Source organism: Triticum urartu, chromosome 1A (assembly GCF_056163025.1).
Source record: "Triticum urartu cultivar PI428250 chromosome 1A, HENAU_Tu73, whole genome shotgun sequence".
Taxonomy (NCBI): domain Eukaryota; kingdom Viridiplantae; phylum Streptophyta; class Magnoliopsida; order Poales; family Poaceae; genus Triticum; species Triticum urartu.
The window spans coordinates 135,451,130-135,523,218 of NC_141873.1; positions in this window are offsets into that span (position 1 = coordinate 135,451,130).

The window sequence follows — 72,089 nt, forward strand, 5'->3', positions numbered from 1 at the left end:
TGGAGCGGAGCTGCGGCGTCCGGCCATCGGCGCCGCTGATCTGGATGGGGTTGGCGCTGGCCTCCCGTGGCCCACTGTTGATGATGGTGTCCACCACGGAAGGATGTAGATAGGATTCCCCTTAGTATTAGCTTTTGTTTCCTGTGATGAATCATGAATTACCCCGTGGGGGCATGTAATGGTTTGTAATGTATTTTGTGCTTATCTTCCTTGTTATGAGATTTTGGTGAACACATGTCCCGTTAGGGCTCGGTCCCCCCTTTCTTTCCTCGCGATAGCTTGTTGCTCTACGCGGACAGGTCCCGGTCCCCAGGCAGGCTACATCCATCGCTGGTATGCCAGGTTGCGTGCCATGGTCAAGGCCAGGAGGTGTGCGGCCCGAGGTCCAGTAAGAGCCCCTGAGGCGCGATGCTCAGGAGGTCCCCCTTAGTGCTCAAGCAGCCATGGTAAGGCGAGAAAGGGAGTTGACGTGGCCGCAACAGGGTTGCGACAAGGCGTGGGTGACCATTAGGCCCAAACGTTTAGCCGATCCGAGTGCGGGACTTATCTTGTTGATCTTGTGGCGACTCCTGACGTTGCGCTAGGGCTTCGCGTCTACTCGTGCGGCATAGCTAGGCCGGCCCATACGAGTTTCCCTCCCCTCATGCTCTCCTTAGTGCTCTACGTCCTCAGGTCCCGGCCCTCGAGCAAGCTCAGCCGCCACTGGTATGCCAGGTCGTGATGCCGTGCTCAAGGGCAGGGGTGAGGGCTGGAGAGCCAGTAAGAGCTCCTGAGTCGCAATGCTCAGGAGCCCCCCTTTTAACGCGCAAGCGAATTGCACGAGAGAAAAGGAGACTTGCGGTGCCACCTGCTATTCTTCTCGCGAGGTCCCTGTGAACAGGCACAAGAATAACATGGTTTGCCGTTACAGGCGTCAGCCTGCCGCTGGTTGGTCCGGATGTAGTGAAGGCACTGAGGGCCTGGTGAGGTGACATGCGCGGGGCATGCCGCTAGCCAGAGCTCGACCGCTCAGATTTGTCGACGTGGCAGGGACGGACCCATGCACCAGCGACGTGCCTGTGAGGAGGCCCCGTGGGAGGCAATGATCGAGCAGGTGATAACCGTGGGCAGGTTAAGCAGGGAAGGCAAATCAGCTTGGATAAATGCAGGAAGATACATGCCACCGGGTCCGGCCCGAGCGGCTTGGGGATGATGCAGCCTGAGGGGCGCCCCCAACAAGGTAAGCTAAAGACATAAGCAAAAGGGATACATGCCGCAGGGACGGACCCACGCGGCCTGGGAATAATGCAGCCCGAGGGGCGCTCCTAGCTAAACGAGCTTGGAAGATGTCACCTGGTTCTGTAGACGAAGTAGAGTTGGTGCAGCTGAAGGCGTGCGTTGAACAAATGACTCCTCATGAGCCGCCAGAACCCTGAGCCTCGGGAGGCTCTGGGGGCTCAGGAGGTTCCCTGAAGACCGTCTCCATCTCCTCCAGAACGGCGTGGTACCTGGCTTCCTGAGCCGCCAGGACACGTCGCATGTTGCGCTGATAGGTCGACGTCATGCTCGGCAAGCCAAAAGGCATACGAACGTAGCTGTGCGGCGGGCCCTCGCAGCGGCCCACACGCGAAGGCTAGAAACGCTCCTGAGATGCGGCTATGTTGATCCCTGGGACGTCGATGCAGACACGCAGCCCAGCATCCTCGCCAGGATGCGGAGCTGCGCCTCGTGGGTGGCTGTCGCCGCGCATGGCTCTTGCTTCTTGCAGTTCCTGGGTGGTCTTGGTGATAAACTCCTGAGTGGTGGGCACTCCTTGCCCTGTGCTCTCCTGAGGGTCACGTGTCGCGAAGCACGCCTCCAAGTGGTGCCCAAGTGCCTCGCTCGCGAGGTTGGCAAGGTCCGAGGCCCTCCAGAAGAGAGCCCCAAGCCCTGCTTGAGGAGGGCGCCGGGCGCGCCTTCCTATGCGATGGAGGGAGGCGCCCCTGGAGTGGGCGCTGGTCCTGACGAGGCTCCTGCCGCGACACCATCCTCCTGAGGTCCTGCACGGTGCGGCTGCTTCTTCTTTGGGATGGCCTCCAGAGGGCCTTCATTTCTGCTGTCGGGGTCGTCGGTTGCTGCGGCTTGAAAGGTGCGCTCGAGGGAGCACACCGCATCCCTCTCTTCACACGGGATCGTGATGATTCCTCCGCTTCCTGGCATCTTGAGAACGTTGTAGCTGTGATGAGTGACTACCATGAACTTCGCCAGGGCTAGATACCCAAGGATGGCATTGTACGGCAGGCGGATATGCGCAACGTTGAAGTCGATGAGCTCAGTGCGGTAGTTCTTGCGCTCCCCGAAGGTGACAGGCAGGCGGACCTGTCCTATCGGTGTGGTGGAGCCGTCGGTCACTCCTGAGAAAGGCTTTGTGAGCTGGAGCTGTTCATAAGGCACTTGGAGGTTGTCGAACGTGTCGACGAACAGGACGTTGAGCCCTGCGCCACCGTCGATGAGGGTCTTGGTGACCTGCACATTGCTGATGACTGGGGAACACAGCATAGGGAGGGCACCAGCGGTGGCTGCACACTTGAGCTGATCCACCGAGTTGAAAGTGATGGCGCATTGGGACCACCTGAGCAGGCGCGTAGCCTCAAGTTTGGGGAGCGCCACGTTCACCTCGTGAGTGAACTGTTTGAAGGTGCGCTGAGAGGCTGGGGCCTGGGCGCCGCCCAAGATGCAGGCGATCGCACGCGGCTCCTGGAAGCCCCCAGCGCCCTCGTCCTGGTGGTGGTCGTCGTTCCTTCTTGGTGGCGGCAGTGGGGGAAGACCGGCGTTGCCCTGCGGGCGATCTTCACGCGGCGGGTCCCTCCAGGCGCCCTCGCGAGGTTGGTCCTGCCAGCAGTCCTCACAAGGCCGGTCGCGCCACTCCTGGCGCGGGCCACGGTCGTCCCAGCATCCGCCTTCATGTCCTCCTCCGCGATCGTAGCCCCGGTCGTTGCGCTCGGGGCGTCGACCGTAGCGTCCTTCACGTATGGCTCTGAGCTCTTGACAGTCACTGGTGTTGTGGGTGTTCAGGTTGTGGAAGGCGCAGAATGGTCAGTCGTTCTTGGATGACTCGGGCTGATCTCTGCCCCGCTTGATGTAGGGCTCCGCTGCGAGCACAGCTGCTTCCTTGCGCTTCACGTCCTTGGCCTTGGCCTTCTTCTCCTCCGCGCCCACGGCTAGCGGCTCAAGGAGAGAGAGGCGCCCCTCCTCAGCTCTTCCGCAGTTGGTCGCCAGGTTGAACAGCTCCTGAGATGTGCAGAGCTCCTCGTGGATGGCGAGCTCTTCCTTCATCTTGACATCACGGACGCCGTCGGAGAACACGGAGATGATGGCCTCGTCCGTGACCTTGGGGATCTTGAGGCGGGTGTTGTTGAAGCACTGGATGTACTTCTGGAGGGTCTCTCCTGGCTGCTGCCTGATGCAGCGTAGACCACCCGCGGCCGGTGGGCGGTCGCGAGTGCCCTGGAAGTTGGCGACGAAGCGGTCGCACATCTCGTCCCAGGAGGAGATCGAGCCGCGCTGCAGGTTCAGGAGCCAGGAGTGAGCTCCATCCTTGAGAGCCATGGGAAACTAGTTCGTCATGACCTTTTCGTCGCCGTTGGCCACTTCGATGCTCAGCTCATAGAGCCGCAGGAACTCCGTGGGGTCGGCGGTACCGTCATAGCGAGGGGGCAAATCCGGCTTGAACTTGCCCGGCCAGGTGACGCTACGCAGCTCGGGGGTGAAGGCGCGGCAGCCAGCCGTGGTTGCCGGGGCCCGCTTCGGAGGTGGAGCTTGGTCTTGACGAGGTCCGCACTGCACCGCTGCGAGCGGTGCGCGGTCTTGACAAGGTGGTGCGGGGAGCGCAGGTGCAGCTTCTCACGGCCACGGAATTTCTTGGCAGCTTCTCTCTTCGCGCGCGGACGCCGGGCGCGGCGGATCATGCCGCAGAGCCGTGCGCCTTGGTGCCAAGGCGCTTGGGGCAGAGGTGGTGGAGGCACGCCACGAGCCCCGTCGCCCGCAGCTGGTTGAGGGGGAGGCAGAGAGTGGGACGACGCCGGAGAGCCCCCTGCGGCGCGGACGAGCTCGGCGACGCGGTCGAGCCACTCCTCGTAGAGGTCGTCGACGGGGCGGTAGCACAGGAGCTCGTTCGTCGCAAGGAGCGCGGCCCGTGCCTCCATGGGAGCGTGGTGCGCGTGAGACGAAGAACCGGCAGGGGTCAGCGATGGAGTGGCGGTGCGGCCGTCCTACCACACCGAAGGATGCAGCGAGGACGCCTGCTGCTCGTTCACGCTAGGCCGGTGGTAGCGTTGGCGGCGGGAGACGGAGAATGGCGATGTGGCCCGCCGACGGGAGCCGTCTGAGCGACGCGGGCGGTGAGGGCAGCCCGACGCTCAGCTCGAGCACGGCGAGCGTCCGCCATGGAGACGACGGAGCGACAGAGTGACGAACTGATGGGAGGGAAGCTACGGCGCACCCCTACCCAGCGCGCCAAATGTCGGATGTGGGGTTTTGGCAAACCCTTAAGGTTCGAACACTGGGGTGCGCATGAAGTCTTTCCTTCACACCGATCTACGCCCTAGCTTGCTAAGATCTCGCGGACGAACTCGCAACACAGAAAGACACGAGGTTTATACTGGTTCGGGTCACCGTTGTGGTGTAATACCGTACTCCAGTGTGGTGGTGGATTGCCTCTAGGGCTGATGATGAACAGTACAAGGGAAGAACTGTCTCTGAGGTTGAGGTGTTCTTGTGAGTAGGCTCTTGATCGGGTTGGATCAAGCTAAGATGAGATGATGTGCCATCCGAGGAGATCCTCTACTATGGTGGCTAACTCTACTTATATAGGCCCTGGTCCTCTTCCCAAATATCAAGAGGGAAGGGAGCCAACAACGGCGGGCCAATTTGAAGGGGGACAGCTAGTACAAGCTATCCTGACAAAAGTGGTCTTCGCCTGCGAAAAGCTCTGGTGGTGACGCAGTCTTGGGCTCCATGATGACCTCCATCTTGTCATCCTCCTGGTCTTGGTCTCGTTGCACCAATATAGCAACCTTTGCATGATGCCTCGGTACTCTTCGCTTGCGCTGGCCTCCTTAGCACCAAAGAGGAAACAAGGACGCTACGTGCGCTGGTGCCCGCCTGGTGTCGTGCGTCATGGCTCACGTCACGAGGGCCTCGTGAGGTTTGCCCCGCCTTGATATCTCTGCTCCTCGTGAGCCTGCCTGGCTAGGCTACTCCAGAGGAGGTCTTGCGTCATCCGCCTCGCGAGGCTTGGACCCTCGCGAGGGTCTTGGATGCTTTGTTGGTGAAGATGGGTCGTACGGCCTGCTGGCTTAGCCACGCCGTGGGCCGCAGGCAGGCAAGTCTGGGGACCCGCGTTCCTAGAACACCGACAGCAAGGATACCCTCACCGCTCTTGGCACCTGCCGGAGTATCCAACATGCTCATAGGCAGTGAGTTGGTTCGGTATTTGGCGTCGTATGTATTTGACAGGGTCTGTCGAGCCATTCTTCGAAGACAGTTCTGTGTCCCGTAAAGGGCTTGAATTTCTTCTCCACGGTATGGTGGTTAGGTTCCCTGTGAGGTGTTGGGGAACGTAGCAGAATTTTAAAATTTTCTACGCATCACCAAGATCAATCTATGGAGTCATCTAGCAACGAGGGAGAGAGGAGTGCATCTACATACCCTTGTAGATCGCGCGCGGAAGCGTTCAAGAGAACGGGGTTGATGGAGTCGTACTCGACGTGATCCAATTCACCGATGACCTAGTGCCAAACGGACAGCACCTCCGTGTTCAACACACGTACGGTTGGGAAGACGTCTCCTCCAACTTGATCCAGCAAGGGGGAAGGAGAGGTTGATGAAGATCCAGCAGCACGACGGCATGGTGGTGGAAGCAACGGTGATCTCGGCAGGGCTTCGCCAAGCGCAGGGAGACGGAGGAGTGTCACGGGAGGGAGAGGGAGAGGCCAGGGGCTTGGGTGCGGCTGCCCTCCCTCCCCCCACTATATATAGGGTGCCTAGGGGAGGCGCCGTCCCTAGGAAATCCAATCTCCTAGGGGGGGCGGCGGCCAAAGGGGGTGCCTTGCCCCCCAAGGCAAGGGTGGTGCCCCCCACTCCTAGTGTTTCCAACCCTAGGCGCAGGGGGAGGCCCAAGGGGGCGCACCAGCCCACTAGGGGCTGGTTCCCCTCCCACTTCAGCCCATGGGGCCCTCTGGGATAGGTGGCCCCACCCGGTGGACCCCCAGGACCCTTCCGGTGGTCCCGGTACAATACCGATTACCCCTGAAACTTTCTCGATGGCCGAAATTTGACTTCCTATATATAAATCTTCACCTCCGGACCATTCCGGAACTCCTCGTGACGTCCGGGATCTCATCCGGGACTCCGAACAACTTTCGGGTTACCGTATGCTAATATCTCTACAACCCTAGCGTCACCGAACCTTAAGTGTGTAGACCCTACGGGTTCGGGAGACATGCAGACATGACCGAGACGCTTCTCCGGTCAATAACCAACAGCGGGATCTGGATACCCATGTTGGCTCCCACATGCTCCTCGATGATCTCATCGGATGAACCACGATGTCGAGGATTCAATCAATCCGTATACAATTCCCTTTGTCAATCGGTACGTTACTTGCCCGAGACTCGATCGTCGGTATCCCAATACCTCGTTCAATCTCGTTACCGGCAAGTCACTTTACTCGTGCCGTAATGCATGATCCCGTGATCAACCACTTGGTCACATTGAACTCATTATGATGATGCATTACCGAGTGAGCCCAGAGATACCTCTCCGTCATACGGAGTGACAAATCCCAGTCTCGATTCGTGCCAACCCAACAGACACTTTCGGAGATACCTGTAATGTACCTTTATAGTCACCCAGTTACATTGTGACGTTTGGCACACCCAAGGCACTCCTACGGTATCCGGGAGTTGCACAATCTCATGATCTAAGGAAATGATAATTGACATTCAGAAAAGCTACAGCAAACGAACTACACGATCTTTGAGCTAAGCTTAGGATTGGGTCTTGTCCATCACATCATTCTCCTAATGATGTGATCCCGTTATCAATGACATCCAATGTCCATAGTCAGGAAACCATGACTATCTATTGATCAACGAGCTAGTCAACTAGAGGCTTACTAGGGACGTGTTGTGGTCTATGTATTCAAACATGTATTACTATTTCCGGATAACACAATTATAGCATGAATAATAGACAATTATCATGAACAAAGAAATATAATAATAACCATTTTATTATTGCCTCTAGGGCATATTTCCAACAGTCTCCCACTTGCACTAGAGTCAATAGTCTAGTTACATTGTGATGAATCGAACACCCATGCAGTTCTGGTGTTGATCATGTTTTGCTCTAGGGAGAGGTTTAGTCAATGGATCTGCCACATTCAGGTCTGTATGTACTTTACAAATCTATATGTCTCCATTTTGAACACTTTCACGAATGGAGTTGAATCGACGCTTGATATGCCTGGTCTTCCTGTGAAACCTGGGCTCCTTGGCAAGGGCAATAGCTCCAGTGTTGTCACAGAAGAGAGTCATTGGGCCTGACGCATTGGGTATGACTCCTAGGTCGGTAATGAACTCCTTCACCCAGACTGCTTCTTGTGCTGCCTCCGAGGCTGCCATGTACTCTGCTTCACATGTAGATCCCGCCACAACACTTTGCTTGCAACTGCACCAGCTTACTGCCCCACCATTCAAAATATACACGTATCCGGTTTGTGACTTAGAGTCATCCAGATCTGTGTCAAAGCTAGCATCGACGTAACCCTTTACGACGAGCTCTTCGTCACCTCCATAAATGAGAAACATTTCCTTAGTCCTTTTCAGGTACTTCAGGATATTCTTGACCGCTGTCCAGTGTTCCATGCCGGGATTACTTTGGTACCTTCCTACCAAACTTACGGCAAGGTTTACATCAGGTCTGGTACACAGCATAGCATACATGATAGACCCTATGGCCGAGGCATAGGGGACGACACTCATCTTTTCTCTATCTTCTTCCGTGGTCGGGCATTGAGCCGTGCTCAATCTTGTACCTTGCAACACAGGCAAGAACCCCTTCTTTGACTGATCCATTTTGAACTTCTTCAATATCTTGTCAAGGTACGTACTCTGTTAAAGACCAATGAGGCGTCTCGATCTATCTCTATAGATCTTGATGCCTAATATATAAGCAGCTTCTCCAAGGTCCTTCATTGAAAAACACTTGTTCAAGTAGGCCTTTATGCTTTCCAAGAATTCTATATCATTTCCCATCAACAGTATGTCATCCACATACAATATGAGAAATGCTACAGAGCTCCCACTCACTTTCTTGTAAATGCAGGCTTCTCCATAAGTCTGCGTAAACCCAAATGCTTTGATCATCTCATCAAAACGAATGTTCCAACTCCGAGATGCTTGCACCAGCCCATAAATCGAGCGTTGGAGCTTGCACACCTTGTCAGCAGTCTTAGGATCGACAAAACCTTCCGGCTGCATCATATACAATTATTCCTTAAGGAAACCATTAAGGAATGCCGTTTTGACGTCCATTTGCCATATCTCATAATCATAGAATGCATAAATTGCTAACATGATTTGGACGGACTTCAGCTTCGCTGCGGGTGAGAAGGTCTCATCGTAGTCAACCCCTTGAACTTGTCGATAACCCTTAGCGACAAGCCGAGCTTTATAGATGGTTACGTTACCATCCGCGTCTGTCTTCTTCTTAAAGATCCATTTATTTTCTATGGCTCGCCAATCATCGGGCAAGTCAGTCAAAGTCCATACTTCATTTTCATACATGGATCCTATCTCAGATTTCATGGCTTCCAGCCATTTGTCAAAATCCGGGCCCGCCATCGCTTCTTCATAGTTCGAAGGTTCACCGTTGTCTAAAAACATGATTTCCAAGACAGGGTTGCCATACCACTCTGGTGCGGAACGTGTCCTTGTGGACCTACGAAGTTTAGTAATAACTTGATCTGAAGTTTCATGATCATCATCATTAACTTCCTCTCTAGTCGGTGCAGGCACCTCAGGAACATTTTCTTGAGCTACGCCACTTACCGGTTCAAGAGGTAATATTTCATCAAGTTCTACTTTCCTCCCACTTATTTCTTTTGAGAGAAACTCTTTCTCTAGAAAGGACCCATTCTTGGCAACAAAGATCTTGCCTTCGGATCTGAGGTAGAAGGTATACCCAACAGTTTCTTTAGGGTATCCTATGAAGACGCATTTTTTCGACTTAGGTTCGAGCTTTTCAGGTTGAAGTTTCTTGACATAAGCATCGCATCCCCAAACTTTTAGAAACGACGGCTTAGGTTTCTTCCCAAACCATAATTCATACGGTGTTGTCTCAACGGATTTCGACGGAGCCCTATTTAAAGTGAATGCGGCACTCTCTAAAGCATAGCCCCAAAATGACAGCGGTAAATCGGTAAGAGACATCATAGATCGCACCATATCCAATAGAGTGCGATTACGACGTTCAGACACACCATTACGCTGAGGTGTGCCAGGCGGCGTGAGTTGTGAAACTATTCCACATTTTCTTAAGTGTGTGCCAAATTCGTGACTCAAGTATTCTCCCCCACGATCTGATCGCAAGAACTTGATTTTCTTCTCACGTTGATTCTCAACCTCACTCTGAAATTCCTTGAACTTTTCAAAGGTCTCAGACTTGTGTTTCATTAAGTAGACATACCCATATCTACTTAAGTCATCAATGAGGGTGAGAACATAACGATAGCCACCGCGAGCCTCAACACTCATTGGACCACACACATCAGTATGTATGATTTCCAATAAGTTGGTTGCTCGCTCCATTGTTCCTGAGAACGGAGTCTTGGTCATTTTACCCATGAGGCATGGTTCGCACGTGTCAAATGATTCGTAATCAAGAGACTCTAAAAGTCCATCTGCATGGAGCTTCTTCATGCGTTTGACACCTATGTGACCAAGGCGGCAGTGCCACAAGTATGTGGGACTATCATTATCAACCTTACATCTTTTGGTATTCACACTATGAATATGTGTAACATTACGCTCGAGATTCATTAAGAATAAACCATTCACCATTGGAGCATGACCATAAAACATATCTCTCATATAAATAGAACAACCATTATTCTCGGATTTAAATGAGTAGCCATCTCGAATTAAACGAGATCCTGATACAATGTTCATGCTCAAAGCTGGCACTAAATAACAATTATTGAGGTTTAAAACTAATACCGTAGGTAAATGTAGAGGTAGCGTGCCGACGGCGATCACATCGACCTTGGAACCATTCCCGACGCGCATCGTCACCTCGTCCTTCGCCAGTCTCCGCTTATTCCGCAGCTCCTACTTTGAGTTACAAATGTGAGCAACCGCACCGGTATCAAATACCCAGGAGCTACTACGAGTACTGGTAAGGTACACATCAATCACATGTACCTTTAGTGTTGTCGGCCTTCTTGTCCGCTAAGTATTTGGGGCAGTTCCGCTTCCAGTGACCACTTCCCTTGCAATAAAAGCACTAAGTCTCGGGCTTGGGTCCATTCTTTGGCTTCTTCCCGGCAGCTTGCTTACCGGGCGCGGCAACTCCCTTGCCATCCTTTTTGAAGTTCTTCTTACCCTTGCCTTTCTTGAACTTAGTGGTTTTATTCACCATCAACACTTGATGTTCCTTTTTGATTTCCACCTCTGCTGATTTCAGCATTGAATATACCTCAGGAATGGTCTTTTCCATCCCCTGCATATTGAAGTTCATCACAAAGCTCTTGTAGCTTCGTGGAAGCGACTGAAGGATTCTGTCAATGACCGCGTCATCCGGGAGATTAACTCCCAGCTGAGTCAAGCGGTTATGCAACCCAGACATTTTGAGTATGTGCTCACTGACAGAACTATTTTCCTCCATCTTACAGCTGAAGAACTTGTTGGAGACTTCATATCTCTCGACCCAGACATGAGCTTGGAAAACCATTTTCAGCTCTTCGAACATCTCATATGCTCCGTGTCTCTCAAAACGCTTTTGGAGCCCCGGTTCTAAGCTGTAAAGCATGCCGCACTGAACGAGGGAGTAATCATCAGCACGTGACTGCCAAGCGTTCATAACGTCTTGGTTCTCTGGGATAGGTGCGTCAGCTAGCGGTGCTTCTAGGACATAATCTTTCTTGGCAGCTATGAGGATGATCCTCAGGTTCCGGACCCAGTCCGTATAGTTGCTGCCATCATCTTTCAGCTTGGTTTTCTCTAGGAACGCATTGAAGTTGAGGACAACGTGGGCCATTTGATCTACAAGACATATTGTAAAGATTTTAGACTAAGTTCATGATAACTAAGTTCATCTAATCAAATTATTCAATGAACTCCCACTCAGATAGACATCCCTCCAGTCATCTAAGCGTACCATGATCTGAGTTAACTAGGCCTTGTCTGATCATCACGTGAGATGGACTAGCCAACATCGGTGAACATCTTCATGTTGATCGTATCTCCTATACGACTCATGCTCGACCTTTCGGTCTTCCGTGTTCCGAGGCCATGTCTGTACATGCTAGGCTCGTCAAGTCAACCTAAGTGTATTGCGTGTGTAAATCTGGCTTACACCCGTTGTATTCGAACATTAGAATCTATCACACCCGATCATCACGTGGTGCTTCGAAACAACGAACCTTCGCAACGGTGCACAGTTAGGGGGAACACTTTCTTGAAATTATTACGAGGGATCATCTTATTTAAGCTACCGTCGTTCTAAGCAAATAAGATGTAAAACATGATAAACATCACATGCAATCAAATAGTGACATGATATGGCCAATATCATTTGCTCCTTTTGATCTCCATCTTCGGGGCTCCATGATCATCGTTGTCACCGGCATGACACCATGATCTCCATCATCATGATCTCCATCATCGTGTCTTCTTGAAGTTGTCTCGTCATCTATTACTTCTACTACTATGGCTAACGCTTTAGCAATAAAGTAAAGTAATTACATGACGTTTATGTTGACACGCAGGTCATAAATAAATAAAGACAACTCCTATGGCTCCTGCCGGTCATACTCATCGACATGCAAGTCGTGATTCCTATTACAAGAACATGATCATCTCATACATCACATATATCATTCATCACTTCCTTTGGCCATATCACATCACAAAACACTTGCTGCAAAAACAAGTTAGACGTCCTCTAATTGCTGTTGCAAGTTTTTACGTGGCTGCTATAGGTTTCTAGCAAGAACGTTTCTTACCTATGCCAAAACCACAACGTGAATTGCCAATTTCTATTTACCCTTCATAAGGACCCTGTTCATCGAATCCGATCCGACTAAAGTGGGAGAGACAGACACCTGCCAGCCACCTTATGCAACTAGTGCATGTCAGTCGGTGGAACCAGTCTCACGTAAGTGTACGTGTAAGGTCGATCTGGGCCGCTTCATCCCACGATGCCGCCGAATCAAGATAAGACTAGTAACGGCAAGCAAATTGACAATATCGACGCCCACAACTACTTTGTGTTCTACTCGTGCATAGTAACTACGCATAGACCTAGCTCATGATGCCACTGTTGGGGAACGTAGCAGAATTTTAAAATTTTCTATGCATCACCAAGATCAATCTATGGAGTCATCTAGCAACGAGGGAGAGAGGAGTGCATCTACATACCCTTGTAGATCGCGCGCGGAAGCGTTCAAGAGAACGGGGTTGATGGAGTCGTACTCGACGTGATCCAAATCACTGATGACCTAGTGCCGAACGAACGGCACCTCCATGTTCAACACACGTACGGTTGGGAAGACGTCTCCTCCAACTTGATCCAGCAAGGGGGAAGGAGAGGTTGATGAAGATCCAGCAGCACGACGGCATGGTGGTGGAAGCAACGGTGATCTCGGCAGGGCTTCGCCAAGCGCAGGGAGACGGAGGAGTGTCACGGGAGGGAGAGGGAGAGGCCAGGGGCTTGGGTGCGGCTGCCCTCCCTCCCCCCACTATATATAGGGTGCCTAGGGGGGGCGTCGGCCCTAGGAGATCCAATCTCCTAGGGGGGGCGGCGGCTAAAGGGGGTGCCTTGCCCCCCAAGGCAAGGGTGGTGCCCCCCCACTCCTAGTGTTTCCAACCCTAGGCGCAGGGGGAGGCCCAAGGGGGGCGAACCAGCCCACTAGGGGCTGGTTCCCCTCCCACTTCAGCCCATGGGGCCCTCTGGGATAGGTGGCCCCACCCGGTGGACCCCCGGGACCCTTCCGGTGGTCCCGGTACAATACCGATTACCCCCGAAACTTTCCCGATGGCCGAAATTTGACTTCCTATATATAAATCTTCACCTCCGGACCATTCCGGAACTCCTTGTGACGTCCGGGATCTCATCCGGGACTCCGAACAACTTTCGGGTTACCGTATGCTAATATCTCTACAACCCTAGCGTCACCGAACCTTAAGTGTGTAGACCCTACGGGTTCGGGAGACATGCAGACATGACCGAGACGCTTCTCCGGTCAATAACCAACAGCGGGATCTGGATACCCATGTTGGCTCCCACATGCTCCTCGATGATCTCATCGGATGAACCACGATGTCGAGGATTCAATCAATCCGTATACAATTCCCATTGTCAATCGGTACGTTACTTGCCCGAGACTCGATCGTCGGTATCCCAATACCTCGTTCAATATCGTTACCGGCAAGTCACTTTACTCGTGCCGTAATGCATGATCCCATGATCAACCACTTGGTCACATTGAGCTCATTATGATGATGCATTACCGAGTGGGCCCAGAGATACCTCTCCGTCATACGGAGTGACAAATCCCAGTCTCGATTCGTGCCAACCCAACAGACACTTTCGGAGATACCTGTAATGTACCTTTATAGTCACCCAGTTACATTGTGACGTTTGGCACACCCAAGGCACTCCTACGGTATCCGGGAGTTGCACAATCTCATGATCTAAGGAAATGATAATTGACATTCAGAAAAGCTACAGGAAACGAACTACACGATCTTTTAGCTAAGCTTAGGATTGGGTCTTGTCCATCACATCATTCTCCTAATGATGTGATCTCGTTATCAATGACATCCAATGTCCATAGTCAGGAAACCATGACTATCTATTGATCAACGAGCTAGTCAACTAGAGGCTTACTAGGGACGTGTTGTGGTCTATGTATTCACACATGTATTACGATTTCTGGATAACACAATTATAGCATGAATAATATACAATTATCATGAACAAAGAAATATAATAATAACCATTTTATTATTGCCTCTAGGGCATATTTCCAACATGAGGGTGCACCATTTTTGCCCGTCCGGGAGATGGCTTAAAGGCCTACGGTTCCCAGCGGGCTGTCTGAGTTTTCCAGGCGCTTTCCATTGCACAGTACTTCTGTACTATGCGTGCCAAATCTGCGAAGTGCAGGACACGACGGCGATTGAGGGCATTAAGGATTCCCTCCTCCGTACAGTTGTTGCGAAATACTGAAATTACGTCATTGTCGCGGCAGTCCTTTATCTTGTTTTTAACAAGGAGGAATCTAGCCCAAAAGTGATGAACTGTTTCCCGAGGCTATTGCCGCACATACATTAGGTCGCATATGTCCGGAGAGCCAGAGTTGCTTGGAGAATATTGCTTGTGGTGGGTGGGCGGGTTCAAATTCGCACCTTGACCCACCGTGGAGTCCGGAGCTTGAAGAATTTCTGAGGTTACCAGCCCAGGATCCGGAGTGTCCGGGGAATTCTTAGGCTTAACACCCAATTTTGTGTTTGGAGGACAAGGAGTGTCCTCTCGAGGGTGGGTGTCCGGTTCTCCGGGTTCGGAAATCCGAACATAGTTGGTTCTCAATGTAGGAGAGGAGTTATTGTCAGCATGTTCCTCCACAACCTCTACCTGATGGGTGACCGGCCGAGATTTAATTTCTCTCTGATTGGGTTTAAGCCCGATCCGATCATAGTCAATTGAGACTCCTAGGGCGGCGATGCAATCTAGCAGTTCGTTCAAAGACGATAGATCTGTCGGGTCCATCTTCTCAGAATATTCGAGGCTGATGCGAAGGGGATTTTCGGCGACTTGGGAGGTTGCCTTTGGCTTAAAGGCCAGACGGGCACCCATAGTGAATCGCCGAGCCGGAGGGTTTGCCCTGGAATTAGGGCTCCTTCAGAAGTGATACTGTCATTGATGACAAGGCGAGCCATTCCTTAGGTTAACACTACAGAGGAACTCTCAATGAAAGCACCATTGTCGGTGTTAAAACCGGCAGATCTCGGGTAGGGGGTCCCGAACTGTGCGTTTAAGGATTGATGGTAACAGGAGATAGGGGACATGATGTTTACCCAGGTTCGGGCCCTCTTGATGGAGGTAACACCCTACGTCCTACTTGATTGACTTTGATGAGTATAGGGGTTACAAGAGTTGATCTACCACAAGATCTTGATGGCTAAACCCTAGATGTCTAGCCTATGTTATTATGATTGCCTCTATGGACTAAACGCTTCGGTTTATATAGACACCGGAGGGGGCTAGGGTTGTACAGAGTCGGCTTACAGAGAAAGGAATATTCATATCCGCACGCCAAGCTTGCCTTCCATGCAAAGGAGAGTCCCATCCGGACACGGGGGAAAGTCTTATATCTTGTATCTTCACGGCCCATTAGTTCGGCCCATGTTGCATAGCCCGGACGCCTGAGGACCCCATAATCCAGAACTCCCTCAGGAGCAACGAGAAGTAGGCCAGCCCCTGCACCTTGTAGGGAGAAAGCACCATCAAAATACATGATCCATTCTTGGGGCGCTTCCTTGCCGGGGATAACTGTCTCCCATACTTCTTCATCGGGAGTTGGCGTCCATTCTGCAATAAGCTTTGCCATGCTCTACTATGGATATTTGATATGCTCTCAAATTTTAAACCAAAGCTGGATAACTCCAAAGCCCACTCCACTATCCTGCTGGTAGCCTCAGGGTTTCAGAGTATCCGTTGCAAAGGAAAGTGGGTGACAATCGTGATCTCGTGGGCTTGGAAGTAGTGGCACAGTTTCCTTAAGGCCATGACAAGGCCAAAGATTAACTTTTGCATGCCAGAGTAACTGGATCTAGCCCCTGTAACAGGGAGCTGACAAAGTACACTGGGCGCTGCACCACCTTATTCCTTGTCGCGTCCTTGGGGCTGTCTCCGCTGTCTTGCTCCTTTCTGACTTGATCTACATCTGACATTGCCGAGGTGTGCTCACTTTCTTCCCCGGATGGGGCACTGTCTGGGGCTGCCACTTCTTCCACTTCCCGCTGCGCCACTAGAGTCGCACTAACCACTTGATTAGTTGCCACCAGGTATAGCAGCAATGGATCTTGTGGTTTGGGAGCAACTAAAGTGGGTACAGAGGACAGGTTGGTTTTCAAATCTTGTATTGCAGCCCCTACCTCTCGGGTCCACTCCATGGGTCCTGCCTTCTTCAAGATTTTGAAGAACGGCAAGGCGCACTCGGCAGACTTGGAAATGAACCTGCTAAGCGCAGCAACACATCCAGTCAAACACCTCCCATCTTTAGCTGTCTTGGGTGCCTGAATCTGCTAAATAGCCTTGATCTTATCGAGGTTGGCCTCTATCCCGCGATGGGATACAAAGAAACCAAGTAGCTTGCCAGAAGGAACGCCAAACACACACTTCTCGGGGTTTAGCTTCAAGTTGATCTTGTGCAGATTAGCAAATGTATCTTCTAAGTCCTAAATGAGGGTTGAGCTGTCCTTGGTTTTGACCACAATATCACCCATGTAGGCTTCAATGTTTTTATGCAACTGTGACTCAAAACCAATCTGGACTGCACTGGCATAAGTGGATCCGGTGCTCTTCAACCCAAAAGGCATTCACATGAAGCAGTGTGTGCCACATGGGGGGATGAACGAGGTCTTCTCTTCGTCTTCCTTGAACATGAAGATCTGATGGTATCCTGAGTATGCATCCAGAAAAGAGAGCAAATTACACTCGGAGGTTGAATCCACAATCTGATCAATGCGCGGTAAGGGAAATGGGTCCTTCAGGAATGCCTTGTTCAGATCCGTAAAATCTATGCACAACCTCCATTTCCCATTAGCCTTGCGCACCACCACATGGTTCGCTAACCATGTTGGATGCAGTACTCATTTGACCAAACCAACTACCTCAAGTTTCTTGATTTCCTCGGCAATGAACTACTGCCGCTCTAAGGCTTGCTTTCGGACCTTCTGCTTGACAGGTCGGGCATGTGGGCAGATAGCAAGGTGGTGCTCGATTACCTCCCTGGAAACACTAGGGATATCGGATGGTTGCCAGGAAAACACATTGATATTCGCCCGCAGGAAGGCAACGAGCGCACTTTCCTATTTGTCATCGAGGGTGGCACAATAGTGAAAGTACCATCAGCACCAGCCAGCCCTGCCGGGACCTTTTTCACAGCGGGTGTAGCAGCCTTGGATCTATTGCTGTCGAAACTCTCCGACAAGTCATCAACGGGTGTGATGCTCTCCGAGACACATTTCCCGAATTCCTTGCTGGCATCCTTGCTACCTCTCTCCTTTTTCTTGCTTTCCTTGGCGGGAACAGTGACCTCAGCGGCCTCTACCGCGACTACGTCCCGGTACATCTTGTCCACGCAAATTTTTGTGTAATTCTCGTCTAATGGAATGGAAATGACGCCCACCGGCCCTGGCATCTTCAAGGTGTTGTAGGCATAGTGGGATGCCGCCATGAATTTGCCAGAGCTGGGCCACCAAGGGTTCCATTGTATGGCAGGGGGAGGTCGACCACATCAAAAACGATCTTCTCAGTCCAGTAATTCAACTCCCCCCAAATGTCACCGGCAACGTGACCTTACCTTTAGGACGATTCCTGCCGGGGTTGACTCCTTTAAATGTGCCAGTATCCTCAAGTTCTTCCTCTGCTATCTGAAGTTTGCTGATGACCCTCGGAGAAATCAGATTCAACCTGGCCCCGCCGTGAACCAACATCTTTCTGACTTCGAGGTTGCAGATTGTTGGTGATACTAACAACGGCAAGCACCCTACCGCAGTGGTGCGGTCAGGCTGGTCCTATTCGTCAAAGATGATGGGCGTGCGTGATCACTTGAATGGCTTCCGAGAATCTGCCGCTGGTTCCACGACATTGACTTCACGCGCCCACCGTTTAAGTTGGCGGTGAGAGGAGTGCAGAGACGCACCCCCGTCAATACACAAGGCGTCAGTGGCCTTCTAGAATTCCCGCTCGATGGTTTCATCTTCATATCCTCCATCACTCTCATCGTTGCAATCGTCTTTCCCATGGCCCTTGGCCGGTTTTCCCTGATTCCGAGGGGCTTTGCCGGGGCGGCTCACTTCGCCGCCTCGGCTCTTCCCGCTAGTGCCATTCTGACCTTTCTCCTTATCTCGCTTCTCATACTCAGGCCTCTGCTTTTTGATGAGTTGTTCGACTTGATGGCACTCCTGAAGATCGTGGCCCTTGGTCTGGTGGATCTTGTAGTACGACCCATCACCTTTCCCAGCTTTCTCGGCAGCCGCAACCTCCCGGCAATCAGTGCATGCGGCAACTTCCTTGCCGGTAGCTTTGGCCTTAGCCTTCTTGCCGGTACTAGGCATGCCCGATCCTTCAACGGTCATTACCGCCTTTTGTTGTGCTTCTTGTTCTTCTTCTTCTAACTGGTGGCCTCGTCATCATCCTCTGAGTCCATGTCGACGCCATCCTCTTCTCCAGGGAGCTTCCTCCGCTCCTCCACCTGAGCACACTTGTCCACCTAGGTGTAAAGCTCCTTCATAGTCTTGGGCAATTGAATGTTCATCTTAGAACATATCTGACGATTGCGCATGTTAGACTGGAACACAGCTATCACAGCTGTCGGGTGGATGTCTAGAATATTTCTATGGACTCGGCTAAATCTCTGCATGTACTTCAGCAGAGTCTCTCCTTCCTTCTACGAGAGAAGCTGCAAATCGCCGGGCTGTCCTGGTTCTTGATGGCCCCCCGTGAAGGCACCAACGAACTCATGGCACAAGTCAGCCCAGGTCGAAATGGAGTTCTCCAGCGAGTGCATCAGCCAAGACCTCACGTTTGGCTTAATTTCCAAAGGGAAGTGGTTGGCGAAAACCTTCTCACCTCTTCCCTCGGCAGCTTGAACAACAATGGTGTACATGCTCAAGAACTCTGCCGGGTTCAATCAACCATCATACTTCTCTGGTATCTCTGGCTTGAACGTGCGGGAGGACGACCAACGGACTTGCTACAGCTCACGGGTGAAGGCGGGGCACCCAGCCTCAAAAGGCAGGTACCCTCCCCCGCCGAGCGCGGGCTCGTCGATGTTGGGTCCATCGCGCCCATCGGACTGGCGGTGGTTGTTGTGGCATCGCTCGATGGTGATGCGCGCGCCTTCCCTCTGCCTATCTTCTGGGGCCCACAGTTGGCCTTGACGTGCTCGAGGGTCGTATGAAGCCATCGAGACATCGTCGAGCTCTTGGTCGCGCGGCCCTCGTGCTGGTTGCCGTGGAGGGAATTGCGTTGTGGGGGTGGTCCCTCCCGCACGGCCAGCGGCGTGGGCTGCCGCTGTCGCTTGGAGAGGTCGTGGCGGGCCAGCTCGCGGCGATCCTCCCACCTCGGTGAAGCCAATTAGGCTCTAAATGGTGGCTCTCCACTCATCCATCTAATCGGCTACCTGCGAAAATCTCAGCAGCAGCTGGGCCGCGCCATAGCCTCCGAAGCGGTGCTTGGCATGGGTGATGATGATGTAGATCATAGTGTTGCTTGGCTCCTGATGGTGTTGGTAGTGGCCGCGCTAGGCTCCCACCGCCGTGAGCCCGCCACTTGGATGGCGTGGTGACGAGGTGGAAGCGCTTGTGGATCAGCGGCTCTCTTAGGTGCATTCGTTGGGTCGGCTTGCTTCGGGGGTGGCGCATATCCTGTGGACGCACCCGCAGCGGTGGCAGTCGGGGGATTGCGATTTGCCCCAGAGCGAGTGCCACCGCTGTGGCTATGCCCCTCGGCTGGGCGGAGAGGTGCAGAAGGAATAATCTCTCTACCTGTACCTCCTGGAGCTTGGTCACTAAGGTGTTGTTGGTGCTGTCCTTCTCTGGTGCCTCCCGCTCGTGTTCCGGCTGCAGGGGAGGTGGTAACAACGCCGCCTACGTCGACCACGTCCCCCACAGGGTCCACATCCCCATGCGTCCTTCAGCCCCCGCGGCGTCGGTGGTCATGGGCGGCGGGGCCATTGAGGTGGGCGGGTGAGCTGTGGCACCAGGCTTCTTCTTGGGTGCCATAGTTGACGGAGCCGTCGATGAAGGAAATGGTGATAAAGCTAATGCGTTGCGCACGATCTCGGGTTCGCGCAAGCGATCCCCCTACCTGGCGCGCCAAAGATGTCGTGGGAAACCACGACCACCTATGGGGCCATGAGCCCTTTTGTGGTTCAACGGGGGGATGAGCACGTTGCACAAAGAGCGGAGAAGCATAGCACAACACGACAGAGATCACACGGTCAATTTTACCTAGGTTTGGGCCACCATGAGGCGTAAAACCCTACCCTTGCTTTGGTGGATTGATGGTGGATTGTGGTGGAAACACAACACTATAGCCTGGCAGGGTTGCGTCGGGGCGAGAGCAGCTACACGCGTATGAGTGTACAAAGGTCTGAATCCTGTCTATGGTTGCCATGGGCCTCCTTTTATGGATCAAGGGGTTACCACAGTGGCAAATCATTCATTATGCACTGATTAGATAGTAAACAGTGCTATCATACCTAACTCTGCAAGTGGATAGAGTGCATTAAATGCGCTGCTTAGTGTCACATCACAGCGTGCCTGGTAAGCCTTACGGGGATATTTTGCCAGCTTCGCGCCTGCTTGCTTGACATGTCTCAGGACGGGTGTCATTTGGAGATGATTCATGTAGGAAGTGGCTGCCATGTGGCAAGAAACAACCACTTAGTCACTCGGGGGCTTGACACCGCACCGTTAGGCGACCTGCGTCACTGTGAGGTGGAGCGATGAAGGCGTGGCGGGGTAGTTCGCCTCTGTTATGCCTGGCAGGCCTGCCGGGCCAGTTTGGTAGTTTGCCTTCGGGGCAACCTCGTCCTCGCCAGGCTCGCCTGCCCGGCTATGGTGTTTTTTCCCTCAGTGATATCTTGCTTCTCCGGTTTGACCTGGTCCTCTTGATCTACACCGATTCTTCAAAGAACCGATCTCTTGTGCTCGGCCTGGTCTTGGATATTGATCTTAGGCCTATGCATGGTCTGGACAATGGACCCAGGGTTTGTTGCATCAACACACTGGGTGAGGACACCGCAAGATTGAACCCAAAATTAAGCACCTCTCGCACTGCAAGAAAAACCAACCTAGTTGGCCAAACCAAACCGATAGTTCGAAGAGAAATACAAAGATATCTTAATCATGAATAAAAGAGTTCAGAGAAGACTCAAATAATATTCATGGATAATTTGATCATAAATCCAGAATTCATCAGATCTCAACAAACGCACCGCAAAAGAAGATTACATCGGATAGAACACCAAGAACATCGAGGAGAACATTGTATTGAAGATCAAATAGAGAGAAGAAGCAATCTAGCTACCAGCTATGGACCCTTAGGTCTATGGTAAACTACTCATGCTTCATTGGAAGGGTAGCAAGGTTGATGTAGAGGCCCTCCGTGATTGAATCCCGCTCCGGCAGAGTGCCAAAAAAGGCTCCAAGATGGGATCTCACGAGAAGAGAGGTTTGCAGTGGCGGAAAAGTATTTTGGTGAATGCTTCTAATGTTTGGGGAATATTTGAGAATATATAGAGCTGGAATTAGGGTTAGGGGACTCCTGAGGGGCCCACAAGCCAGGGGTGCCCCTCCTGGGGCGCACCCCAAGGGCTTGTGGCCTCCTCAGGACTCTTCTGGCCCTCTCTCCAAGTCTTCTGGTCCAAGAAAAAATCATCGTAAAGTTTTATTCCGTTTGGACTCCGTTTGATATTCCTTTTCTATAAAAGTCAAACACAAGAAAAAAAACAGAAACTAACACTAGGCTCTAGGTTAATAGGTTAGTCACAAAAATAATATAAAATAGCATATAAATGCATATAAAACTTCCAAAACAGATAATATAATAGCATGGAACAATAAAAAATTATTGATACGTTGGAGACGTATCACACGGCCCATCTCATCCCACGAGCGCACCGAAAACCCTCCGCCCCGGCCAACCGCTCCCCTCTCCTCTCTCTCGCTCGTCTCCGTTGTCATCGACAGGTCTGGCCCACATGTCATCCCCCTCCTCTATCTCTTTTGTGTTCTTCACGGTCGTATCCTGATCCAAAATCTCATCCGATTCGATCCATTCGTTGTCCCGCGTGCACACGGGCCTCCCTATAAATAATGCCCTCCATCTGCTCATCCGATTTACGTGAAAACCTCAATCTCTCATGCCCTAGGGCTCTGCCTCGAACTCACCGAAGTTCTCTGCCCAGAGCTCCATTGCCGCCTGATTCCGGCAACAGTAAGCCTCTCTGAGCCTCATCGTTGACCTTTTTCTTTCTATCTCTCGACATCACGTCTCCCAGACCTCTTCTCCATTGTAGACGTGCCTAGAATCGAGCTTCCCAACATCTCCCGGATCTCGCCAGTGCCGCTCGCTGCTCCAGCCATTGTCCACCATCACCACAGGAGGCTCTCGACGATGCAAACGCCACCATCACATTCGCAGATATGCGACGGGCCTTGTCATGTTCCTCCCCGTCCCCGAAGACCCAGAGGGACATCACCCACATCGAGAAAATCCACCACACCGCAATCTTCTTCAACGCCGATGCCGGCTGCCACCTATGCTAAGCTTCGTCCATCCCTGATCGTCCGATCATAGACGTTGGGTTAGATTAGAACTTAAGTTTTTTTGTGTTAGATTGAACTGTTTTCTTTAAGTTATGGCCATCCATCATATATGCTTAGTAGCGAATGTTCTTCAGCGAGTAAAATGCACTGGCAGTCACTGAACTTGTGAAGAGCGCTCACTTTGGTCACTGTACATAGAAATACGGCCAATACGGTCACCCAATACGACAAGACGTCATTGTACGGTCACTGTTCCTCGTATGCCACCCGTCGCCGCTCGGTTTGACCAGTCAGTGCCATCCACGTCGGCACGCTCAGGGTTATTTCTGTAAATTACACCGGCGGATGTAATTATCCATCCACCCCCCTTGAAATACCCACTCTGTAGCACAATCCCTAAATCCCCACTGCTGGCGACGCCGCCGCCCTCTCCCAAATTCCCACTCTGCCGCCGACGGCGCCGCCCTCTCCCTGCTGTTGCCACTGCCCTCTTCCGTGCTACTTGCCGGCGGCCTCTCCCTGCCGCTTGCCACCGCCCGTTGCTTCACTCCGCCATGTCGACAAGCTCGGTCAGGTCATTGATTGGCGGCCGTTCGGTGGTGGTGCCGCTCATCAGGTGCCCTTCTTGTCGCACTCGTGTGAAGTTCTATCTGTCGAACACGGAGAAGCACGAGGGCTGGGTCTTCTACAGGTGTCCTGTTGGTGTAAGTGGACTGAATCCCTAGTTCTTCATTTTGGTCGAATTTTGGGAACTTGTAATGGTGATTTCTGGCGTTTGTTCTTTTCATTTGATATTCAGGACCATTTCTGGCATTGGGAGTTGGAATACGTTGCATATTTGATGGATAACCAGTTTCTCGTTGGCAATGAAGCCGTAGATGCATTAGGAGCTGCAGAGGATAAGAGGGAAGAGCTGATTCGAGCAAGGAATCGAAGATATGCATGTGGAGGTGCAGGTGTAGGTGCAGTTGATCTTCCAGGCTTTGAAGATGGACATCATGGAAGAGTTGCAGGTTAAATGATCAATCAGCAAGCACAAGCACTTGTAGGGTTAGGCAATGAAATATTGGTGATGATGAAGGCACTGTTGGCAGCACTCATTGTAGTTGCAGTGCTAGTAGCTATTTCTGTGCTGAAGAAGTGATGGAGTGGATGCAAGAGTGATGCAATATGTAGTTGATGCAGTGTTTGCAGTAGCTATTTCACTGTTGGTATGTTAGGAATGATGCCTAGTTTGGTAGGAGATGAACTGGTACTATGTGGTGGTGCTGTTAGTGTCAAGTGTCAATCTTTTGCATTGTATCTGATGCTTTTGCAATATGTAATGCAAGTGACAATGTTGTATTGCAAATGAAGTTAATGGATCATCCTGGTGTCTTACGAAGATATCATTTTTATGTTATATTTGCCTTGTGTGTGTGCATTGCAAAGCTAGTTGATGATGCTGTCAATTTGGGCACATTTGACCATGAGTACAATTTGACCATTGTCATATTTGTAAAAACTATAGAACTGCTGCAAGTTGAAGATAACAAATGTGACCATTGTCATATGTTGGGCAATGTTATAAGAGTAACTCTTGTTCATTAAGCATAGTCATAAGTAGGGCAAAGAAGTATCTTGTAGAACTGGTTACAAAATGAGCAACAATTGATCCATACTCATGTGCCTACATCATTATGGATCAATTGCAACATTTTCCTACATTACCACTGATTGTAAACTACATGGATTGGGCAAAATGAGATGCTTGCATACTACATGGTTGTGCTGGTTGTCCACTGTCTCATCACCTGAAAATATCAAACATGGATGTTCTGCTGGCATTCCTTGGCTGACCATCTTCTTGGTGTTGTGAATCATCCTGGCTTTTACCCATTGCAACAGATATCAGCCTCATTTCTTCCTTTCTTTGTGCTGCAGCTGCCTCCTTCTCTGCTTTCTTATCTGCTCTTCTTTTTGCTGCAGCAGCCTCTTTCTCTGCTAGCTTCTTGGCAGCTTCTTGTTCTTTTTTAGCCTTCTTCTCAGCCTCCTTCTTTGCTTTGTTCTCAGCAGCTATAGTTTTCTTAACCTCCAAAAGAATCTGCCTTGTCTCTGCTTGAGCCTGCTTTTTTATTGCTGCTTCTTCTTTCCTCTTCTCTCTGTTCAGAGCTGCTACCTGTCTCTTCCTCTCTGCCTCTGCTGTTTTCTTCTCCTCCTGCAGATGTCTCTTCCTGGCAGCTTCTTCAGCCTTCTTTTCCTGTTCTTCTCTCCTTGCTACAAGTATAGCATTTTTCTTGTCTTCTAACTCTTTGTCTCTCTGCTTTTTTAATGCAAGTAACTTCTTGGCCATCTCTCCTTGCTGAATGGTGCTTGTGCTCCCTTGGTTTTGATTGACCAACAACTGAGCAGCAGAAAGGAATATTGACTCTGGAACAGGTCCTTGTGCAATCACTCTTGGCACTGGCCTCTGCATGACACAACATTTGTACAAATGATCACATAATGAAAGTAGGCTTGGCAAAATATATGAGATCATGTATGACAAAACTTACCCTTTCTATCATTTGATCAACCATGAGATCTTCTATGATAGGATTTTCTGTAGGGTTGTGTTCCTGCTCAAAATGAAGCAACATTTAAGTGATCCATGATTTGCTTGTTGTGCTGTATGACAATACTGGAACATCTTCTACAAAAACATACCTGAGTAATGACAGGGTCTTCATCTTCTTGAGGTGCTTCATGATTTGCTTGAGGTGCTTCATGATTTTCTTGTGCTTCATGATTTGCTTCTGCTGCTGATGGTGCTTGCATATTTGGAGGAGGTACTCCTGCCTTCAGGTACTTGCATCCTTTAATGTTGTGATCTGGCTCTCCACAGTAGTTGCAGTGCATGATGACACCATGCCTAGACATTTTCTTGCCACCATTACTACAAATTACTTCACCTGGTGCTTTTCTTCTGCTTTTGCATGGCCTGCCTACTTGCTTGGTGTAAAATGGTGGCAGAACTGGTGGTCCATTCATCTTCTCTCATTCTGTCATGTCTCTACATGGATAGATTATGTTCTTGTATGCCATTCTGAACATGTTCACAGAATAGCATTGATTCACCAATGAAAGAGGGTCAACTCTTTCATGTCTAGCACATGCTATGGCATGTATACAAGGTGTGCCACTCTTCTGCCACCTCTTACAGCTACACTCATTGGTGTGCCAGTCCACAAGGAAGTTCACACCCCTGTCACCTACCTGGAACACCCCATCTCCAGCTCCCTCCACATAGCACAGGTTTGCCCACTCAGTTAGCTTCTCCACCTTTTTCTTGATCTTTGGACAAATATTTCCTTTCATCTTCTCTGCCTCAAGCTGCTTGCTGTAGTGCCTCTACATCAGTTGGCCTTTGATCCTTTCTAGCATAGAAAGTATAGGTAGCTCTCTAGCATCTAGTATGTACCTACAAGTATAAGACAGAACTGAGTTAAGTGTCAAACATTGAAGTAAGAACATGCACATAGCAAGTTAATTGGCTTCTCACTTGTTAAAAACTTCACAGTTATTGTTGAGCAATATGTCACACTTGGGAAGATCACTTTGAAATGCTCTAACCCATGTGTATGGTTCCAACTCATGCAACCACTTGTAAGCATCCAAGCTGATGTCCTTCATCTCAACCATGTACTGCTCATACTTGACAGAGGTGGTACTTCTTGCTATCTTCCAAAGTTGATTCTTAAGAACATCCCCTTTGAATTGTTGCTGAAAGTTCTGCCACATGTGTCTGACACAAAACCTGTGTTCTGACTCTGGAAATAACTCATCCACAGCATTGATAAGGCCCTATAATAACAAAAGATAAACATAAGCATGGACTACTAAATATGGAGTACTACTTATATTACAATTGATGTTGTTTACCTTTTGTTTGTCTGACATAATGGTCCATGGAGCAGTATTAAATATAGCAAGATCATTCTTTAGTCTTTCAAGGAACCAACACCAATTAGGCTTGTCTTCCACTTCAACTACAGCTACTGCAATTGGAAAAATACAATCATTTGGGTCTATCCCAACAACAGTGAGTAGCTGTCCTCTGTACCTTGTCTTGATATGACAGCCATCAAGGAATATCATAGGCCTACATCCTTGCAAGAACCCTCTTTTGCATGCATCTAGACACATATAGGCTTTATTAAACCTTGCTTGACTATCTAGTGCAACAAAGAATGAGGTCCCAGGGTTACTTCTTCTCAACTCATTACCATAGTCCCAGAGCATCTTGTATTGGCCTTCTTCATCACCATAAATTTTTTTCATTGCTAGCCTCCTAGCTCTTTGTAACTTGGTCCTACTTGGGGTCATATGCCACTCCTTTTGGACAACTCTAGAAAAGTTCCTCAAATTCATGTCTTGGTCAGCTCTAAAGCTCTCAAGATACTTCTGTGCTAGAAATGGTGCTGTGAAAGCCATGATCTTCCACTTCTTGGTACAAGTGTGCTCATCCACATATTTCTTGACCATGAAACACTTGGTCCTGCTATCATATGAAGCCCAAAGATACCAAGTACAGTCCTCATCACATGTTGCCTTCACTCTTTTCTTATCATTGACTGGCAACTTCACATCTACCCTGTTTTTGCAGCAGTACTCCTTGATGGCTTTCCTCAAGAGCTCAACAGTTTGGAAAACTTGACCAACATGAAACTTGGGACAATGAAGATCCTCTGGTCTAAAAGCCTTGAACTTCATGAATACCTCTTCATCATCAGAATCTGGTGCCCACAAGTCATCACCCTCTGATTCATAGAACTCATCTTCATGATCATATGCTGCTACTTTATCTGCATCTTTCTCATTTCCTTTCACAGCTTCTTTTCCCTTTTGAACCTTTTGCTTCCCTTTCTCTTCTTTCTTCTTCTCTGTCTCCATAGGCTCATCCATGTCTACATTATCAGCAAACAAATCGTCATCACCATCACTTATGTCATAGTCACTGTCCACTATGGCTCCAGGATCAAAGTCAGAGTCATCTGAGTCAGTATCAGCATCTTCCAGGAATTCAGAACTGCATTTCTGTCTGGTTTTCCTTTTGCATACTCTTGATGATCCAGCTTCATCACTTCCTTGTTGTTTTGACTCCAGCACTACATCTGGAGCCATAACATTTTCACCCTGCTCAACAAAAGAACAATTCCTCCTTGCAAACACATAATTGCCCACATTAACATCCGAGCTCTTTGGATACACAACTTGTATTGGGATTGCTTCACCTTCATGCACATCAACATCTGTCTCTGCATTTACAGCCTCAGTACTTTCTGCCTCATCAACTCTTGTCTTAGAAGGACTAAACACTGGAGGTAGCTGCACTCTTGGGAAATTGACCACATCATCATCATCATTGTTTGAATTCATACTGTCTTCATGGTCTAAGTAGAGACTGAATGAGTGGTGGCCAAGATCAATAAATGTTATCATCTAGTCTGTGTCTCCATCTCCTCTTATTTCTCTCAAGCCATTCTTCTGCAAGGTTAGGATTGGAATGCAGTAGTACACCTTGAGCCTTCCTGCCATCTCCCAACCAATCTCCTCAACTAGGTGCTCAACCATGATTGGGGACCATGTCACTGTATCCAGATCATCATACCACAACACATGCCCATTGACATAAGAACGGTTGCTACCTTTGCCAAGGAAATATCCACCATGGTTAAATTGAACTGAAAATTTCCTGCTGCGTGGTCCTACAAAGATGAAAACAGAGCACAATTCTGTCAACATATATTACAAGGAACCACCTTTCCTAACCTAAAACCCTAACCGTATGTTCAAACATCTAAAAGGCCTACAATTGCATCATAATGACCTCCAAGCAAACACTTAGCCCCCCATTTCTCAGGAAAAAACCATACACCAAAAAAACCCAATTTGTCTGGCAAAAACCCTAGCTTAAATCTTGTGAAATCTTGCGGGCAAAATTGGCCACCTACATCTCCATGTGCACAATGCGAAACCCTAAATCGTGCAAACACAGACTGCAAGCACCAATCATGGCGGATGTAAGTGGGGCTTACCATACAACGGTGGAGGAGCTCCATCTGGTCGACGAACAGGGGCCATCCTGAGGAGGATGCGGCGCCCCTCCGGCAGCGACGCGATGCGGCACACCTCCGTGGCAACTCCGGCCCTTCCGCGATCTCGATGACCGGAGATGGTGCGCTGCCGCCGACGATCGCCTCCTCTGCTCTCCTCCTCCTCCCCTTGTTATGATCGAAGCCGAACAGGCAAGGCGATTTCGGCTAAAGCACAGCAAACCAGGGGGATTCTGAAAAAACACCACGGTACCGCCTGCTTAATGCTAGCTGGCGTCTAGGATTGGTCAACACGTGGTCAAACCGAGCGGCGACGGGTGGCATACGAGGAACAGTGACCGTACAATGACGTCTTGTCATATTGGGTGACCGTATTGGCCGTATTTCTAAGTATAGTGACCAAAGTGAGCGCTCTTCGCAAGTTCAGTGACTGCCAGTGCATTTTACTCTTCTTCAGCCATTAGTATTGCGAGACGTGTCCAGTGATTAGTCCCTGGATTTTTCACAACAGCCTCTAAAGTTTAAAACCCTCCAACTTTTTAACCGTAACTCCGATTTAAGTGATTCTTTTTGCAAAATACTCCTTGTGACATGTACTTTGTAGATTGAGCCAATCAAATTTATTCAACTTCAAATCTATCTCAAACCATCATTTGATCAGAACTTTTGAACCAGAGCTCTGTTTTCGATGAAACCAATTGTATCAGGTTCATCTCGAAGAAATCTCTCCATGGACAACATTAGTGTTAGCTTTCATCAGATTACTTCTTGCTATAGTGATAATATTCTGATGCATAAGTAAACACGACCATGATAGAGTTTTGACATATTTCAATCCGAGCTTCGTCTTATCTTATGAGATGTATATCCAAATCTAGTGGTTCATTTTAGACATTGAACCATTATTCAAACCCCTTCTATCTTGCAATACTTTTTGATACGTCTCCAACGTATCTATAATTTTTGATTGCTCCATGCTATATTATCTACTGTTTTGGACTATATTGGGCTTTATTTTCCACTTTTATATTATTTTTGGGACTAACCTATTAACCGGAGGCCCAGCCCAGAATTACTGTTTTTTGCCTATTTCAGTGTTTCGGATAAACGGAATATCAAACGGAATCCAAACGGAATAAAATCTTTGGGAACGTGATTTTCTCACCGAACGTGATCCAGGAGACTTGGACCCTGCTCCAAGGAACAAAAGAGGCGGTCACGAGGGTGGGCCCCCCCTAGGGCGCGCCCCCTGCCTCGTGGGCCCCTCGTTGCTCCTTCAGCGTACTTCTTCCTCCTATATATACACACGTACCCCCAAACAATCAGAACAGGAGCCAAAAACCTAATTCCACCGCCGCAACTTTCTGTATCCACGAGATCCCATCTTGGGGCCTGTTCCGGAGCTCTGCCGGAAGAGGGTCGTCATCACGGAGGGCTTCTACATCATCATAGCCTCTCCGATGAAGTGTGAGTAGTTTACCTCAGACCTTCGGGTCCATAGTTAGTAGCTAGATGGCTTCTTCTCTCTCTTTGAATCTCAATACAAAGTTCTACCCCTCTCTTGTGGAGATCTATTCGATGTAATCTTCTTTTTGCGGTGTGTTTGTTGAGACCGATGAATTGTGGGTTTATGATCAAGTCTATCTATGAATAATATTTGAATCTTCTCTGAATTCTTTTATGTATGATTGGTTATCTTTGCAAGTCTCTTCGAATTATCCGTTTGGTTTGGCCAACTAGATTGGTAGTTCTTGCCCTGGGAGAAGTGCTTAGCTTTGGGTTCGATCTTGTGGTGTCCTTACCCAGTGACGGAAGGGGCAGCAAGGCACGTATTGTATCGTTGCCATCGAGTATAACAAGATGGGGTTTATTTCATATTGCATGAATTTATCTCTCTACATCATGTCATCTTGCTTAAGGCGTTACTCTGTTTTTAACTTAATACTCTAGATGCATGCTGGATAGCGGTCGATGAGTGCAGTAATACTAGTAGATGCAGAATCCTTTTGATCTACTTGTCACAGACGTGATGCCTATATACATGATCATGCCTAGATATTCTCATAACTATGCTCAATTCTGTCAATTGCTCAACAGTAATTTGTTCACCCACCGTAGAATACTTATGCTCTTGAAGCCACTAGTGAAACCTATGGCCCCCGGGTCTATTCTCATCCTATCAATCTCCATTACTTTAATCTTGCTTTGCTTTTTTACTTTGCCTTTAATTTTTACTTTGCATCTTTATACCAAAAATACCAAAAATATTATATCTATCAGATCTCACTCTCGTAAGTGACCGTGAAGGGCTTGACAACCCCTAATCGCGTTGGTTGCGAGTAGCTATCGCTTTGTGCAGGTACGAGGGACTTGAGCGTGGGCTCCTACTAGATTGATACCTTGGTTCTCAAAAACTGAGGGAAATACTTACGCTACTCTGCTGCATCATCCCTTCCTCTTCGGGGAAAACCAACGCAAGCTCAAGACATAGAAAGAAGGATTTCTGGCGACGTTGCCGGGGAGTCTATGCAAAAAGTCAACATACCAAGTACCCCTCACAATCCCTATCTCTCGCATTACATTATTTGCCATTTGCCTCTCGTTTTCCTCTCCCCCCCCCAATTCACCCTTGTCGTTTTATTCGCCCTCTCTCTCCCTATCCTCCCTCTCTATTTGCCTATTTTGCCCGTTCACTCTTGTTTGCTTGTCGTCATGACTAGTCTCATATCTTCTCCGTTGTCTCCCGAGAGTGAAGTTCTAAATTTTAAACGAAGGGAGGGAGAAAATTTAAAAGATGCTTGGTATAGAATTTGCAATGCTCAAAATCGATCTACCAGGAAGCAATCTACCTTAGTTCTTCTCCGCAATTTTTATGTAGGTGTTAATCCATGGTATAGATATATCCTCGATACCATTACCGGAGGGAATTTCTTGGGTAGCCATACTTTTGATTCTTATAATGCTATGCTAAATTTATTTGGCTCGCCACCTCTTTTGGTTAATAGAACCACGTTAACTTTGGAGCATGTTATACGAAGACTTGAAATTATAGAAAATAAATTTGCTACCGTTGAATCAATTGAAAATCTAGATAAAAAGATCCACAATCCAATTACTCAATATGGATCTAAGATAGGAATGACTTTGAAAATATTAAGGAAAAAGAACCCATAGTTAATGAGAGAATGAACTTAGATTCTACGAGAATTGATAAACTTGAGGGTATCATTACAAATTTGGGAACCGCTTTTTCTTCCAGAAAGAATACTCCAAGTCCTCCTACTAAAATTTCCAAGCTTATGTATGTTCCTAAAAATAAGGGTGAATCATCTAGTAAGGAAACTGCGGATCTTAAATCTATAAGTGTTCATCCCGATCTTTTTGCTATCATTAAGGAACCATTTATTACAAATGAATTTTTTTGATCTTGTGCCTAAAAGTTTGATAATTAATAAAAATAAAGAAATTCCTAAATATGGTAGATGCCTAATTGAAGAATTGCCTACCAAAGATGGCACTACCTAGATCTATCCTCGCTTTTATGCCTAGCTAGGGGCGTTAAACGATAGCGTTTGTTGGGAGGCAACCCAATTTTATTTTTATTCCTTGCATTTTGGTCCTGTTTATTAATAAATAAATTATCTAGCCTCTGTTTTGTTTGTGTTTTTTTGTGTTTAATTAGTGTTTGTGCCAAGTAGAACCATTGGGAAGACTTGGGGAAAGTCTTGTTGAACTTGCTGTAAAAAAACAGAAACTTTAGCGCTCATGAGAATTGCTGTCATTTTTATTTGAAGAGTGATATTTAGTTAATTATTTTTTAAGATGATTAATAGATAAATTCCTCACGTCCAGAAATTTATTTTAGAATTTTTGGGGTTCCAGATCTTGCGCTAGCTACAGATTACTACAGACTGTTCTGTTTTTAACAGATTCTGTTTTTCGTGTGTTGTTTGCTTATTTTGATGAATCTATGGCTAGTAAAATAGTTTATAATCCATATAGAAGTTGGAATACAGTAGGTTTAACACCAATATAAATAAATAATGAGTTCATTACAGTACCTTGAAGTGGTCTTTTGTTTTCTTTCGCTAACGGAGCTCACGATTTTTCTCTTTTGAGTTTTGTGTTGTGAAGTTTTCAAGTTTTGGGTGAATTCTTTTGATGGATCATGGAACAATGAGTGGCAAGAGCCTAAGCTTGTGGATGCCCATGGCACCCCCAAGATAATCCAAGGACACCAAGAAGTCAAAGCTTGGGGATGCCCCGGAAGGCATCCCCTCTTTCGTCCACTTCCATCGGTAATTTACTTGGAGCTATATTTTTATTCACCAACATGATATGTGTTTTGCTTGGAGCGTCTTGTATTATTTGTGTCTTTGTGTCTTAGTATGCCACAATCATCCTTGCTGTACACACCTTTTGAGAGAGCCATACATGAATTAAAATCTGATACAAAACTCTATGTGCTTCACTTATATCTTTTGAGCTATGTAGTTTTGCTCTATGTGCTTCACTTATATATTTTGAGCGTTATAATTTTGCTCTATGTGCTTCACTTAGATCTTTTAGAGCACGGTGGTGGATTCGTTTTAAAGAAACTATTGATCTCTCATGCTTCACTTAAATTATTTTGAGAGTCTCTTAATAGCATGGTAATTTGCTTAATAATAATATGCTTGGTATTCAAGATTTGTGAAACTTTCTTTTGAGTGTGTTGAATACTAAGAAAAGATTGAAGCATGATAATTGTTTTGAGATATGGAGGTGATAATATTAAAGTCATGCTAGTTGAGTAGTTGTGAATTTAAACAATACTTGTGTTAAGGTTTGTGATTCCTGTAGCATGCACGTATGGTGAACCGTTATGTGATGAAGTCGGAGAATGATTTATTTATTGATTGTCTTCCTTATGAGTGGCGGTCGGGGACGAGCGATGGTCTTTTCCTACCAATCTATTCCCCTAGGAGCATGCACGTAATACTTTGCTTTGATAACTTCTAGATTTTTGCAATAAGTATATGAGTTCTTTATGACTAATGTTGAGTCCATGGATTATACGCACTCTCACCCTTCCACCTTTGCTAGCCTCTCTAATACCGCGCACCTTTCGCCGGTATCATACACCTACCATATACCTTCCTCAAAACAGCCACCATACCTACCTATTATGGCATTTCCATAGCCATTCCGAGATATATTGCCATGCAACTTTCCACCGTTCCGTTCATGACACATTTATCATTGTCACATTGCATATCCCGGTACACCGCCGGATGCATTCATATAGAGTCATATTTTGTTCTAAGTATCGAGTTGTAATTGTTGAGTTATAAGAAAAATAGAAGTGTGATGATCATCATTATTAGAGCATTGTCCCAGTGAGTAAAGAATGATGGAGACTATGATTCCCCCATAAGTCGGGATGAGACTCCGGACGAAAAATAAATAAATAAAAAGAGGCCAAAGAAGCCCAAAAAAAGAGGCCATAAAAAAAGAGAAAATGCCCAAATAAAAAAATGATGAGAGAAAAAGAGAGAAGGGACAATGTTACTATCCTTTTACAACACTTGTGCTTCAAAGTAGCACCATGATCTTCATAGTAGAGAGTCTCTCATGTTATCACTTTCATATACTAGTGGGAATCTTACATTATAGAACTTGGCTTGTATATTCCAATGATGGGCTTCCTCAAAAATTGTCCTAGGTCTTCATGAGCAAGCAAGTTGGATGCACACCCACTTAGTTTCTTTTTGAGCTTTCATATACTTATAGCTCTAGTGCATCCGTTGCGTGGCAATCCCTACTCACTCGCATTGATATCTATTGACGGGCATCTCCATAGCCCGTTGATATGCCTAGTTGATGTGAGACCATCTTCTCCTTTTTGTCTTCTCCACAACCACCATTCTATTCCACCTATAGTGCTATATCCATGGCTCACGCTCATGTATTGCGTGAAGATTGAATAAGTTTTGAAAAAGTTAGAGTATGAAACAATGCTTGGCTTGTCATCGGGGTTGTGCATGATTTAAATACTTTGTGTGGTGAAGATGGAGCATAGCCAGACTATATGATTTTGTAGGGATAACTTTCTTTGGCCATGTTATTTTGAGAAGACATAATTGCTTTATTGGTATGCTTGAAGTATTATTATTTTTTATGTCAATATAAACTTTTGTCTTGAATCTTTCTAATCTGAATATTCATACCACAATTAAGAAGATTTACATTGAAATTATGCCAAGTAGCACTCCGCATCAAAAATTCTCTTTTTACCATTTACCTACTCGAGGACGAGCAGGAATTAAGCTTGGGGATGCCTGATACGTCTCCAACGTATCTATAATTTTTTATTGCTCCATGCTATATTATCTATTGTTTTGGACTATATTGGGCTTTATTTTCCACTTTTATATTATTTTCGGGACTAACCTATTAACCGGAGGCCCAGCCCAGAATTGATGTTTTTTGCCTATTTCAGTGTTTCGGATAAACGGAATATCAAACGGAGTCCAAACGGAATAAAATCTTCGGGAACGTGATTTTCTCACCGAACGTGATCCAGGAGACTTGGACCCTGCTCCAAGGAACAAAAGAGGCGGTCACAAGGGTGGGGGGCTCCCCCCTAGGGCGCGCCCCCCTGCCTCGTGGGCCCCTCATTGCTCCTCTGGCGTACTTCTTCCTCCTATATATACACACGTACCCCCAAACGATCAGAACAGGAGCCAAAAACCTAATTCCACCACCGCAACTTTCTGTATCCACGAGATCCCATCTTGGGGCCTATTTTGGAGCTCCGCCGGAAGAGTGTCGTCATCACGGAGGGCTTCTACATCATCATAGCCTCTCCGATGAAGTGTGAGTAGTTTACCTTAGACCTTCGGATCCATAGTTAGTAGCTAGATGGCTTCTTCTCTCTCTTTGAATCTCAATACAAAGTTCTCCCCCTCTCTTGTGCATATCTATTTGATATAATTTTCTTTTTGCGATGTGTTTGTTGAGATCGATGAATTGTGGGTTTATGATCAAGTCTATCTATGAATAATATTTGAATCTTCTCTGAATTCTTTTATGTATGATTGGTTATCTTTGCAAGTCTCTTCGAATTATCCGTTTGGTTTGGCCAACTAGATTGGTAGTTCTTGCCATGGGAGAAGTGCTTAGCTTTGGGTTCGATCTTGCGGTGTCCTTACCCAGTGACAGAAGGGGCAGCAAGGCACGTATTGTATCGTGGCCATCGAGTATAACAAGATGGGGTTTATTTCATATTGCATGAATTTATCTCTCTACATCATGTCATCTTGCTTAAGGCGTTACTCTGTTTTTAACTTAATACTCTAGATGCATGCTGGATAGCGGTCGATGAGTGGAGTAATATTAGTAGATGCAGAATCGTTTCGATCTACTTGTCACAGACGTGATGCCTATATACATGATCATGCCTAGATATTCTCATAACTATGCTCAATTCTGTCAATTGCTCAACAGTAATTTGTTCACCCACCGTAGAATACTTATGCTCTTGAAGCCACTAGTGAAACCTATGGCCCCCGGGTCTATTCTCATCCTATCAATCTCCATTACTTTAATCTTGCTTTGCTTTTTTACTTTGCCTTTACTTTTTACTTTGCATCTTTATACCAAAAATACCAAAAAATATTATATCTATCAGATCTCACTCTCGTAAGTGACCGTGAAGGGCTTGACAACCCCTAATCGCGTTGGTTGCGAGTAGCTATCGCTTTGTGCAGGTACGAGGGACTTGAGCATGGGCTCCTACTGGATTGATACCTTGGTTCTGAAAAACTGAGGGAAATACTTACGCTACTCTGCTGCATCATCCCTTCCTCTTCGGGGAAAACCAACGCAAGCTCAAGACGTAGCACTTTTTCACAATGTCCAAATTTATTTTGAATTTGAATTTCCTGGAGGCCATATTTTCCAAACCTTTGATCCAAATAAATTGATTCCTTTTGCGTTGTGATCCTATTAGCCTGTAGAAAATCAATACGGACTGTTATGCTACTATTATTTGGAGTTTTATTTGGTTCTTTGTTGTTAAGTGTTATTTGAGTGTTGTTTATTTACTTGTGATTTTCTTTGAACTCTATAGATTGTCTGGAGTGCGAATAGTATTGTTATAAGGATTGTGAGAGCGATGATCTTCATCAAGTAATACCAAGCAAGTTCACTTTGACCATGCATTTCATACCTATGTTTTATTTGCATGTAGTATCGCCCTTTCACCATTTTCCTCCAGTGGTATTACTGAATTCTTGTAGTTGAGTAGAATGCATGAGGTTGGAACCGATATCCCTGTTATCAAGCCACGAGACGTTATATAGTTTTAGTGCTACGCTATAGTAGGCGGGGTTCGGTATGAGTGCCCGAGAGTGCTGTGAGAAGGAGGACTCTACGTCAATGATCACAACTTCATGATGGCATCTTCAAGGCCTGCATCTTCAAGATGTCAAGCCTTCAAGACTCGATACAAGACTTCAATACACACTACTAGGTGGACTGGTTGTGAGGCACCCAGGAGTACCCATTAGATGACCTAGTGAGCTGGAGTAGGCCAGTACTAATGAGGGAAGTTCCACCCAGACTCAAAGACACGGAAGAATACTTCATGCCCGAAAGATTACATGTGCAACTGCAAGTCACTATGGGCTCTAGCTTGCTTGACCCTAGTGGTGACTCTAGCTGGAATGGTGCCAGCAGATGTACAACTACGGTAGGATTGGATGGGCACCGGACAGTGGTCAGAGGAACTCTTTGGAAGACCATGTTTCGATCGTCCTGTTCCCAAACGATCTGAAGTGCGAGGATGAAAAGGGAGGAATCAAAGCTTGCGGGTAAAGTGTACAAACCTCTGCAGAGGGTTAAAACCTAATCGATTAGCCGTGTCCCCAGTTACGGACAATTTGGCCTTGATACGTCCATTTTGCATCATGTTTTCCTACTATTATTTATAATGTTTTTATGGATAATAATGCTTTTTGGAGCGTTTCTAATGCCTTTTCTCTCATAATGTGCAAGGTTTACACAAAGAGGGAGAATATCGGCAGCTGGAATTCTAGACCTGGAAAAGCTACGTCAGAGTTACCTATTCTGTACATCTCCAAATGAGCTGAAAATTTACGAAGATTTTTTCGCAATATATAAAAATACTGGAGCAAATAACTACCGGAGGAGGCCCACTAGGTGCGCGCTGGTGGGTTGTGCCCTCATCGGCCCACCTCTGGTGCCCCTCTTCTGGTATATAAGTCATTTTGACCTAGAAAAAATAAGGAGGACTTTCGGGATGAAGCATCGCCGTCTCGAGGTAGAACTTGGGCAGGGGCACTTTTGCCCTCCAGCGGAGCGATTCTGCCGAGGGAACTTCCCTCCCCGAGGGGGAAATCATCATCGCCATCATCACCAACAACTCTCCCATCTTGGGGAGGGCAATCTTCATCAACATCTTTGGTTAGATTTTATCTTAATACTTTTCTCGTAGTTGCGGATGCTTGCGAGGGGGTTAATCATAAGTAGGAGGTTTGTTCAAGTAAGAACAACACCTAAGCACTGGTCCACCCACATATCAAATTATCAAAGTAGCGAACACAAATCAAACTAACATGATGAAAGTGACTAGATGGAATTCCCGTGTACCCTCAAGAACGCTTTGCTTATTATAAGAGACTGTTTTGGCCTGTCCTTTGCCTCCAAAGGATTGGGCTACCTTGCTGCACTTTATTTACCGTTACCGTTATTTGCTCGTTACAAACTATCTTGCTATCAAACTACTCGTTACTTATAATTTTAGTGCTTGCAGAGATTACCTTGTTGCAAACCACTTGTCATTTCCGTATGCTCCTCGTTGGGTTCAACACTATTACTTATCGAAAGGACTACGATTGATCCCCTATACTTGTGTGTAATCAAGGTTCTTTTCTGGCGTTGTTGCCGGGGAGTGAAGCGCCTTTGGTAAGTGGAAATTGGTAAGGAAAAATTATTACTATGTGCTGAAATTTATTGTCACTTGTTACTATGGAGAATCATCCTTTGAGGGGTTTGTTCGGGGTATCCCGGAACCACATTTTTTGCCCCTCAACCTACTGCACCTACTGAAAATACTGGTTATGAAATCCCTTCGGGTATGATAGAACAACTGCAAGTTAATCCTTATGCAGGAGATGGAACCAAACATCATGATATGCACTTGATATATGTGGATGAAATTTGTGGACTATTTAAGCTTGCAGGTTTATCTGGAGATGAAGCTAAGAAGAAGATTTTCCCTTTATCTTTGAAGGGAAAAGCATTGGCATGGTATAGGCTATGCGATGATATTGGATCCTGGAACTGGAATCGATTGAAATGGGAATTTCACCGGAAAAAATTTGTCCTATGCATCTAGTTCATCGTTTATCAGAATTACATATATAAGTTTTGGCCTTGGTAAGGAGAAAGTATCGCTCTATCTTGGGGGAGGATTAATTCAATGTTATATTCATGCCCCAATCATGAGCTCTAGAGAGAATTTATCATTTGGAACTTTTATGCTCGACTTTCTCGTGATGATCAATCCATGCTCGATACTTCTTGTACTAGTTCTTTTATGAAGAAGACTATAGAATTCAGGTGGGATCTTTTGGAAAGAGTTAAATGCAACTCTGAAGATTGGGAACTCGATGAAGGTAAAGAGTTAGGTATTAAGCTTGACTTTGGTTGTGTTAAATATTTTATGAAAACCGATGCATTTCAAAAGTGTAGCAATAAATATGGACTTGACTCTGAGATAGTAGCCTCTTTTTTTGAATCATTGCTACTCACGTTGACCTCCCTAAGGAGAAGTGGTTCAAATATGATCCCCCTCTTAAATAAGAAACAAAAGAACCGGTCATAGCTAAATATGAAACTATTATTTACAATCTTGACCCAGTTGTTCCTACTGATTATATTGAAAAACCACCTTTCCTTGTTAGGATAAAGGAACATGCTAAGGTTTCAACTATGGTTTGCAAAAGTAATATTAGAGCACATAAACCTACTAAACCAATCAAAGTAGAACCTAGTGTTGCCATGGTTAAATATCTCCTAGTAGAAAACATTGATGGGCATGTTATTTACTTCTGTGATGAAGCTGCTAGAATTGCCAAACCCACTGAAAAGATAAACATAGACCCGTTGTTGGCATGCTTGTTGTATCAGTTAAAATAGGAGACCATTGTTATCATGGTTTATGTGATTTGGGTGCTAGTGTGAATGCTATTCCTTTTACCTTATACCAAGAAATTATGAATGACATAGCACTCGCTGAAATAGAAGACATAGATGTTACTATTAAACTTGCTAATAGAGACACTATCACACCACTTGGGATTGTTAGAGATGTTGATGTCTTGTGTGGGAAAATAAAATATCCTGCTGATTTTCTTGTTCTTGGTTCCCTACAAGATGACTTTTGCCCCATTATCTTTGGTAGACATTTCTTGAACACTGTCAATGCTACTATAGATTGTCATAAACAAACTGTAAGTGTTATGAGTCTCATGAATTTAATTTCTCCAAGTTTAATAGACAACTTCATAAGAAATAATTACCTAGTAAGGATGAAATAATTGGTCTTGCTTCTATGCTGTGCCTCCTACTGATCCACTAGAAAAATATTTGCTAGACCATGAAAACGATATGCATATGCATGAAAGAAATGAAATAGATAAAATTTTCTTTGAACAAGGACCTCTGCTTAAACACAATTTTCCTTTAGAAAATCTAGGAGGTTCTCCTCCATCTAAAGGTGATCCTGTGTTTGAATTAAAAAAATTGCCTGGCACTTTGAAATATGCTTATCTTGATAAGGAAAAGATATATCCTATTATTATTAGTGCTAACCTTTCAGAACATGAAGAAGAAAGATTATTGAAATTATGAAGAAGCACCGACTGCTATTGGATATACTCTTGATGATCTTAAGGGCATCAGTCCCACTCTCTGTCAGCACAAGATTAATATGAAACTTGATGCTAAACCCGTTGTTGATCATCAACGATGTTTGAATGCTAAGACGAAAGAAGTGGTAAGAACTGAAATATTAAAGCTTCTGGAAGCAGGTATAATCTATCGCATAGCTGATAGTAGATGGGTAAGTCCCATTCACTGTGTCCCTAAGAAGGGAGGTATTACTATTGTTCCTAATGATAAAAATGAACTTATCCCACAAAGAATTGTTACTGGCTATAGAATGGTAATTGATTTTAGAAAATTAAATAAAACAACTAGAAAATATCATTACCCTTTGCCTTTTATTGATCAAATGCTAGAAATATTATCTAAGCACACACGCTTTTGTTTTCTTGATGGATATTCTGGTTTTTTCTCAAATACCTGTCTCACAACCTGATCAAGAGAAAACCACCTTTACTTGTCCTTTTGTAACTTATGCTTATAGACGTATGCCTTTTGGTTTATGCAATGCACGTGCTACCTTTCAAAGATGTATGACTGCTATATTCTCTAATTTTTGTGAAACGATTGTTGAGGTGTTTATGGATGACTTTTCCGTTTACAGAACTTCTTTTGATGATTGCTTAAGCAACCTTGATCGAGTTTTGCAGAGATGTGACCAAACTAATCTTGTCTTGAATTGGGACATAAAATTTCTGAATGAGGTTTGAGGTGGATAAAGCTAAAGTTGATGCAATTGAGAAAATGCCATGTCCTAGAGATGTTAAAGGTATTCGTAGTTTTCTCGGTCATGCTGGTTACTATAGGAGGTTTATTAATGACTTCTCTAAAATTTCTTGGCCTCTTACAAATCTTTTACAAAAGGATGTTCCATTTTTCTTATGATGATTGTGTATAAGCCTTTGAAATACTTAAGGAAGCCTTAACTACTGCACCTATTGTTCAACCACCTGATTGGAACTTGCCTTTTGAAATTATGTGTGATGCTAGTGATTATGTTGTTGGTACTGTTTTAGGACAAAGAGTTGATTAAAATTAAATGTTATCCATTATGCTAGTAAAACTCTAGACAGTGCCCAACGAAATTATGCTACTACTGAAAAAGAATTTTTAGTAGTTGTGTTTGCTTGTGATAAATTCAGATCTTATAATGTTGATTCCAAAGTAATTGTTGATACCGATAATGCTGCTATAAAATATCTTGTGGAAAAGAAAGATGCTAAACCTAGACTCCTTAGGTGGGTTCTCTTGTTACAAGAATTTGACTTACATATCACTGATAGAAAAGGAGCAGAGAACCCCGTAGCTGACAACTTGTCTAGGTTAGAAAATATTCTTGATGGCCCACAACCTATTGATGATAGTTTTCCTGATGAACAATTAGCTGCGATAAATGTTTCTCACAACACTCCTTGGTATCAGGCTGCAATAAATGTTTCTCACAAGATATTTTCATATTCAATTTGGTTCTTTTCCTTTGGTCCAAAAATCGGGCGTAATTTTGGCTCAGGGCAATAATCGCAATGCATTAATGCACCATTATTTCGCTGAGGAGCAATTCGAGGATAATCATGTCATTGAATATCTTGCTATAGGGGAGTTTAATTGTCCTTTGAATTTGCCTTATGCCCCGCTCCCTCTAAGTTTTCTGAATTCGGCATTCAAATATGCCCCTCCACATGATATTTGGCCACCCAGGCTCAAGGCGCAACACAAGGAGGATTTGGTTCGGGCACGTTACTCGCTTCAAGAAATTGAGAGTCTTGCCACTAATTGGGCTGCCTTATGCTCCAAATGCCTTCAATGGGGGCATACCCGGATTAGCTACGAGGCTAGGCTCATTTGCATTAAGTGCTCCGGTCCTGATCACAAAACATTTAATTGCCCCAAGCGTGCCATTGCTTTCATATTAATGGGCAAGTTGCATCAATCAGCAACACCGTAATCAATCCTACCGGATCTTCTGGAGCACCCACTTTTGCCCACAAGTCTATCTATCAATCTAGACCGTCCATTCGTTGTGCTGTATGCGGCTTCTACGGCCACGAGATGACAGCTTGCAATAAGCTGAAATTTCAAAAGAGGTGGAGGTGGGTTGTCAAAGATTTACAGCCGCCCTGTCCCCCCCCCCCCCTCATGCTCCATCTTCCACCTCGAAATCCCAAAAGCCCTCGCTCTGCCCTGTCCCGTCAACATTGCAGCCACTCCATTCCTCCTCCCCATCAACCATGGCCAACTACCCCCTCAATCCCGTCCCCTTCCTCCCGCCGGGGTTCGCCGTTGAGCCCGGCCCCGCGGATCGCCTGGTGCGCAGCGGTATGGTGGTTGGCCCCATTGCTCCGCTCAACCATGACTACCTGGCCATTGCGGAATCCAGTCAGTATGTGCCTCCGCATCACAGAGCTATCATCCGCAACCAGATCATCGCGACGCTTCACGAGTTGCAGCTGTTCACCACGGAGGTCAGTGATCATCCACTCGGGATTGGAATATTTGGGTTTGCGGATTCGTTCTTAAGAGATACTGTTGTGGGCACCCCTATTGAGTTAGAGTCTGAAGATCTGTTTATCTTATTTGTTCCTCACAATGAAGCGCTCAATAGGCGCACTACCTCGTTTGGTCCGGAGGTCTGGCTGATGTTTTTTGGATTCCCATATGATTATCAAATCGATTATTACACCATCGAAGCATTGGCAGGCTATGGCTCGTTGGTTTCTTGGTACAATCCGCGTCAGGATCGTAGGTATATGCTGATCAAAGCTCGAGTCATCTGCCTCAACCTGATCCCCAAGAGTGTCATTGTGTGGCAACTTGGTGGCGCGCGGGACTATTGGACTGTGCAGGTCACCATCCTGTGCAGCAATGACTGGAACGGCCTGTTGCCTGAGGTGCTACCTGCTGGAGAAGAACCACCACCTCCAGATGGCAATCCCCATCCCCAGTTTGGTCCTGAGCTCATGGCGGAGCAGTTATACTAGCAGCAAGTCCACAACTGGTTGGTTCAGAATGGTGAGCCGCCAGCAGGCAACAATGTTGATCATGGCCCGGCTCATAATGTGCAAGACAATGGGGGTTGGGGGCAATGCCTAGCTCTTCAACCTGTGCAGCTGCCTCCAATGCCCCCTCATTTTGTGAATTATCAGGCATGGCTGGCTGCGCGGGGTCTGACTGTCCAACATGGACTGGTGCCTGAAGATAATCTCATAGATAATGCTTTCCAGGCATGGAATAACTCTATCACTGTTTCTGAAAATTCTAGTTCTCCCCAGTCTGATCTGGAACAACTGCCTGCTTTGGATGTTGCTATCTTGGAGGTTGAGGAAGTTGCTGACTCTCTGTCTATCACAGTGGATGTTCACTCTCAGGGCATTCATTTAGGGCTGTCTGCAAATGGGGATGAACTCTTGGCTTTACTTCTGCATAATCCCATCCCCAAGCAGCATCTTAACAGCTTCATCTACAATGCACTGCGTCCGGCCATTGCTACTATTGGCCCTTGGAGAGAGGGATTTGGTATGAGAAACACTTCTGTTGCTGTGGAGATTAGAGTTTCTCAGGATGCTGCAGGACTTCACTTCGCCCAGATGCAATCTGCCAGTCATGCTAGGCTCACTCCCTCATCTGTGATCATTGAGGAGATCTTTGAATCCAATGAAGGGGCAATCAATGTTGGCAATAACCTGAACCTTGGGGAAGTTTCTGAACCTGCTATCGATGCTAGCATTGGTGCTTCTGAACTGAACTCTGCATCTGAACTAACTCACATTGTGGTTCCACCTGCTCCTAATGGATCAAGATCCAGGCGTGCTCGGGCGTCAGCTCCTATTTCCACCTCCGAGGTCAGGCGTAGCCAGCGCTCTAACAAGTTTAATGGCTTTAAGACTCATGCTCCTAAAGATACACGTGTGGCTTTCTCCAAGGTTAAGCCTCGTATCATGCCCTCGATTGGATCCTCCAGCAATGCACCTAGGGTTGATGATGCAGTCCCTCCTCCAACCCCAATGTCCACACTGCAAGAGATTGGTGTCAACAGATGTGCCATTCCTGAAGAAGAATTAACCTCTGAAGCTTTGCTTGCTACCTCTCTGGTTGCTAGTCCTTCTGATGATCAGGGGCAGGTGGCCTCTTCCTCCATGGAGTGATTTCTGCCTCTACCATGTCACCTCTGCGATGCTGGAACGTGTTGTCTTGGAATATCAGAGGTCTCAACTCGGAGAAGAAGCAATTGGCCCTCTTTAATGCCATCAGCACCAGTGGATGTGCGGTGGTGTGTTTACAGGAAACCAAAATGCCTGACGTTTCTTTTGCGTTCCTGAAAGCTTGTTTCCCTAAACAATTCAATTGCTTTGCTTTTGTTCCTTCCTGTGGATCACCTGGTGGTATCCTTACTATTTGGAAAAGCGCTTTATTTGCGGGTACGGTTATGTTTTCTGACGTCTTTGTGTTAGTCGTCAGTTTTGTCAGTACTCAGTCGTCGCAGACCTGGTCGCTCGCTAATGTCTATGACCCATGTACGGGTGATGATCATATTGCATTTACCTCCTGGTTGTATGATGTCCAGATCCCAATGCTCATGATTGGTTGTTCCTTGGCGATTTTAACTACATGCAAGCTCCTGATAACCGCAACAAACCTGGGGGAAACCTGTCTGACATGATCACATTCAATGACATCATCCGCAAACAACAGCTCATTGAAATTCCGGTCCAAGGTAGATCTTATACGTGGAGTAACATGCAACTTGATCCACTTCTTGAACAAATCGATTGGTTTCTCACCTCTCTACACTGGACACATTCATACCCTAAAACCCTAGTCAAACCCCTTGACAAGCCAGTTTCATATCATATACCCTGCATGGTTTCCATTGAAACCAAGATCCCTCGAAGTAAGCTCTTTCGTTTTGAATCGTACTGGATTTTACACCCTGGGTTTATGGATGTGGTGCAACAGGTCTGGGACAAACCAGTACATCACAAAAATGTTGCGGTTGTGCTTAGTCACAAGTTCAAAGCACTTCGTCACGCCCTTAAGGTTTGGAGTAAGCATATTTCCCGGCTAACTATTGCGGTCGCTAATTGTAATGAGGTCCTCCCTGAATTAGATGAACTAGAAAACAAATGTTGCCTCACATTACCAGAAACAAACTTCAGAAACATCCTTAAGGTTCATCTTATCAGGTTGCTTAAATACCAGAAGCTTTACTGGAAAAAGCGTTGCACCATATGCTGGATCAAGTTTGGAGACGAGAACACAAAGTTTTTCCAAGCATTTGCCACAGAAAGATATCGCAAGAACAGCATTGCCTCTTTCTGCACTAAGGATGACCGTGTGATTGAAGATCACCCTGGTAAAGAAGCACTCTTACACTCCACATACAAAACCAGGTTGGGGACCACGGCTCAATGTGATATGAAGTTTGATTTGCCTTCCATAATCCAACGAGCAACTAATTTAGACCTCCTCACTGAGCCGTTCACTCCGGAAGAAATCGATGGTATTGTCAAGGAAATGCCGCCTGATCGTGCCCCTGACCTGATGGTTTCAGTGGAGCTTTTCTCAAAGCGTGTTGGCCAATCATCAAACATTATTTTTACTCGCTTTGCTCACAATTTTATGTTGGAACTCTTGACATCACTGGCATTAATGATGGTCTCATTACCCTGATCCCGAAGGTCAAAGCGCCCGCATTAGTCAATGATTACAGACCGATCACCTTGCTTAATTGATGTCTGAAACTATTGACGAAGCTCCTAGCCAACCGACTGCAACGCATAATCTTACAACTGGTACACCACAACCAATATGGCTTCCTTAAAGTACGAACCATCCAAGATTGCCTTGCATGGGCATACCACTACATTCATCGATGCCATGTGTACGGTCGGGAGATCATTCTTCTCAAGCTCGATTTTGCCAAGGCGTTTGACACAGTTGCGCATGAACCTATGATTAACATAATGCGTCATATGGGCTTCAATGATCGATGGTTCTCCTGGATTAACTGCCTCTTCTCCTCTGGTCGATCATCAGTCCTCCTTCACAGCGTGCCTGGCCGCCAATTCCCTTGTAGATGTGGGGCCGGACAAGGGGACCCGCTCTCACCGTTAATTTTTGTTCTTGCAGCAGAATTACTTCAAGTAGCAATTAATGATGCTTTCAGACAGGGCAGGCTCGAATTACCATTTCCTTGCATCGGGCAGACTGACTATCCAGTTCTTCAATACGCTGACGACACGCTCATTGTGCTCCCTACATGCACCCGACAAGCCACCCTAGTTAAGCAGATTGTGTCTGATTATGCTTCCTCCATTGGCCTCAAGATCAACTTTCACAAATCCACGATGGTCCCCATTAATCTTGATGCATCTACCACAACCAATCTTGCTAGAGTATTTGGTTGTACAGTTGGAACGATGTCGTTCACCTACCTCGGCCTCCCACTTGGTGCCACCAGACCTACGATCCAAGAGTTCATGCCTTTGGTTAGCAGATTGGAAAGACAACTGATACCCACCATTGCAATGATGTCGTATGGAGGCAAGTTATCTTGGTTGAATGCTTCGGTCACTTCTCTTCTAGTGTTCGCCATGTGCACTCTCAAGTTCCCCCCAAGCTTATTGAGATCATTGATAAGATCAGGCGCAGATGTCTCTAGACCAAGAAAACGGAACAGGGCGAGAAGTGTAACTCTTTAGCCGCCTGGGATTTGGTCTGCCGACCCAAGAAGAAAGGGGGGTTAGGAGTGATCAACCTAAAAATTCACAATGAGGCTTTGCTGCTAAAATTTCTTAACAAATTCTTTAACAGACTTGATGTGCCTTGGGTCAACCTTATTTGGGAAAATTACTACGAGGGCAAAATTCCACACGCTGTGGACCCAGTTGGCTTGTTCTGGTGGAAGGACATTTTTAAGCTGACCCCCATCTATCGTGGAATCTCTCGGGTTCAACTAGTGGATGGCACGTCAACCCTCTTTTGGAAAGATCTTTGGAGAGAAGAGGTACTTCAAACCTCACACCCACGTGCCTTCTCATTTGCCATGCAAGAGGATTTGTCGGTCGCTGACACAATGGCCACTACGGACATGCATGCAACCTTTCAACTCCCGGTCTCACCTCAGGCGCTTGCTGAGATCTAGGATATCCATTCACACCCTACATGGACCTCTCCTTCGACATCTTTGCATGATGTTTGGTACTACTCCTGGGGCACCACAATCTACAAATCAAAAGACTACCACAACAACTACTTCAGGGATGGGGTGTCGCATCAGGCGTCCAGTCAACTCTGGAAATCTAAGTGCACTATGAAAATTAAAGTTTTTGGTCGGCTCTTGTTTCATGACAGACTCAACACACGCAGCATGTTAAAGAGGAGACATTACAATATTGGCAACATCTTCAACTGCGTTCTATGCAACCAGCACATCGAGGAGACGATCAATCACATGATCTTCGCCTGCCCCTTTAGTCAGAGCTGCTGGGCTAAACTTAACTTGGTTTGGCCAACCTTCCTTTGCCGCCTAGATCTCCTCCGAACGACAAAAGAGGTCTGGCCGAACTCATTATTCTATGAAACATTCTTGACCGCAGCATGGACTATTTGGAAGGAGAGAAACAACAAACACTTCAGAGGACTGACTCCCAGTGTTGCTTCGTGGCTGGAACGATTCAAAGAAGATATGTCCTTACTGCAACATAGGCTTAAGGCAGCACATAGAGCTGCTCTAATCAACTTTTGTACTTCTATTGTATAGCCCCCTAGTTTAGTTTGAGTCGGTTGGGCATCCTCCACCAAAGTGTGGTTGCAAAGTTTGCTGTAAAAAGTAGCCCATATGTCTATGTAACCCCCCCATTTATATAGATATATGATAATACAGTAGGGGTTCCCCCCTACTATTTTTCTGTCAAAAAAACACTCCTTGGTATGCTGACTATGCTAATTATATTGTTGCTAAATATATACCACCTAGTTTCACATACCAACAAAAGAAAAAATTCTTCTATGATTTAAGACATTACTTTTGGGATGACCCACGTATGTATAAAAAGGAGTAGATGGTATTATTAGACGTTGTGTACCTGAGCATGAACAGGGACAAATCCTACGGAAATGTCATTCGAAGCTTATGGAGGACACCATGCGGGAGATAGAACTGCTCATAAGGTACAACAATCTGCTTTTTATTGGCCTACTCTCTTCAAGGGGGCCCGTAAGTTTGTTTTATCTTGTGATGAATGTCAAAGAATTGGTAATATCGGTAAGCGTCGGGAAATTCCTATGAATTATTCTCTTGTTGTTGAACCATTTGATGTTTGGGGTTTTGATTACATGGGACCTTTTCCTTCCTCTAATGGGTATACCCATATTTTGGTTGCTGTTGATTATGGTACTAGGTGGGTAGAAGCTATTCCAATTAGTAGTGCTGATCATAACACTTCCATTAAAAATGCTTAAAGAAGTTATTTTCCCAAGGTTTGGAGTCCCTAGATATTTAATGATTGATGGTGGTTCACACTTTATTCATGGTTCTTTCCATAAAATGCTTGATAAATATGATTTCAACCATAAAATTGAATCACCTTATCATCCCCAGTTTAGTGGTCAAGTCGAACTTAGCAATAGAGAAATAAAAATAATACTGCAAAAAATTGTTAATAGGTCCCGAAAGAATTGGTCTAAGAAATTGGATGATGCAGTTTGGGCTTATAGAATAGCTTATAAAAATCATATGGGCATGTCTCCTTATAAAATGGTTTATGGAAAAGCTTGTCATCTGCCTCTCGAGTTAGAACATAAAGCTTATTAGGCAATCAAAGAACTCAACTATGATTTCAAACTTGCCGGTGAAAAGAGGTTATTTGATATTAGCTCATTAGATGAATGGAGAACCCAAGCCTATGAAAATGCCAAGTTATTTAAAGAAAAAGTTCAAAGGTGGCATGACAAAAGAATCCAAAAGCGGGAATTCAAAGTTGGAGAATATGTTCTTTTATACAACTCTCGTTTTAGATTCTTTGCAGGAAAACTTCTCTCCGAATGGGAAGGACCATATATTATCGAAGAAGTTTATCGTTCTGGAGCTATCAAAATAAATAATGCCAAAGGTACCAACCCAAAGGTTGTCAATGGGCAAAGAATAAAACACTATACCTCAGGTACACCTATTAATGTTGAAAGCGATATTATTCAAACCATGACACCGGAGGAACACATCTATAATACCTAAATAGTTCATCCCCACTAACCTATTTAACTAAGCATGCAGCCTATCCACATCAGCATCCATTCTCCTATAGCCACATCAGCACTAACCCTCCACTTGGCTTCCCCGCAAAAAAAACCCCTCCATTTGGCTAATCCTTCTGATTCCCATTTTTCTGTGAACCGTTTCAGTTACGCCCGTTCATTTTTGGTTGCTCTACAAACTAGCAACTATGCGCATGCAGTCCATTACTCCAGCCAACATGCAGCCCATTATTAGATGATGAAGACCCGGGGCAATATGAGCTGTCTAGCCACCAACAAGCTTCTTTGTGACGACTTCTTCCCTTCCCCTTCCAATAACATGCATGTCTCTTCCTCTTCCTTGGTTCTTCCTATATAAAACACAACCATATATCCATAGGATGAAATCCTCCCCGTACAATCCTCATAAACCGAATACTAGCTACATCTCCTTTCTTAGCATTCACTGGCCATCGCCTTGCCAAGCCTCCACCAGGTGATCTTCTTGCCACCGTCGGGCGATATTGCCATATTGGAGTAGTTAAATTTGACCGATTAGTGAGTTAGGAGGTTGATTTGTCTCATGATTTCGTTTCTCTATATTTTCATTTCGGAGTGGGACGATCGAGGGTTGGAAAGATATATAGACTACAATGTTCATTTGGGAAGATCCCTTATGCATTCTCTTGCCCTGAACACAGATCAACACATGCATGTGTCCGTCGACCACGTCGGTGCCATAGATGATGGGTACGGACGAGGGAGCAAGGTGCTACATGTCGTCGACCATGTGAACTCAATCGGATGAGGAGGCGCCATCGCCACCGTTGATGACGTTGCTAACGCCTAGCTAGCTGTTGGAGCCGAGGATCAACGAACAACGAAGAAGAATACAAGTCACGCTAGTTTGCCAGGCGACGAAAGCCCGTCCGGCAACAGATGCCCCCAGCGACGAATGCTGGCCTTTTTCTCCTATGTATTCCACTCGGCTCTATGCCTCTATGAACAAGACGATTACATCGGCTTATATAGCCTAGCACACACACCGGCTAAACCAACAACCTGGCCATGTCTTCACCGCACGCACGCATGCAGGACCTCTAACCACTTCTGCACGAGCAACACTCATGCACTACGAGATCCACAAGCACCCACACATATGATCCACGAGAAGTGGTGTAGCAGGATGGCCACGGACTGGCTTAATGCATGCAGCTCCTCGCTGGACTCCTAATGACTTGCATTAGCAACGACTAATCTATCCAATTGACATCACGCGATGCATGCATCATGGTTTATTTCCTAACACCATGCACTTCTCGATCTGGACCATCTTGCCCACCCTCTACCAAAGCATCTTGTGACGCAATAGTTCATGCATGTGTGTCTTCCTCGTCTCTTGCTATGTTTTCTTCACATATCTGTCTGATTTCTATAACCTACACGATCAGGTTATCATGTTGTGTCACCGTGGATAGGACGTTCGATTGGCCGACACCTGGATGCTCCACCTATATACTCCTCAAAACGCATGCTGATTCCTCTGTTGCATATCCAGATGTTGTGGGGAGAAAGAGCCTACAACCCCAGCCCTAATTATACCATGGCTTCCTTTGTACTGTTTTTAGCACATACTGTCACATATTCGTTTTACAATCTGGGTGCTTGATATATTGTAAGTCGATTGAAGTCATGTGCCCGAGAAATATTAAGTTAGGAATGCATTCAAGGTGCAGACAAGCAATTTGTATTGCAGATGTACCTTTGCATATATTATGTCAGATTCCCCAAATGGCCATGTTATTTCCTTCTTTCCATTCTATGATTAGTGTACTTACTGAAACAAATTGTTTGCTAATACGTTTGTATTAGCAGCACACTAGCTTGCATTGTCTTCTTTACATTGTCTCTCCCTTCCAATACTACCTTTGACCATCCCATAAAATACTAAGACCATGTACAAGTTTGGCCACAAACTGATCATACTGAGAAATGTGATTTCATTGTTGCATTCCATGCAAGCCATCTTCTATAGTTTTTTTCTCTCTTACTCTATCCTTAAAGTGTCGTTCTCCTTTAAGCTCTTTGTCACACTAATATCCCGCAGCAATGCGCATGGTATTATCTAGTATAGGAATCCTTCCGGAACACTCCAGAATCATGAAAAAAGAGGAGGTACATGTAAACGGACTCCGAAAAATCCGCAAAAATATTTTCTGTTAGATTTGGAATATTACATAAATTAGGAAATAAGAAACAACCAGGAAGGCAACCCTAGTGGGCACAAGCCAGGCGCGCCCAGGTGGGTTGTGCCCACCTTGATTACCTTCCGGACTCCGTTTTTTCCCGTTTGCTTGTTTCCCAAGATAAAAAAATCTTTATATACCCCCAAACCTTTTGACCACTGTATCACGAAGAAATCTTCTGTTCTTCTTTCTTGCTATTTTTCTGTCAGAGTTTTTCAGGCCAGGCATCATGTCTTCTCCCTCCTCCAACAACGCAAAAGAATATGCTTGGTTGATGAAGATAGAACTAAAGGGAGAAGAACTAAAGGAAGCCTTCAAGGGGTACAAGAGCAAGGAAGCTATTGGAGACCAAGCGCCAGTAGTAGAGCAAGCTTTTCCCGCAGAGGAAGAAGATACCCTTGAACCTTATTATGATCATCTTGCCCCCACTGAGATTGAAGCTTTTTAGGTCATCGAAATGGTTCGTGTGCAAAATAAATATCTTACTCGTGAAAATATTCTATTGCAAGAGCACATCATTGCCCTCCGGAGCGTCATCCGTAGATTGGAGTATCTTTTGAGCCTGAAGGACAAATTCGCTACTACCTCATCACCACCACCTCCTTATTCACCACCAAAGGATACTTGAGTTCATGGTATGGGCACTCCCTTGGCTTGTGCCAAGCTTGAGGGAGGTGCCCGGTATCGTATCACCACCATTATATTTGCCTTTATTTATCTCAGTTCGATCTTTAGTTATATTTTGGATTAGTTGAATAAAAGTTTAGTTTGATCTTTCTTCGAGTGTTTGCTTAGTGATATACCTTTGTAATCATGTGCGAGATATATAATAAAGTTTAGTTTGAGTTTTGCTTTCTTTACTTTTATGTTCCAATAGGAAGAAAGGAAAATAAATGTAAAAGATCATCTGAATCTTATGGTAAGTAATGACATCAGATAAGGAAAAGTATAAGTGGTAAAATTTATTGGAGATTGACAACCATAGCATTGGTCGATGATGCAATTCATGAAAGAATTAATAAGGGAAGAGAAGATTCACATGAAAATACACTATCTTGGACATCTTTTATGATTGTGAGCCCCCATCAAAATATTATATGCCAAAATTGTTGATGTTGGACAAGGAAGACAACATAATGATTTATGTTTGTTCATATTCACATAGAAGTTATATTGTCATAGATCCTTTAACATGTGGTGCTTGCCCAATATCTTTTCTAGCCAAAAATTCCGCACTAAGTAGAGATACTACTTGTGCATCCAAAAACCCTTAAACCCAAATCTTGTTTTGAGAGTCCATCATACCTACCTATGGAATGAGTAGGATCCTTCAAGTAAGTTATCAACGGTGCAATAAGGCAATAAAAATTGCTTGTAAATGTGTTAGATCATTTAGTGTAAGAGAAAATTGAGCATTGTACGAACTTGTGATGGAAAAATAATAAAAGCAATAGACTGCATAATAAAGGTTGCAATCACAAGGGGCAATATAATGTGACGTTCTTTTGCAGTAAGAGATTGAGCATACAACCAAAAAGCGCATGGCAACCTCTGCTTCCCTCTGCGAAGGGCCTATCTTTTACTTTTTTATATTTACTTTTATGTAAGAGTCAAAGTATTCTTCCCTATTCCTTTTTATTTTCTCTTTTGCAAGCATCATGTGGTGAGGAAAGATCTAGGCACATATATCCAGTTGGATATGGATGATCATGAGTTATTATTGTTGACATCACCATTAAGGTGAATACGTTGGGAGGCGAAACTACAAGCCCCTATCTTTCTATGTGTCTGGTTAAAACTTTTTGCTCATGTGTATGCGGTAAGTGTTAGCAAACATAAAATACTATATGATGGTTGAGTGTGTGGACTTGCCAAAAGGCTTCGATAAGCGAGCCTTCCTGAAAAGATGATGAATTGTAGTTGCAAACTTGACTAAGAACATAGTTTGTTGGCTTTCAATAGAGTTTATGCTTTATACTTCGATGTTGTGATCAATTGTTACTTGTTCATGAGAAGTTATATGATGAAAGTTCTATGATAAAGCTTTATGATAAAGTCTGTTACTGCTATAATAATATACATGATGCTTCTATGTCCGTATTTTGTTTTTATCGACACCTCTCTCTCTAAGCATGTGGACATGTTTTTTTATTTTGGTTTTCGCTTGAGGACAAGCAAGGTCTAAGCTTGGGGGAGTTGATACGTCCATTTTGCATCATGTTTTCCTACTTTTATTTATATTATGGATAATAATGCATTTTGGAGTATTTCTAATGCCTTTTCTCTCATAATGTGCAAGGTTTACACAAAGAGGGAGAATGCTGGCAACTGGAATTCTGGACCTGGAAAAGCTATGTCAGAGTTACCTATTCTACACATCTCCAAATGAGCTGAAAATTTATGGAGCATTATTTTGCAATATATAAAAAAGAGGAAATAACTACCGGAGGAACCCACCAGGTGGGCACAACCCACCTGGGCGCGCCAGGCCCCCCAAGCGCGCCCTGGTGGGTTGTGCCCTCCTTGGCCCACCTCCGGTGCCCCTCTTTTTGTATATAAGTCATTTTGACCTAGAAAAAATAAGGAGAGGACTTTCGGGATGAAGCACCGCCGTCTCGAGGCGGAACTTGGGCAGGAGCACTTTTTCCCTTCGACGGAGCGATTCCGTCGGGGGAACTTCCCTCCCGGAGGTGGAAATCATCGTCATCATCATCACCAACAACTCTCCCATCTTAGGGGGGGATCTCTATCAACATCTTCAACAACACCATCTCATCTCAAACCCTATTTCATCTCTTGTGTTCAATCTTTGTACTGGAACCGTAGATTGGTGCTTGTGGGTGGCTAGTAGTGTTGATTACATCTTGTAGTTGATTACTATATGGTTTATTTGGTGTAAGATTATATGTTCAGATCCATTATGCTATTTAGTACCTGTAACGCCCCGAGACCGATGTGCCAGGTGTCCTCCAGTTTTTCGCTGTTGTTGCCTTGTCATTGCTTGCGTGTCATGCATTGCATATCATGTCATCATGTGCATTTCATTTGCATACATGTTTGTCTCATGAATCCGAGCATTTTCCCCGTTGTCCGTTTTGCAATCCGGCGCTCCTATGTCATCTGGTGTCCCTTTCTACCTCTTTTCGTGTGCGGGTGCTAAACATTTTCGGATTGGACCGAGACTTGTCATGCGGCCTTGGTTCACTACCGGTAGACCGCCTGTCAAGTTTCATGCCATTTGGACTTCGTTTGATACTCCAACGGTTAACCGAGGGACCGAAGAGGCCTCGTGTGTGTTGCAGTCCAACACCCCTCCAAAGTGGCCCAAAACCCACCTAAACCCCCTCCATCATCTTGGTCGTTCGATCACGATCGCGTGGTCGAAAACCGCACCTCATTTGGACTCTCCTAGCTCACTCTACCTATAAATATGTGTCTCCCTCCGAATTTTCGCGCAGTCCAAACCCTAGCAAACTACTCCTCGCGCCGCCGGACAAAACTGCCCACCGCCCGGACATGTCCGCGCCGCTGCCACGTCGTCCGGCCAATCCGGAGCCGACAACTCAGCGCCGCCGCCTCTCTCCTCCACTCCCAGGCCGCCACCTGTCCCGCGCCTCGTCTCCACCACGCCAGCCCGCCGGGCCCATCGCGGACCCGCCCGGCCCGGTCGCAGCGCGCCGCCGCCCGACTCTTCCCGGATCCCGCCGCGCCGCCGATCCCGCAGCGCCGCCTGACCCTTGCGCTCCTCCGCCGCCGCCGTCTCGTAGCCGGCGTCGACCTCGCCACCGGTCGCCGCAATCTGCCGCCATCACCAGATCTTGCCCGGTTCCTGCCTCGACGACCGGTTCCTGTCTTGCCGCCGCCGTTCTCCACCGGGGCCGCCGCTCCACCGCGCCTGCCCGATCCGGCGTCCCTCCAACGCTCCATGCCCCGAGCTCGCCAGAGCGGCGCCGGGCTCAGCCACCATCGTCTTGCTCGGGATCGGGCACGACCTCGCCTGCACATCCGATCCGACGTTGACCCCGACCTGGGCCAGCCCGACCTCGCTGGCCCATCGCCCAGTCCGCTTCTCCTTCCTCTCCGGCCCAGCGGCCCGCTGGTGAGCCTCCCCGCCTAAGCCTCGCCTAGGCGTCTTTTAGTATCTCGCGCACGTCTATTTTTTCCTTCTCTTCAAACTGCTAAGTCCCCGAAATTTCCAGATTCATGTGCCCATATTCATCGCATCATAATTCATCATCCATGGCTTCGTTTTGAGCGTGTAGCATATCAAAATGTTCGACTCGACGAGTACATCATTTCATCTCATTGCATCATTCTCTTTTGAGCTCATCTTGATGCCCGAAATGCTGTTGGAAGAGGGCTATGTGAGTAATTTGCCAGATCTGTTTCAGCAAATGGCATTTTGTCATTTTTGCCATGATTAATGTGTGCATGCTATGACCCTGAGCTCTACATGTGTTTTGTTATATGCCATGCCATCTTTACAGTGTTGCTTACCATGTATTTTTGTGATATTTGTGGTGACTAGCACAAGCTTGCAAAGTAGCATAATCGGTAATGCTGATTCCAGGGACTTAGAATTTCTCTAAGTCCTTGTCCTGATTTTGTCGTTATGCCATATGTTCATGTTGTTTCCTAGTGATCCGTGCCTCTTTTGAGGATGATAAGTAAGGATGTTTTGTTAACATTGTGGTGCTCTATCCATCCATGTCTTGTTTTGCATTTATGGAGCACCCTAGCTTGAGTCAATCGAGCTCTACTTTTTCTATATCGTAAATCCTGGCAGATTGTTGACTTGTTAGCGATTTTGCCGAGGATGTGGCCATTGATCCGTGCATGCTATGTTGTTGTTCTTGCCATGTCTAGCTTCTATGCCATGTATTCTTGATGGGTGTATGCTTAGTTTGTCAAGAAATGCTCTGTAGTGAGTGCATCGAGCTCGTAAACATGCCTACTCATTAACTGATCTGCATGCTCCAGTTTTTCACTAAGTCTGAGATCTGTTTATGTTTTTGCCATGTTCACATGCTTGCAATTGTATTTTCTGATCCCTTTTGGCTCAAGGTCACTAAGGGCTTTTGTTAAGTGCTTTGAGTAGCTTCATGCCATGCCTTGATTTGCCATGTTAAGTTCTTGTAGCATATAGTTTTCATGCTCCAAAGTATGCTTCCTGATAATAAATCCCAGACTTGTGTTAATTTCACTAAGTCTGAAACCTGTTATCATTTGCACTTTTGCCATGCTTGTTTGAAGCTGTTAATGAGTGATTTATCCGTAGCTCAGTGTTCATCTTTTGTCAAGCATCTTGAGTGGATACTTTCCATGTATTTTGTTGCCATGTTTGAGTGTTGTAGGATAATTATCTTGTTGCATTTAGATGGCTACTTGCTGTTTACCGCAGACCGGTGCCATATTTGTTTTGCTTGCCATTTCCAAACCGTGCATCCGATTCCAGTGATCTTTATATCGATTTCAACCGAAATCACCTCACCTTTCCAGTGGCACTCTTGGATTTCCAAGTTGAGGCCTGGTTCAATCATTCCTTTGCAAATCATGCATATGCATCGCATACCGCATCCCGCATATCATACCATGTTCATGTGTTGGTTGTTTACTATGTTGTGTGCTTCTTTCCGGTGTTGCTTCTTCGGGTTGGTTCCGGTAACGTCGTGATTGTGAGGACCCGTTCGTCTACGTCCGTTTGTCTTCTTCATGGACTCGTTCTTCTTCCTTGCGGGATTTCAGGCAAGATGACCATACCCTCGAAATCACTTCTATCTTTGCTTGCTAGTTGCTCGCTCTTTTGCTATGCCTATGCTACGATACCTACCACTTGCTTATCATACCTCCCATATTGTTGAACCAAGCCTCTAACCCACCTTGTCCTAGCAAACCGTTGTTTGGCTATGTTACCGCTTTGCTCAGCCCCTCTTATAGCGTTGTTAGTTGCAGGTGAAGATTGAAGTTTGTTCCTTGTTGGAACATGGAGATGTTGTTCCTTGTTGGAATATGTTTACTTGTTGGGATATCACAATATATCTTATTTAATTAATGCATCTATATACTTGGTAAAGGGTGGAAGGCTCGGCCTTATGCCTGGTGTTTTGTTCCACTCTTGCCGCCCTAGTTTCCGTCATATCGGTGTTATGTTCCCGGATTTTGCGTTCCTTACGCGGTTGGGTTATAATGGGAACCCCTTGACAGTTCGCTTTGAATAAAACTCCTCCAGCAAGGCCCAACCTTGGTTTTATCATTCGCCACCTAGCCTATTTTTCCCTTGGGTTAGGCCAGCCCAAGGGTCATCTTTATTTTTAAACCCCCGGGCCAGTGCTTCTCTAAGTGTTGGTCCAACCCAGAGCACCGTGCGGGGCCGTCCCTTGGCAACTTGGGTTATGTTGGCTCCCGTATGCTTAGCTTATCCGGTGTGCCCTGAGAACGAGATATGTGCAGCTCCTATCGGGATTTGTCGGCACAGCGGGTGGTCTTGCTGAACTTGTTTTACCATTGTCGAGGATGTCTTGTAACCGGGATTCCGAGTCTGATCGGGTCTTCCCGCTAGAAGGAATATCCTTCGTTGACCGTGAGAGCTTGTGATGGGCTAAGTTGGGACACCCCTGCAGGGTTATGAACTTTCGAAAGCCGTGCCCGCGGTTATGGGCAGATGGGAATTTGTTAATGTCTGGTTGTAGAAAACCTGAAGTTGACCTTAATTAAAATGCACCAACCGCGTGTGTTACCGTGATGGTCTCTTCTCGGCGGGGTCCGGGAAGTGAACACGGTGTTGGAGTTATGCTTGACGTAGGTTGTTCTAGGATCACTTCTTGATCATAGTTGTTCGACCGTGCTTTTGCCTTCTCTTCTCGCTCTCTTTTGCGAATAGGTTGGCCACCATATATGCTAGTCGCTTGCTGCAGCTCCACCTCATACCTTTACCTTACCCATAAGCTTAAATAGTCTTGATCGCGAGGGTGTGAGATTGCTGAGTCCCCGTGACTCACAGATACTTCCAAAACCAGCTTGCAGGTGCCGTTGAACCGTGCGGATGACGCAACCAAGCTCAGGAGGAGCTCGATGAAGATCTTGTCCTTTGTGTTGTTTCGTTCTAGTTGATCAGCAGTGGAGCCCAGTCGGGACGATCGGGGATCTGTGTAGCATTTGGGGTAGTCTTCTTTTATTTTGGTTCCATAGTCGGACCTTGATTGTATCTGGATGATGTAATGCTTTGTTTCATGTAATTGTGTGAAGTGGCGATTGTAAGCCAACTATGTATCTTTGTCCCTTATGTATTACATGGGTTGTGTGAAGATTACCTCACTTGCGACATTGCTTTCAATGCGGTTATGCCTCTAAGTCGTGCTTCGACACGTGGGATATATAGACGCATCGAGGGCGTCACAGTACCCCTCTGATCTTGAGCATGATTATCGTTTGTGAGTAGTTACTTTTGTTCTTGAGGTCAGGATAAATCTTGTTGCAAATAATCATGTGAACTTGATATGTGTTCGATATTTTGATGATATGTATGTTGTGATTCCCTTAGTGATGTCATGTGGACTACATGACACTTCACCATATTTGGGCCTAAGGGAATGCATTGTGGAGTAGTTATTAGATGATGGGTTGCTAGAGTGACAGAAGCTTAAACCCTAGTTTATTCGCTATTTTGTAAGGGGCCGATTTGGATCCAAAAGTTTAATGCTATGGTTAGATTTTATCTTAATACTTATCTCGTAGTTGCGGATGCTTGCGAGGGGGTTAATCATAAGTAGGAGGTTTATTCAAGTAAGAACAGCACCTAAGCACCGGTCCACCCACATATCAAAGTAGCAAACTGATAACCCACAAGTATAGGGGATCGTTTGTAACCTTCTTTGGTAAATGAGAGTGTCGAACCCAACGAGGAGCTAAAGGTAGAACAAATATTCCCCAAGTTCTATCGACCACCGATACAACTCTACGCACACTTGATGTTTGCTTTACCTAGAACAAGTATGAAACTATTTGGCAAGAATAAATCTACGAGTACTTTGCGAGAATAAAACTACAAATAAATTGCAAGATGATAAAAGTGGATAGCTTTTGTCAACAAGAAAGTCATTTGTCCATAGGCAATCGATAACAAGTATCGGTAATCATTCTTGCAATTCTATATGAGGGAGAGGCATGAGCTAACATACTTTCTCTACCTGGATCATATGCACTTATGATTGGAACTCTAGCAAGCATCTGCAACTACTTAAGATCATTAAGGTCGTGAAACCCAACCATAACATTAAGTATCAAGTCCTCTTTACTCCCATACACCATATCCCACTTACTCGGGTTTAAGCTTCTGTCACTCTCGCAACCCACCATAAGCGAACCATGGACATATTGCAACACCCTATAGCGAGGATCCCCCACGTTTGTGTGAGATGGAGGGCAACGTAGGACAGCACCATAAATAAAATATACAATCATACCAACCAAGATCACAATTAACCCACAGGACAAAACGGATCTACTCAAACAACATAGGATAACCATATATCATTGGGAAATAATATATGGAGTTGAGCACCATGTTTAAGTAGATATTACAGCGGAGAGAAGAGGTGTTACACCGCTGCATAGAGGGGGAGAAAGTTGGTGTTGACGGTAGTAGGATTGTTGATGTAGATCACCGTCACGTTCCTTGCCCCGCCGACACTCTGGCGCCACCGGGAGAGAGGGGGAGAGAGCCCCCTCCTTCTTCTTCTTCCTTGGCCTCCCCCCTAGATGGGAGGAGAGTTCTCCCTCTGGTCCATGGCCTCCATGGTGGCAGAGGGGCAGGAGCCCCTCCGAGATTGGATCTCCCTCTATGTTCCCTTCTGTTTCTGCCCCCAGATCTGGCCGAAAACTGACCTACAAGGTGAGCATAAGACACCTTGGCGCGCTTGGGGCCTGGGGCGCGCCTTGGTGGGTTGTTGGCACTATGGGCCCCCGTTTGCGTTGATTCCACCTCCCAAAAATCACATATATTCCAAAATAATTCTCCGTAAATTTTTATCGTGTTTGGACTTCGTTTGATATGGATTTTCTGGGAAACAAAAAACATTCAAAAAACAGGAACTGGCACTGGGCACTAGATGAATAGGTTAGTTCAATAATCATATAAAAAGTTAACAATAAAAAATTATAGATACGACGGAGACGTATCAACATCCCCAAGCTTAATTCCTACTCGTCCTCGAGTACGTAAATGGTAAAAAAGATAATTTCTGATGTGGAATGCTACCTAGCATAATCTTGATTATATATCTAATCATGGCATGAATAATAAGACATAAGTGATTCAAAGCAATAGTCTATAATTTGACATAAAGACATCAATACTCAGGCATCCCAACAAAGAATCATGTCTTTAAAAATATCAACGCTAAAGAAAGCTATCCCTACAAAATCATATAATCTTGTCATGCTCTGTCTTCTTAACACAAAGTATTTATCATGCACAACCCCGATGACAAGCCGAGCAATTGGTTCATACTTTTTAACGCGCTTCAACTTTTTCATCCCTCATGCAATACATGAGCGCAAGCCATGGATATAGCACTATATGTGGAATAGAGTATGATGATAGGGGTAAATATAGAGAAGACAAAAAAAGTAAGGAAGTCTCACATCCACGCGGCTAACCAACGGGCTATGGAGATGCCCATCAATTGATATCAATGCGAGTAGTAGGGATTGCCATGCAACGAATGCACTAAGAGCTATAAGTGTATGAAAGCTCAATATGAAAACTAAGTGGGTGTGCATCTAACCCTATAATGAAAAATTCCCACTAGTATAAGAACGTGACAACATAGGAGACTCTCCATATGAAAAACATGGTGCTACTTTGAAGCACAAGTGTGGAACTAGCATGCCCCTTCTCTTTTTTTTTCTTTTTTTCTTTCTTTTCTTTCTTTTCTTTCTTTCTTTTTCTTTTTCTTTTTTTCTTTTTTTCTTTTTTTTTCTCTCATCATCCGGAGCCTCATCCCGACTTGTGGGGGAATCATAGTCTCCATCATCCTTTCCTCACTGGGGCAATGCTCTAAAAATGAATAATGATGATCATCACACTTCTATTTACTTATAACTCAATATTACAACTCGGTACCTATAACAAAATATGACTCTATATGAATGCCTCTGGCAATACCAGGATGTGCAATGATCTAGTGTAACATGCATAAAAATGATGAATGGTCGCTGAGCCACAAATACTATGTCAGCTACATGATCTTGCAAAACAATATGGCAATAAATGCTCAAGTTATCAAAACAGAAGCGGTGGAAGTTGCATGGCAATATATCTCGGAATGGCTGTGGAAAGGCCATAATAGGTAGGTATGGTGGCTGTTTTGAGGAAGATATAATAAGGCTTATGTGTGATAGAGCATATCATATCACAGGGTTTGGGTGCACCTGCGAAGTTTGCACTGACTCTTGAGGTGAGAAAGGACAATGCACGGTACCGTAGAGGCTAGCAAATTGCGAAAATGTAAGAGTGCGTATAATCCATGGACTCACATTAGTCATAAAGAACTCATATACTTATTGCAAAAGTTTATTAGCCCTCGAAGCAAAGTACTACTACGCATGCCCCTAGGGGGATAGATTGGTAGGAAAATACCGTTGCTCGTCCCCGACCGCCACTCATAAGGAAGACAATCAATAATAAATCATGCTCCAACTTCATAGCATAACGAGAGCCTAACGTGCATGCTTCGGGAATCACAAACCTTAACACCAATATTTTTACTAACCACAATTGTTTACTAGTACCTCCCACATATTCCATCTCTATATCGCAAAACTACTGCAAGGAATCAAACATATCTTATTCAGTGATCACTACAAAAAAAATACACTTCCGTGATGATACCTGTTTGTCACAGTAGGTCATGTTTCTGTCATCCATTATGATTTTATGATAGAATCAAGATAGTCATACCTGTGCTGTCATAGAAGTGTTCCATGACATTACCAAAATTATCATCACGAAAGTGTCCACTTCCATGACGATAAATCACGCGTCACAGAAGTGCTTTCGTCAAGGGTGACCGACACGTGGCATCCACCGTAACGGGTCGCTGTTAAGCTATCGGGTTCCGGTTTGGATCCGAAAACCCGTTAACAGCCCAGACCAATGGGGATTTTCCATGTGTAAAATATTCAATGGCCAGAGGAACCACGTGTCGGCTCACTGTTGGGACAGATGCCATCCTCTCATTGGACAGAAGGCGCCTATGATTCGTCGACACATGGCAGGGCCCAACAGAGGCCCATATAGGTTAAAAAAGGCCGGCCCAGTCAAAGGTCCGCAGTATTTACTTAGGTACTAGTGGGCCAGCCCAATAACGACCTATTTAAACATGGCCCATTTGCAGCCCGAAGCCAGATTTGGCCCGTTAATTGTTTGCCGAATATTTGGGCCCAATTACATCATAGTGACATTTCGGCCTATTAGAGGCCCGATGTAGACATGGGCCCATTTCAGCCCGGTGTGTCTTTCGGCCTGGGAATGGCCGGTGCTACCCATGGGCCATATATGGTCTGACGCGACATCCGGCCCTCTAACGGCCCGTGATAAAGGTGGCAACAGTTCATCCCATCGTGACTTTGGGCCTGTTAAAGGCATGTCGTATAATTCGGCCCGTTGATGCATGTACTAAGCTTTCGGCCTTTTAAAGGCCCATGATATCAGTGGGCCAACTAAGGCCCGAGATATGTTTCGGCCTAGTAATGGCCCGTCATATAACTAGGCCAAAAAAGGTCCGGTCTACATTTCATCCTATTGAAGGCTCGTCGACGTCTAGTGAAAATTGAGGCCCAACATGCATTTCAGCCTGCTAAAGGCTCATGGTTTCTTCTGGGCCATAACAGGCCAGCAGAATATTCAGCCTGTTAATGGCCCAAAGCTACATGGGCCCAACTAAGCGTTGGGTCCACTAAAGGCCCAACTAAACTTTGGGCTAAATATAGGCTCGTGTAAGTTGTGGGCCTAGCGCGAAGTGTGAAGGCCCCAATGGCCTTTAATGCCCAAGAAAGTTGCAGGCCGGCCCAATTGTGGCCCGCTAAAAGGCAGGCCCGTTAGAGGCGAATGTTTCGGTCGGTCGACTACATTAGATTTTTTTAGATAGTGAATGATGGCAGTAACTAGTAGGAATTAAGAACAAACCTACTCTATACAATAAAGAAATTACGGCATAGTAACTTAGAATAAACCTACACTATACAATAAAGTATTTATGGTATATTACATCCACTAGGCATTGAAGTTCCCCGCCAGTGATCATAAAGCGCAACGAAGAGGCAGATTACAAAAAACCAGGCACCATTGCAGCGTAACAAAATAATACTGAACCAAGACCACTTCCAAGACAGTTCAAGAAAGGTTAGCCTTGCGCGGGAACTGCTGCGCAAGCTGCTGAGCAAGGCTGTGAGACCGGCCTAGCATGTCGGTCATAGCTTCCAGGTGTAGCTGTTTAGCAAAGAGGTTCTCATTGGTGTTCTCCGCAATCTTTCTTAGAGATAGGACTTCAAGTCGAAGTTGAGTTGTAGAATGCCTTTCTACTAGAACTTGGGACTGAAGAAGTCGAACTGATTCAGACAGCGCATTCTGTGAGCTTGTCTCTGCTAGTATCAAGTAACGTGAACACTGCATCAAGACAAGACTTTGGGGTTGTCTCGGTATCTTCAAGATGTTTTGCCTTCTTTGCTGCAATATATGTTGGATTTATCTCACAACCTTCAGCAGACTTGTGCATGCCATTAGGCATATCACCCTGAAACAAGCAGAGAGATGACAGGTTTTGCACATATATAAACAAAGATGATAATTGTGCTGTCAATTGCATCCAATTTCAAATTAGAAAATAAAGAGTAAGTTCAAAATATCAATAGCATAATTTTGCATTGTTCATAATGCGGGGAGCTTCACCACACTACTGAATAACCATGTCAACATAACAAGCATAGATGAAGGGAAAGACATTCATTGTATCTATTTTGGTTAATGTGCATGGCATGTTGTTCATATCATCAGCCACATCAGTAAGATAAAACAGGAGATGACAAGGCACAAACGCGGGCTGCTTCACCACACACTAGATTATAGATCCACAAAAATAAGCATACATATAGGGAGTATTGAGTAATGTGCATGGTATGAATAAGGAATTTGGTTTTACAAGTAAAACTTGGAACTTACGGCTGTTGCGAACATGCATTTTGATAGAAACAACAAACTAAACAGCAGTTAACAATAGGGAGTATGAGCAAATTAAACAGCAGTTGAGGATAAAGGCTTTAGAAGGACTGACTTACATTAACAGTTAACACCGGCTTTATAACGCCCTTCTCCATGTCAAGGGAAGGATAACTCAAGAATTTCAGCACAGAATCTTCTTCATAAGCATTGACTGTACTCTATACTTTGTAGAGAGTAATTATAGATATGATAACACTAGAAGGGATAGAGGATAATGAAGATAAGATGTAGATTGATGCTACATAATCAACTACCAATCTCCGGAAGTACAAGCGTTACAGGACAAAATGTACTCACAAGAGCAATGGGCTACACTTCTACACTAGCATGTCTGTGTATTCAACTTTTTGGTAAGATTAAATATAGATCTAATATTTTTTAGTAAATGGCGAGCGAGGGAGATAAAATGTAGAATGCTACACAATGAACCAATCCCTCTTCCCATAATATAAGAGTGTTTTGAACACTGGTGTACTGTAGAAAATGTTCTTATATTCTGGGACGGAGGGAGTAGCCGTTAATGTAAGTACAGTGATAGACGATGTTCAGTCCTTACAAGAGGACTGCAGAGCTAAACCTCTTCAAAGGCATTGGGTTGATTCTAAATTTATGTAAGAGTCCATATAGATCTTATAGTGTCCACCAAATGGACGATAACGAGGCTAACATGTGCAGTGATGCTACATAATCAACTAGCTATGAAAGTAAGTATGGTCATACAGGGCAAGAGGTACTCACTAGAGCAATGTAGTGTGCAGTATAGTTGCGAGATTCTGTGGTCCCTTGAGAATGAATGTTCTTCTGCAAACAGTTTTCATACAAGTGAGACGTTAAGGCAGATGCAGAAATGTAGTTCAAATTGTGATGTGATATCATAGACAGTACCTTACGCTGCAGACGGGACCAATGTGTAACAAGATTATTCCAGTCACTGTCTGATAAATGTAGCACCGGAGACTTTACAGAAATTTCGTTTAGAGGCTTGCCATCGAAGTGTGCTTGCCTCAGGTAGGAACGATACTTCATCAACGAGTGCTTGAAAAGTGCAACCAACCCTTGCTCGTCTTGACAATCCAGTTTGGTGCTCGCCTATTTAAAAGAATGAAATCTTGTGTCTTCTGTCAGCAGAAACATATGCAGTAATTACCATGAATAACATTAGTACATTACTTATGTGTAAGTTGCGGAGGAAGACTGGAAATTGTTCTGTGTCTGCGGTATAATCTTTCCATGATGGAAAGATGCGCACAAAGTTCCTGACAACAATATAACTTTTTTCTTCTAAACTGGGAAGAAATGGAACGGGGGTCCTATTTGCTGCAATTGGGGCTCTCTCTGGTTCGAAAAGGGATTTGGCAACTGGATTTGGTGTACTCTTTGTTGGAATGGGGGTTTTGCGTCGTAGAGCTGGTGCTATGTCAACTGGCATCATCATACTGTTTGCTGCAGTTGGGGTCTGCTGAGGGGCATCAGAGATGACCAGTGTAGTAGGGCTAGAGTCTGCTAGAGTTGGGGTCATGTTTTGTGGGTCAGGTGTTATTGCAACTACACCTAATGGGCTATTTGATTTATCAGGTGTCACTACCTTTTCCAAATACTTTGCTCGTGCTCCTCCACGGTCAGCAATCACCCTCTTCCTTTTGAACTTCTAATACACAAGAACAACATTTGAATGGATAAATATGGTATGATGACAGATGGAATATGTACTGAAAATGGATAGGCAGGGCGTATTCACATACACAATGTGTAAACTAATCTAATGGCAGTGCAACAAAGTAGAAGCAATGCAAAGCATCAGTTGCAAGATATGTGCGACCAATATAACCTTGGAAAGTTAGAGCAGGCACCTTGATGGGTGAATAAGATAGGGCATCTGCCTCTGACTCCTCCACTAGGGAGCTACATTGACTTAGGTCTCCCTCTAGCTCGGGATCACTATTAGGATCATATTCTGAGCATGAATCTGTAGGTGGAGAGCGTTTGCATTGCATTGCATCCAGACTTGATTTCAGTCCCTTAATGCCAAGTTTGACAACCATTGCATTGTTCTACCTTATTCTTTTCATGCGCGCAAGCTCATAATCATTATGATGTTGTTCAGTATCTGAGATTCATGAAAACATAAAAAGTAGTCAGATTATCTATGGAATGCGTTGCGGATTCAACTCGAAGAGTGTCTTCCTAAAAACCCTTGCATATGCAAAGTTCACCCCCAACCATACTGACCAGACCACACACAAAAATACAAACCTCTTATGTCTCTATAACAGGCAGACACACATTTCAAAACTGAAGTAGGAACATTATAATCATATCAAATCTGTATTTGAACAAATAAACTAAGGAATTATGAGTGGCATAATGTTTAGCTTCAAGTGCGGAGTGCTGGTAGTGTGACACAAAGCAAGTAGGTAGATTGTATTCCATGCAAAAGATCATAGTCTATGTAAAAGGTGGAAATGACACTTCCTTCTATACAATGCAGTGTTCGTTGCCCACACATGATGGAAGAGATCACATAGAGAAATACTATTCACTCATGTCTGTGGTTCCAGTATTTTGAAACAGGGTGGTCCACCCTAAAAGAATATTGACAACCACTGGTACGCGTTAGTGCTATACAAATGGTTTTTAACCCCTTTCCACGACGACATTTGGAACCGTCGCCTAGTGAGTGACAGCGATAGGGGATCCTTCCCACACAACCCAGAAACCGTCGGGGATATGGAGCCTTGATGCATACAATTGTCCCTATATAACTGTTTCCGATATCTCGAATATCCCAAACGCTTCATCCTTCCTACTCGTTTGTGTCGCATTGCCATCACAGTCGGAGTTTTGTGGTTTTACCTAAAACCAGGCAGATTACAGGCACAAGAGTTTTCCAGGCAGATTCCAGGCACATAAGTTTTACGATGCCTGGCACATCACAAACAGTTCATGATTATAAACCGTGTACGATAGGTAGACAATCACACAAATTTAGTTTTCCCCCACCGTATGTGATAGTGTCTGACATCACACACGCTTTGCAAACGGCAACTGTGTGCATTGTTACACACGTTTCCTCTCCATGAACCATGTCGAATTATGATGTATGTCGAACACATTGTGCTTTCTTAACCGTGTGCACTGTAATGACCCGCACACCGTAATTTCGCCCTAATTTAATTGCTGCTATTTAAAATTGTACCTAATTTAAAATTGAAACTAGGCTATAGCTTTATTCATATCCATCAGGTTCAAACAACAAATGCATTATTCGATTCACAGGTACATATGTTTAAGAATTACATAAGCACCAAATAAAGGATGATGAACCAGGGTTATATACTTGTATTATTACATATGGTATAGAAAGAGGCGACAGACATTTCGATTGCTGAACAAGGTGAAGCGGAATGGCCCTATTGTGCTCTCCTGGATGCAGAAGGTATGCAAGACTCTAGTCCAGCCCCTTGTGATGGCCGGCCGCCAATCATGTAGTTTGAGAGGTAATCTTGAGTAAACTGCTTCAGGATCCACTACAAAAGAAAAAAGATTCAGACATTTTCATCTAACACAACTCATTACGGGCAGTAAAAAGAAGGCTACAGGGTTCTTACTTACCATCCTGCAGTTCACTGTTGTTTTGCATAAAGTGTAAACAAATAGTTCGTTTGACGTCTTTGGACCCATTTTAATAACAATCTTTATCAGTTTCCTCACTTGATGCTGGTTCGTGAATATCTCATTGCCCCAGAAAGGGTCGAAGTGTGGAACTTTGGCAATGATATATGTACCTAAAAGCACCAAGTTAATATTAGAAGCTAAACAACAATTGAAAATGATGTAGTACAACACTCCCTCTACCCCATTATATAAGATTTTATTACATGTATATCTAGACATCATCAGAACATTAAGGTAACACTCTTCCTTGTTGCTATGTAGCCTGGGATTGCATATTTAGTCATTCAGTACAATGCATGTTGCTATGTAGCCTCAGATATATTAAATATGGCCCTAGTTAACCTACTGATAAATGGATTAATCCCTTATCAGCCCTAGGCTATATGGTACTAGCTACCGATATCCTGAATAGTGAGTACATATAAGCAATGCGATGAAACTAACCTCGATGGAAAACAACACAGTTCTCAATATTGTCCTACATGAGTACATATAAAGGCATGTTAAGCACAACAGGCTAAACATCAACCAAATATATCCATGGTAGAAAACATAATCTAAAAATGATAGCTTCAGTGTGCAGGCTTAAGCACGCTAGTTAAGCAAAAAAAGAAGTGGAAAGGTGTGTTAACCGCATCAGGCATAACATTTGAAAACAAGCAAATAGTCATTCCAACTTGTATTATGCAGGTTTAAAGTATACTATTTATTGTTAAAAACAAGCAAATAGCCTCGCGGTCCTCCCGCGCCATAGCCGAGCTCGCCACCCTGGCTCTGGCGGAACGAGGTCAACCGGATGTGTGTGATAACCCACAAGTATAGGGGATCGCAACAGTTTTTGAGGGTAGAGTATTCAACCCAAATTTATCGATTTGACACAAGAGGAGCCAAAGAATATTCTCAAGTATTAACAGTTGAGTTGTCAATTCAACCGCACCTGAAAGACTTAATATCTGCAGCAAAGTATTTAGTAGCAAAGTAATATGCAAGTAACGGTAACGGTGGCAAAAGTAATAGTATTGGTTTTGTAGTGATTGTAACAGTAGCAACGGAAAAGTAACTAAGCAAAGATCAATATATGAAAAGCTCATAGGCAATGGATCAGTGATGGATAACTATGTCGGATGCGATTCCTCATGCAACAGTTATAACATAGGGTGACACAGAACTAGCTCCAGTTCATCAATACATTGTAGGCATGTATTTCGAATATAGTCATACATGCTTAAGGAAAAGAACTTGCATGACATCTTTTGTCCTACCCTCCCGTGGCAGCGGGGTCCTATTGGAAACTAAGGGATATTAAGGCCTCCTTTTAATAGAGTACCGGAACAAAGCATTAACACTTAGTGAATACATGAACTCCTCAAACTATAGTCATCACCGGGTGTGGTCCCGATTATTGTCACTTCGGGGTTACCGGATCATAACACATAGTAGGTGACTATTGACTTGAAAAATAGGATCAAGAACTCACATATATTCATGAAAACATAATAGGTTCAGATCTAAAATCATGGCACTCGGGCCCTAGTGACAAGCATTAAGCATAGCAAAGTCATAGCAACATCAATCTCAGAACATAATGGACACTAGGGATCAAACCCTAACAAAACTAACTCGACTACATGATAAATCTCATCCAACCCATCACCGTCTAGCAAGCCTATGATGGAATTACTCACGCACGGCGGTGAGCATCAAGGGCCCACGGGGCGGGGGGCGCGCCCCCCACCCTCATGGACAGGGTGTGGGCCCCCTGACATTGATTCTTTCACCAGTATTTTTTATATATTCCAAAAATATTCTCCGTGAAGTTTTAGGTCATTCCGAGAACTTTTATTTCTGCACAAAAATAACACCATGACAATTCTGCTGAAAACAACGTCAGTTCGGGTTAGTTCCATTCAAATCATGCAAGTTTGAGTCCAAAACAAGGTCAAAAGTGTTTGGAAAAGTAGATACGATGGAGACGTATCAACTCCCCCAAGCTTAAACCTTTGCTTGTCCTCAAGCAATTCAGTTGACAAACTGAAAGTGATAAAGAAAAACTTTTACAAACTCTATTTGATCTTATTGTTGTAAATATGTAAAGCCATCATTCAAGTTTTCAGCAAAGATTATGAACTAACCATATTCACAATAACATTTAGGTCTCATGTTTACTCATATCAATAGCATAATCAACTAGCGAGCAATAATAATAAATCTTGGATGACAACACTTACTCAAAACAATCATAATATGATATAACAAGATGGTATCTCGCTAGCCCTTTCTGAGACCGCAAAACATAAATGTAGATCACCTCTTAAGATCAAGGACTGACTAAACATTGTAATTCATGGTAAAAGAGATCCATTCATAGTCATACTCAATGTAAACTAATAGTAATACATGCAAATGACAGCGGTGCTCTCCAACTGGTGCTTTTTAATAAGAGGATGATGACTCAACATAAAAGTAAATAGATAGGCCCTTCGCAGAGGGAAGCAGGGATTTGTAGAGGTGCCAGAGCTCGATTTTGAAATAGAGATAAATAATATTTTGAGTGGTATACTTTCATTGTCAACATAACAACCGAAATATCTCGATATCTTCCATGCTACACACATTATAGGCGGTTCCCAAGCAGAGTGGTAAAGTTTATACTCCCCCTACCACCAACAAACATCAATCCATGGCTTGTCCGAAACAACTGGTGCCTCCAACTAACAACAATCCTGGGGGAGTTTTATTTGCAATTATTTTGATTTGGTTAGAGCATGGGACTGGGCATCCCGGTTACCAGCCATTTTCTCGTGAGTGAGGAGCAGAGTCCACTCCT